Here is a 62,063-nt window from a genome sequence, read left to right as displayed (position 1 = left end):
CAGCGTAGAAAACACTAAAACACTACAATAAGGTGACGTTTGGGGAAATTAATCTCCAATTTATTCACACCGAAAAACAAGACGAGGACCTGGTGGAGGCCACGCCCCGTTAAAGATTCTGCCACCACTAGGTTACATTAAGACAAGCGAAAAAGACAAGACCCCGGGTTTTCATATATTCACAAACTTGTTCCCACAGACACCTTCTGCCTGCACAGCTCTGAATGTCATGATGGAGGGGCCTTCTTCACTTACTTGAATTAGCTTAGCCTGACAGAGGTGGTCTGTGGTCAGACGTGGGTAACCCGAGCCCACCACGTCACAAGCACAGGGACACTTACCGAGTCGTGTACCCAAGTCATTTGAGGTGAAAGGCCTTTTTTATCCTCCGCAAAGGCTATGGGATGAAGTTTAACTTCACAAAGATTCTAACAAGGAGCTCAAGAGTAGAGCAGAAGCCTCACAGGAGGGGACGTGGAGAAAGAAGCTCCGTCTTTGGGATTTCTATCGTTCTCTTTGACAAAACAGTAGACTGCAGGCTCAGCGCCTGGGAAGTAAGGAAATAGCAAAAAACAAAAATACCCAAGTTTGCATTTATGTTGTGCATGTATTTTTCTACATTTCTGGATATATGGGCTGATAAAAAAAAAAGCTAGCCAGAAGTTGTCACGATTAACAGCGCCCCCTGCTGCCAAATGAGCACAAAGCACACTAATGAGAGGTGGATGGACCTTAAACCCCCTCCTCACCTGACTCCTTTGTTTAGCATGAAATTAAAATTTACCATCATCACACAAACACAGCGAGCCTCCAGCTTTATGTTTAAATGATGATGATGATGATGATGAAATGAGTTGAAATTTCCCCCTTTGTTATCATCATCATCATCATCATCATCAAATACCTTCATATCCATAATGAGGAATGATTCAGATCGGTGTCAGTACTGTCAACTGGAAGTAGGTGATGATTGGTTTCTTATCAGATTAAATAATTCAGGTAAATTGGTCTCAACCAACACCACGCCTCTTCATAACAAACTCTGTAGGTCATCTTGGCCGATCCGCAGTCTTACTCTGTTTCCACACACATTCTTAAGCCGGGAGATAACGACTTCTTTTGTCTGTTGATGGTCAGATCTTAATTTACATTTCACATGTGCGTTGTCATTTTACAGTCTCATATCCACCTTAACGCCATTACTTAAACAAGCTGCACGTTTGGACAGGACTTGGGGTCTGAAAGACACTATTAATGGCTTTGTCTTATTTTGTGAGCAAACAGGAATTTGCTAAATTGTCTTGTAATGTTGAAATCTGTTTTTCTCACAAATCAAAAAGGCAAAGTTTATGGCGATCAGTCGTCTCAGCTCGACTCCTCAGACACTGGCCTGGGAACAGGGGACATTTTACACGGGCCAGTTACACACCTGGACACATGTGGCTGAGCAGTACTTCATTGTACTTCACGGCATTTCATTGTTCGCTGTAACTCACAGTACTTCACTGTCTTTCACAATAACTCATCGTACTTCACTGTACTTCACTACGCAAGTACACCGGCAGTACTGTAGTAAATAGGCAGTACAGTCAAATCACGTTTAATATAACTGAGGGTAGACACGGATGTTGGTTCCCCACATTCCGGGTCGATTTCAAAGTTCTGTCCATTCGTATTGTTTGTATATTTTGCGTCTGAAAGTCTGTGGTCTGGGTCCAGACCGCTGAATCCGCCCATTCCACGACTTGCCTGATTCTTTCCGTCCGGCATCGCCACACGAAACAACCATTTCTCGGTTGAAAAAGCAATTATCCAATGAGCGCCATGGCCGGGGACTAACGCTCATCCAATCCACGCCATGGCCGGGGACTAACGCTCATCCAATCCACGCCATGGGCGGGACTAACGCCCATCCAATCCACGCCATGGGCGGGACTAACGCCATTGTCCAGCTAGTCAGGTACGTTCTACAAACTACAAACATCGCAGTTTGTTTTTACTTCGCTCGGCTCCACTCGTAAAACCCAGGCAAAACCGGTGTGTTGGCATGGTTACCATCAGTGTCGCTTTAAGATGACGTTAGATTCAGGCGGATACGCTGGTCTCTAGTAATTGGTTAGGGAGGATCGAATCCCCTCCCCCAGAGCGGAGGCAAAGTTAGATTGAGGATGAAAATGGAGTGGAACGAGTTGCCAATTGTGTCTGATATCAGGCAAGAAAGTCAGCTGTGTTGATCAGAATACAGAACAAGAAGTTCCCCTTACTGTCCATTCCGTGGCGCTGTGCAGAGATTCCTACGCTGCAGGGCCAGACAGTCAGTTTCCCTCAAATCAGCAGCATATATTATTAGCTCGATGTACTTTAAAGCTCTTTTACATTGCCCTACACTCTTCATTTATGTACGTATAAATAGAACAGCTCTGACTACTGGACACATTTTTCTAGCCGATGCTTTGCATGCGGTGTCTATTTCATGTGCCTCGTATTTCGGCCCACGGAAGGTGAGTATATAAAGACAGAGGCCGGCAGGGATTTCACTGCAGTGACCAGATTTCATCTCAGCTAATCCAATAAAAGGTCTCAGACTCAAACCTGAGGTGAGTTTCTGTGAAGAACGAAACCCTTTTGCAGATGACAACACGACTCGACTCGGGGCCCTTTGCACAGGAATGGAAAACGGAGAAGAACCAGCTTCAACCCAGTCTGACTTTGGACTAAAACCAAATTAAAAGAATATCACTACCAAAATCCTCCAAAACAACTGCAAAGGATAATGAATCTTTTGCCTTGGAGGTCTTGGGTTTGGAAAAGTGGACTACCTTTTTCTTTGAACACAGAGGAATGATGACAGATGGAGACTGTGCAAGACTTTCAGTGTTAGACCGATAGAATTGTCATTTTCCAGCTGATAATTGTGTTTTGTGAGAATACATCAGCGACTTTGATAAAGACACCACACATAATGAAAGACAGCAGCATTTCATCGTCATTGATGCTGGTCTGACTCTTGTCCTCTGTTCTCCTCCTGTAGTAGAAATGGCATTCTCCGGAGTTCTGAAGGATGCTGACATCACTGCAGCCCTTGCTGCTTGCAAAGGTAAACAAACCATAGACAATTATACTGCACAATAATCATAATTATAATGATAAAACTTTGTGTGCACTGCACAGGTAGTTAGCCAGTGTAGCTAAATTAGCATCCACATGAACTGGACTTGGATAGTTCATGTGGATCATAAAGAATGTTCAGTCAGCTTCTCCCCAGCTTGTATTTTGACTCGTTAGCATGTGATTATGTTTAAGCGGTCTTTGCAGAATTAGATACTCAGGTTAGACGGAGACACGTCACAAAACTTTCTCACCTTGCTGCTGTCATTACTAATACAGTGTGTGTTTTGCCCCCTAGAGGAGTGCTGGGGAATTAAAGGGAGGAATGAGTGATGAGAAGCAGAAAAAAGATCAGAGCAGAGCTAATATTTCTTTTACACTTAGATAAGTGTAAAAGTTTGGGAACCACTGATTTATAGTCTATCAAAAGCATCTGTGCATATCTGTCAAACCAGCTAGTCCAGGGTTGGAACAAGGAGGACGTTTTGTAAGTTAAAGTCTTGCTCAGACTTGGGAAGGCTTCGTTCTCAGTGTGGGACTTTATCGATGCCGAGAGATTAATTAAGAGTTTTTGTTCTCTCTTTGTATTACAGCTGCCGACTCCTTCAAGTACAAGGAGTTCTTTGCTCAGGTCGGCCTGGCCTCCAAGTCTGCCGACGAGGTCAAGAAGGCCTTCCACATCATTGACCAGGACAAGAGTGGCTACATTGAGGAGGAAGAGCTGAAGTATGTTCAGTTCACTTCAGTTCAGCTCAGTTCAATCCAAACTTTACTGTCCTACAAAGGGAAATTTGGTTTTCAGACAGGGATGTATACAAACACCCATAAACAGACACATGTAACATAATGAAATAACACTAGAAACAATAAAAACACCAGATGAGAGCACAGTGACTCACATAATCCATGATATGATATGAACAATATGAGGATTGTAAACAATATGAACAGAATGGCTTAATGAGGCTGAAGACAGGCCAGGGAAATGCCGCTAAAGGTCCCTCATCTGCATGTTCACTCCGTTAGTGATGTAAAATGAACTGTTCAGTGGGTGTTAGAATATATTGTGATGTAGACAGGACCTTTCAGGGGAGGTTAAGATATGGACTTGTCTTGTTTTTCCTGGTCTGCTCCTCCAGGCTCTTCCTGCAGAACTTCTCTGCTGGTGCCAGAGCTCTGACTGATGCTGAGACCAAAACCTTGATGAAGGCCGGAGACTCTGACGGTGACGGCAAGATCGGAGTTGATGGTGAGGAAAAACTGACTGTTGTTTTTATGATTATTTTTTCTTGTTTCAGTATAACAGTGGTATAATGTTTCTCTGGGGACCAGGACACACTTGACTGAGTTCTTGACTCTTTCTATAGATTTTGAGATTTTTTTTCCTGATTTTCTCCCAATTTAGTGGCCAATCGCTCCCTATTTTAGTTCAAACACCCACCCTCGTACTGCATGCGTTCGCCAGCTGCATCTCTCCGGCCGGCAGTCTCGAAGGAGACGCCTCGCCACTTCCGTGACAAGGCGACGCCAGGCCCAACCACTGCTCTTTCCTACACACACAGACACATTCATGTGAGGCACACAAGCCGACTCCGCCCCCCTCCCGAAGACAGCGCTGCCAATTACTGCTGTTTCATCGAGTTCTGCCATAGTCGGATCTGACGAGACCGAGGCGCGAACCCCGGTCCCCAGTGGGACACTGCATCAACACAAAGCTGATGCTTAGACCGCTACACCACCGCAGACTAGATTTTGAGATTTGTATCTTTAACAAGAAAGGGCTCTGAAACCTTTCTTGTTTGCAATGGTGATGGACAGGTTGACGGACGAGATCAGGAAGGAGTCTATGATGTTTGCGGATGACATTGTGATCCGTAGTGAGAGTAGGGTGCAGGTGGAGGAGAGCCTGGAGAGGTGGAGGTATGCACTGGAGAGAAGAGGAATGAAAGTCAGTAGGAGCAAGACAGAATACCTATGTATGAATGAGAGGGAGGACAGTGGAATGGTGAGGATGCAAGGAGTAGCGGTGATGAAGGCATATGAGTTTAGATACTTGGAGTCAACTGTTAAAGTAACGGGGTGTGGAAGAGAGGTGAAGAAGAGAGTGCAGGCAGGGTGGAGTGGGTGGAGAAAAGTGTCAGGAGTGATGTGCGACAGAAGGGTACCAGCAAGAGTTAAAGGGAAGGTTTACAGGATGGTAGTGAGACCAGCTATGTTATATAGTTTGGAGACAGTGGTGCTGATGAAAAGACAGGAGGAGGAGCTGGAGGTGGCAGAGATGAAGATGATAAGATTTTCACTGGGAGTGATGAAGAAGGACAGGATTAGGAAGGAGTATATTAGAGGGACAGCTCAGGTTGGATGGTTTGGAGACAAAGCAAGAGAGACAAGATTGAGATGGTGTGGACATGTGTGGAGGAGAGATGCTGGGTATACTGGGAGAAGGATGCTGAATATGGAGCTGCCAGGGAAGAGGAGAAGAGGAAGGCCAAAGAGGAGGTTTATGGATGTGGTGAGGGAGGACATGCGGGTGGCTGGTGTGACAGAGGAAGATGCAGAGGACAGGAAGAAATGGAATGGAAATGGATGTGGCGACCCCTAAAAGGAGCAGCCGAAAGTAGCAGTAGTAGTAGTAGTAGTAGTAGTAGTAGTAGCAGTAGTAGTAGTAGTAGTAGCAGTATCTTTAATATGTGACTGGCACGTAATCCTGATTTATCTATTTAATAATCTATATTTATTTAATTCATGTTTTTCTTGATGTTTGAAATCATACCTCTCTCTCTCTCTCTCTCTCTCTCTCTTCCAGAGTTCGCTGCCATGATCAAGGGATAAATCTTCTCACTGACCAACATCTTGCTTGTCCACACTGGGGGAACAATAGAGCCGAGACGAACCCCTGCTCTTCCTGTTCTTCTCCTCTTCCCTCCTCTCTCCCTCTCTTTCTCTCTTCAGCTCTTCACACCACTTTTATATATGATATTTTATCTGGCTGAAAACCACCCGCTCTCTCTCTCTCTCTCTCTCTGTCTGTCTGTCTCTCTCTCTCTGTCTGTCTCTCTCTCTGTCTCTGTTGATGATGAATGTACCTGACTGAGTGTTAAGCACGGCTGACTCGTGTCTCTCTCCTGTTGCGTTTTACTCTGCGAGTTGTGATGTACTTTGATGGGGAACGAACGGACGATGAGAAAACAGTAAAGGTTCTTTTTCAATAAGACAAGTCTCATCTCGTTTGTCAGTAGCAACAAGTTTCAACCAATCAAGAGTTCCCAGTGCACTGCATCCAGCTTTGGGGAACAGATGTTTTCACTTATTGATCGTATTGGTACAGATACAGATGACATCGCAAGTGGGCGACACACCAATAACCCACTGACTTGATTTGTTTCAAACGTTAAACAGCATGCGAGCCTTCCTTCATCCACATCATGACGCCCGCTGGTGTTTGTGCAGAGACGGGTCTACAAACTGACTGGGAGGATGACCTTTGCACAGAGGCTATTTTAATCGTCAGCATGAGACTTCATCCAGAAAATGTCCAAAATCGTAAAGATCTATTTTTTGGATTGCTATAAAATGAAGTTTGCTGTTTGATAAATGGTGCAGTTTCCATACGACACTTATCATTAACAGATAGATTAGAGCAGGAAAGTTATTGTCTCATAAAACACTGCAGACATTTCAAGACTCAAGGATTCATTCCACGGTTTATTTGTCACACACTTCACATACAAGTCCAACAGCAGGACACACCGAGTGGAACCTCTGGACATGTGGATTTATATTTCTCATATGATTAATGTTTCTCATGTGATTTATATTTCTCATATGATTAATGTTTCTCATGTGATTTATATTTCTCATGATTTATATCTCATGATTGTTTCCCATGATTTATATTCCTCACGATTTATATTTATCATGTGATTTATATTTATCATGTGATTAATGTTTCTCATGTGATTTATATTTCTCATGATTTGTTTCTCATGAGTTGTGTTTTTCATGATTTAAATTTCTCATATGAGTTATATTTCTCATGTGATTTATATTTCTCATATAATTAATGTTTCTCATGTGGATTACATTTCTCATATGATTTATATTTCTCATGATTAATGTTACTCATGATTGTCTCTCATATGATTTATCTTTATATGATTTATGTTTCTCATATAGTTGCAGTTCTCATATAATTAATGTTTTTCATATCATTTATATTTATCATGATTTATGTTTCCCATGATTTATGTTTCTCATATGATTAATGTTTCTCATATAATTTATATTTATCATATCATTTATACGTCTCATATATTTATATAAAAGTGCTATATTAAATGCAAATTGATTGATTGGTTATATTTCTCATATGATATGTTTCTCATGTGATTTATATTTCTCGTATATTTATATTTCTCATATGATTGTTTCTCATATAATTTATATCTATCATGATTAATTTTTCTCATATGAGTTTCATATCACCTCAACTTTAATGTACAAACCAGTCTATTCTACCAAAATACAAAAACTTAGCACAGAAAGTAAGGAAGTGTGTGTGTGTGTGTGGTAGATGATGTCTTTGTGGTAACGAGGCTTCTTGGCAGTAAATCTTCTATGAGGCAGCTGATGGTCAGCACCTGGGGTACCAGGAGCTCAACACAAGAGTCAATAGCAGCAGCAAAATAAGCTGCTTGGCATTGGCAGAGAAGATTTGGCAAATGTTTCATGGGCACAACCCACATACTCAGCTCTGCTGCTCATCCCACAATGCTGTTCCTTACACATGTGGCGCCATTTAAAAGGCAAGTAAACAGGCTTTCCACCGCTATAAGATTCACTGCCGAGAAGCATTGTTACAACAAAGACATAACCCACCAAACACACATCTCCTGACTTTCTGTGCTAAGTATCGATATATACGTAGATACATAGATAGATAGACAGATAGGCAAGCAGGCATACAGACAGACAGACAGGCAGGCAGACGGACAGGCAGACAGGCAGGCAGACAGACAAGCAGGCAGACAGACAGGCAGACAGACAGATAGATATATAGATAGAAAGATGTTTTAACTACTGGACATATACAAAGTAAAGAATAAAACATAAATAAAACAATAATATACACATGTAAAATAGTGTTCCTGTTTGGTAAATAAATAGATAAGTGACCTGTGAGGTAGTACAGGGGAGGTTAGTGGGGATATGGGGATGTTAAGGTGGTACAGGGTAGGTTAGTGGGGATATGGAGATGTTAAGGTGGTACAGGGGAGGTTAGACGAGATGTTAAGGTGGTACAGGGGAGATTAGTGGGGATATGGAGATGTTAAGGTGGTATAGGGGAGGTTAGATGGGATGTGGAGATGTTAAGGTGGTACAGGGGAGGTTAGTGGGGATATGGGGATGTTAAGGTGGTACAGGGGAGGTTAGTGGGGATATGGAGATGTTAAGGTGGTACAGGGGAGGTTAGACGAGATGTTAAGGTGGTACAGGGGAGGTTAGACAAGATGTTAAGGTGGTATAGGGGAGGTTAGTGGGGATGTGGAGATGTTAAGGTGGTACAGGGGAGGTTAGATGGGATGTGGAGATGTTAAGGTGGTATAGGGGAGGTTAGATGAGATGTGGAGATGTTAAGGTGGTACAGGGGAGGTTAGATGGGATGTGGAGATGTTAAGGTGGTATAGGGGAGGTTAGATGGGATGTGGAGATGTTAAGGTGGTACAGGGGAGGTTAGATGGGATGCTGAGATAATGAGTTTCATTCCCTGGTTTCTCGTTAGAGCAGTGTTCATCTTCCTCTGCAGGTGTGATAATAATGAACACATTCTGCAGAGACTCATCCTACTTTATGAGTCCTGTCATGGTGATCTGCTAACCCCGCTTCCTGTGTGTGTGTGTGTGTGTGTGGGGGGGTTCTTATGGCTGACTGTGAAGCCTCGCTCCACTGAGGAAATATTAAATTAAACTGTGTTTGCAGGAGAATTATCTTGTTTGCTTTTGGTTTTACAATCAGAAGTCCAAAGTGTGTGATGTGAACGTCTGGTCGACATGTTAAATGAAGTTTTGTTAAAGATGCATTCTGCATTCATCAGTCACCAGTCATCATCCTTCATTCATCATCCATCACACTTCTTACACAGATGTGCAGGTGAATAACAGTCAGCACAATATTTCATCCATCAGTCATTAAACTGATCACATCCAAAATTAAACGATGAATCCAAAAGCCTTAAAACCTCCTTTGTTGGATAGATAGATAGATAGATAGATAGATAGATAGATAGATAGATAGATAGATAGATAGATAGATAGATAGATAGATAGATAGATAGATAGATAGATAGATAGATAGATAGATAGATAGATAGATAGATAGATAGATAGATAGATAGATAGATAGATAGATGGATGGCTAGATAGATGGCTAGATAGATAGATAGATAGATAGATAGATAGATAGATAGATAGATAGATAGATAGATAGATAGATAGATAGATAGATAGATAGATAGATAGATAGATAGATAGATAGATAGAAAAAAGAAAAATAATGGACAAATGAGAAAGCACATCATTTATGTTAGTGTGATGGGAGGGGCAGGGGATAGTGAAGAGAGAGCAAGAGAGAGAGGGAGGAAGAGAGGGAGAGCGAGAGGGCGAGAGACAGAGCAAGAGACAGAGCAGGAGAGAGAGGGGGGGAGGGAGAAAGAGACAGAAAGAGGGAGGGAGAAAGAGACAGAAAGAGAGGGTGAGAGAGACAGAAAGACAGAGACAGAGAGAGAGGGGGGAGAAAGAGAGAGGGAGAGCGAGAGGGTGAGGGAGAGAGCGGGAGAGAGAGATTGAGAGGGGAGAGAGAGGGAACGACAGAGGGAAAGAGAGGGAGAGCGAGGGGGAGAGAGAGAGACAGAGAGGGAGAGAGAGGGGGGAGGGGAGAGAGGGGGAGAGACAGAGAGGGAAAGGGGGAGAGAGAGGGAGAGACAAAGAGGGAGAAGGGGAGAGAGAGAGGGAGAGCAAGGGGGAGTGAGAGGGGGGAGAGATGGAAAGAGAGAGGGGGAGAGAGAGAGACAGAGAGGGAGGGAGAGACTGAGGCGGTGCGGTGGCAGCAGATATAAGTAGTGAAGGTTGATTGGACAGGTGAGGAACGTGAGAAGCGTCGCTGGGAGAATCTGATAGCAGGACAGGTAACTGAAGAATCAGCCCGTCAGCTCATCTACTGGACAGACTGGTTTATAAAAGAGAGTGTGGACAGTCGGCCAGTCAGTCACCGTAAAGCCTTATTAGACCCTCCTCAGTTTCCTGTGTGGACCAGGACCGACCGGCGGTGAGTAGCAGCAGGTGTGGAGGGGTTGTGTGATGTTCTGATGGAAATCTGAACCCCGGGTCCACTTTAAAGAGTTTGCATGTTATCGGGGGCGATGTTTAAATAGTGGATCTGATGTAAAGTATAAAACCCTGCGGGTCGAGACGTGGATTGGGATTATGGAGCAGCACAATCATTTTATTGTGCAGCTCCATAATCCCAATCCAACCACCAATCTGGGATTATCTGATTTTAACCTCGTCAGATTCACCAGAACAAGACAGTTTGCAGTCAGACTGGACAATAAAGTTTCAGTCAGCAGGTTTTAGACATTGGCGTTTGAGCGAAAAAAACTTTTTTTTGATTTGTTTGTTTAGTTGAAGATCAGGATCCGTTTGCACTGCATATTTACACTGTTTTCTTTGCAATTTTATTTCTGTGATGTGCATAATGTTTTTGACAGGCTCGAGATACTGTGATTAACCTGGACAGATTAAATAACTGGTTTGGATGCATTCACCAATAACTTAAATCTGATATATTCTCTGCACCACTGCACCTTATCACCTCTTATTTCACCTTATAAGTCAGTCCTTGTGTGTATATGTGAAGGTTGTTGTGTTGTAGTGTTGTTATTCTATGTTAAGTACACTGAGAGAGCCACGACACCAGAGTCACGTCCACGTGTGTGCAAACCTACATGGCCAATAAACATGATTCTGATGTGCAAAACAAAGGTCAGTGCAAATTAGATGACAGAGGTGAAACTATGAACCTCAGCATGATGTGGCTGAGACTTCTAGAGAGAGAGAGAGTGAGACAGAGACAGAGAGAGAGAGAGAGAGTGAGACAGAGACAGAGAGAGAGAGAGTGAGAGTGAATAATTCATCCTGCTCTTCTTCTGTTGAAGGATTAAAATGTCGCTGACCTCCATCCTGTCGGCTGAGGCCATTGAAAACGCCGTCAAGGACTGTCAAGGTAAACTGAACCTCCCAGAACTGAGAAGTACAGAGAAAAGGAGCGAGGGAAGAAGAAGAGAGGGAAGAAGTGAAAGTTAGCATGCACAGCTCCTGCAGGCTGCAACTCACGATGAAGAATGAATGAGAGATAAAAGCATTTTTCATTCTACCTGCAGGACGTTCAAAGAGTTCACGGGACATTTGTAGGGAAAAAAATTCATAATTTAAAACCAACCACGTACACGTCCATCCACACCCATTTGGATCAGCATGTACCTACGTCATATCCGGTTTGGTCTTAGCGCCTCCTGCAAACGTGGCCCCATGTACTTTCATTCTAATCTGCTATAATTTGGTAAATTTACTTCATTTCAGTCCGTTTTCATAGGGGTGGGACGATACTGGATCGAATTCCGAATGGTTCGGTACGGTCTTCTCGGTTCGAGACGCTCCCCATTTCGCGACCGGTTTCACTCCTACCTCAGATGACCACCGGCCCGTCAAAATGACCGCCGGTTTTTTAACTCTATAAATACCCAATTGAGATATGTTAGTATGTCTGTTAGCAAACGACTGACACCAAAAGTAACATTTTAACAGCTTTAATACCGTAGCGAATCCGGGAGGCGTTAACCAGTCGACTAGACCAGTGGTTCTCAGCCTTTTTGGGGTCCTGGACCCCCTGCGTGTTTTTGATCTACCCTGAGGACCCCTCCACCTGATCTTGGGGGAGGGGGGTTGTAATTTGATAGAAACAGTAGAAACTGCATTTTAAATTGCATTATAGCATTTATTCACTCTTTGGGGCAAAAATAAGAGCTTTCACTTGTAACTTAGATATAGTTAACAAAACAGAATTCTTATGCAGTAACTTTCAGATATATGTAACAAAACAGAATATGTATTCAGTAACTTTCAGATATATGTAACAAAACAGAATATGTATTCAGTAACTTTCAGATATATGTAACAAAACAGAATTCTTATGCAGTAACTTTCAGATATATGTAACAAAACAGAATATGTATTCAGTAACTTTCAGATATATGTAACAAAACAGAATATGTATTCAGTAACTTTCAGATATATGTAACAACAGAATTTTTATGCAGTAACTTTTAACAATGCAAACGGGAGCGAGATCTCTTATTAAAATACAATAAATTACACTTGTGAAACAGATGTAATTAGAGAAAAAAGTCCTGTTACCCTTTATAGTTTAGGTAGATAAAGGTCTCAGTCACATTTGAGTAAAATAATCCTATTTCTATAAATGTCATAGGATCTTTTTTTTAAATATATTTTATTTTCACGGACCCCTTGCAATTACACCACGGACCACTAGGGGTCCGCGGACCCCCGGTTGAGAAACATTGGACTAGAGGGTCCGACCCGTTAGCCAGCGGGCTAGCGACTCTACACACCTGGGATCGTTACAATTGTAACCGGTTATTTTCTTGCCCGGTGCGGGATTCGATACGGAGTGTACTGCACCACACGGCGACGTCACTAACCGCTCGGCTAAAGGGTTAGACCCGCTAGCTTGGGGCTAACGTGGCTTATTAGTAGTTTACACAATATTACTTTTCAAACCGTGTAAAATGGCCGCTGTCCACCGCCTGTGAATACCGCGACGCCTCGGCGGTAGTCATGGTGCGTGTGTACCCGGACGTGTCGGGAAGGATACCGGGGAAAACAACGGAAAACGCATCGCTAAGCTAACAAACGTAACAAGGCCTAGCCGTCTCGTCCCTAGCCCCCATGATACCTTGCGCGAATTATGGGCGCGTCTTCTGGCGCGTCCTGTCGTTGAACCGGAACCGGCGTTTCCGTGGTAACGGTACGCTAACCGTCTCATCCGTCCGCGAAGAGCTAGCCAGCCAAACGGCCACCGACGCGGGAGCGCCACCTGACGGAGCTCAGACAGGGTGGGGTAAGAGCGCCTCTGCCGTCCGTTATAGATGGCTGGGGAGGTGACGTGAGGAAGCGGCCTCGTATCACGTACGGTAGCAGTTTTGGCTGTTTTGCGGAGTCCGTTGGCAGCGATGGCGCGGCGGCGAGCACGTTACAAAGCTCGGGGGCGCGCCAGCCTCCTCGCAGCAGTGACGTGTAGTTTAAGGACGTTGGAGCCGACCGCTGCGAAGGAAGTGACGCGAACAACGCGCGTCATAAATAGTGACGTGCGCAAATGACGCGCGGTCATTTTGACCGCTCATGGTCGTTTTTAGGTAGATCTTATCATAACTTTTTTTTGTGCAATCGATCCAAAACTCATGTTAATGCACAGCAGGTCTGTATCTCCCCCCCCCACCACCACATATTCATTAAACTTGGAAAATTCAAAACGGTCAAAATGACCGCCCTGGTCGTTCTAGCGGTTTTTAAAGTTTACACGTAAAGCAGTTGCGTTACACAACAGGAAAAGATGGCACAAGGTTGAGTCAGAACTTGTGCGCTTGCGTTACGTTGGAGCGCCGCCTTGGCGGTGGCAGGACGTTGGGCCTTGCTCACCGGATGCTCGGGGAGAATCTTAGGACTCCTTTAGTCTTCCTCGCTTCAGTCTGATGGGCTTTTACACGTCCCCATCTTAAACTGGGTCCCACAACCACTTCCATCACCTCTCTGGGTTACTTTCACTTATCTGTCGACGATAAAACAGATGCTGAACGTTCTCCTGTCGTGCACCCACATGGTGCATCTGGATCGTGCACCCACATGGTGCATCTGGGTTTGAAGGATTTTAATCAAACATGTTTTGGTCCGCACGAAAACCTGAGAGGGGAACAAGCTCCCATCTGGACGGCAGCCAAACGCTGTTTTAATCTGCATGTCCTCCCCCGACCTGGCAACCTCACTCTCACTCTCACTCTCACTGTGTGTGTGTGTGTGTGTGTGTTGCAGCTCCAGACTCGTTCAGCTGTAAGAAGTTTTTCCAGCTGTGCGGTCTGTCCTCTAAATCGGCCAAAGAGGTGCGAGACGTCTTCCAGATCCTGGATGAAGACAACAGCGGCTACATCGAGGAGGCCGAACTCAAGTCAGTGTCGGTTTATACACACACACACACACACACACACACACACACACACACACACACACACAAACAGAGTTGTCATGGTAACTAAAGACAAGACAGCAGCAACCTGCCGCTCTGCTTACCTACAATAGAAATGCTGCTTTGTACTGGACTTCAGGGACTTCAGTCTGCCGCCTTTATGCAGACCAGTCTCTTAATGTCTTGCAAAGATGAGTGGCCTGTGTGTGTGTGTGTGTGCGTGTGTGTGTGTGTGTGTGTGTTTGTCTGTCTGTCTGTCTCTCTGCCTATCTGTCTGCCTGTGTGTGTGCATGTGTGTCTGTGTGTGTTTGCCTGTGTGTCTGTGGGTGTCTGTGTCTGTCTGTCTGTGTGTCTGTCTGTCTGTGTGTGTGTGTGTGTGTGTCTGTGTGTGTGTGTGTCTTCGTGTCTGTCTGTGTGTCTGTCCGTATTTGTGTGTGTCTGTCTGTGTGTGTGTGTGTGTGTGTGTGTGTGTGTGTGTGTGTGTGTGTGTGTGTGTGTGTTTCTATGTCTGTGCATATGCAGGAGGGATTATGTGTTCACATCACATCATTCCATCATGATGTGTTCCTCTCTCGGGTTCTTGTCTTCTTCTCTCAGGTTCTTGTGTTCTTCTCTCAGGTTCTTCCTGCAGCAGTTCGTCCCCAGTGCCCGGACGCTGACTGACGCTGAGACCAAGAGCTTCGTCTTGGCTGCTGATGACAACAGCGACGGCCGCATCGGAGCAGACGGTCAGTCAGTGTCCTAAAGTCAGTCGGTTTCCCATGTCAGGACGCAAAGGGAAAGAGCAGCCATGCGTGTAGTGGCTGGATGGCATCTCATGAGAGACGGTTTTGTTTTGAGGGACTGAACACAAACCCAGCGGTGTTTAATGGAACTCCAGGGAGTCTGAACAGGTTGTGGGATGCACACACAGTTAAATACATCACAGTCCTCTCCAAAACGAGACTCCCCCTGCCTCGTTGACATGGATTGTGCATTATTCTCTTGCAGAGGATTATGCTCCTCTACATGTATAATCTGGCCTTTAGAAAAACAGATGTATGGCTTTTAATGCCATACCCTGGCTGGGGATGTGTTTGGTTCCAGATTTCTATGTCAGCAGCATCAGAACAGTCCTTAAATGATAATCCATCTCTCTTAAACATGATGAAATGTCATTTCATCTTCGTTAATCCAATGTCCTGGTGTAAAGTTCAGCCATCTTCATTCATATGGTTTCCCCAACGGATGATCGAAAGCAGGAGGAGAACAGAAATACTGCAGCACGATGCTTTTCAGGAGACGTAATCCTGTTTTCTGGTTTAAAAGTCACAGTTGTGAGGGCATCCGGATGGCGTGGTGGTCTATTCTGTTGCCTACCAACACGGGGATCAACGGTTCGAGTCCCCATGTTACCTCTGGCCTGGTCGAGCGTCCCTACAGACACAACTGGTCGCGTCTGCGGGTGGGAAGCCGAATGTGGGTATGTGTCCTGGTTGCTGCACTAGCGCCTCCTCTGGTTGGTCAGGGCGCCTGTTCGGGGGGAGGAGGGGGAACTGGGGGGAATAGCGTGATCCTCCCACGTGCTACGTCCCCCTGGTGAAACTCCTCACTGTCAGGTGAAAGGAAGCGGCTGGTGACTCCACATGTATGGGAGGAGACATGTGGTAGTCTGCAGCCCTCCCCGGATCAGCAGAGGGGCTGGAGCAGCGACCGGGACGGTTCAGAAGAGTGGGGCAATTGGCCAAGTACAATTGGGCAGAAAAAGAGGGACAAAAAAAAAGTCACAATTGTTTGATTGGAAAATATCAAACCAGCACAAATGAGGGACATTGGTGAATCACATCACATCACATTACATCATATGTCTGTGAATGTTCTCATTCATCCAGGTCATGGTTATCCATTGATTCAACCCCTTTGGATTACATGATATATCACATCATATATTATATCATATGTCACATCACATCACATCATATATCATATCACATATCAAATCATCTATCATATCATATATCAAATGACATCACATCATATATCACATCATAAGGTATCACATCATATATCATATTATATCATGTCATATCATATCATATATCATATCACATCACATCATATCTCATATCATATATCATATCACATCATATCATATATCACATCATATATTATATCACATATCACATCATCTATCATATCATATATCATATGACATCACATCATATATCACATCATAAGGTATCACATCATATATCATATTATATCATATCATATATCATATCACATCACATCATATCTCATATCACATATCATATCACATCATATATCATCATATATCATATCACATCACATCATATCTCATATCATATATCATATCACATCATATCATATATCACATCATATATCATATATCACATCATATATCATATATCACATCATCTATCATCATATATCATATCACATCATATCATATATCATATCACATCACATCATATATCACATCGTCTATCATCATATATCATATCACATCACATCATATATCACATCATATGGTATCACATCATGTCATATCTTGTCATATCATGTCATGTAATGTCATATATCGTATATCATATGTATCATGTTTTTCTGTGACCAAACTAGAGGATGGACGTCCTCAATGGCCGATCATAAGTCAACAATAAACTCCAGTCACCTGACTTGGACTCGAGTCAGACTCAAGTCACAAATTCGATGACTTCAGACTTGACTTGAAAAAGACTTAAAACTGGATTTGGACTTTAACACCGGTGATTCGTGACTGCTGGGATAGGCTCCATCATCCCCGCGACCCTGAGAGCAGGGTAAGCAGTTTGGATGATGGATGGATGGATGGATGGATGGACTCGTGACTTTGACTTTGAGCCTTTTGACTAGAAAGACTTGAAACCTTCTCCAAGGCCAAAGAGAGAATGCTTTTAAAAAGTGTGAAGCAAATCAACGCTTCATTTCCATCATTACAGATCCACTTTAAATCAGTCTGTAATAAATACCGTCCATCCATCCATCCGTCCATCCACCCATCCACCCATCCGTCCATCCCTCCATCCATCCATCCATCCACCCACCCACCCATCCATCCATCCATCCATCCATCCATCCATCCATCCATTATCTTAACCGCTTACTTTAAAAGGCATCCATGAGTTGTGTGAATTGGCATATTAACGAACTCTGTTATCAAAATGGTGACATGGTATTAGATCTGATGAAAAGCACATAATGACTGGTTTAGGATTTCAAACTCAAAGTTTGGGACTTGGAAAACAGTGCCATGGTCCCACCTTTAGCAGCTACTGTTGTCCAACTTCTAAATAAAACGACTGTCAACCTGTCAGTGGGACAGAAAGTCTGTGTGCAGGATGGATGAGGTTTTAGCACAGCATCAATGTGCTGAATGTGTGAATCAGTTCATCTGGACACAACGTGTACTGAGAGAGAAACCTAAGAGACCTCTTCAGTCTCACTTGACTGCAGGTGTCCCCACCCTTATAAACAACGCAGTGGCTTAACGAGGTGTCCAATTATCGTAATTGTCTTATCATTTGGTGAAGCTGGTCTCGTTTTTTTTTGTTTTTTTTGGTGTAACTTTCATTTTGAAGAGAAACCAGAAAGTGTTGGTCTACCAGACAAACACGATGGAATGGTTACTACATTATATTCCAATACATTTCAAATGAAGTCATAAATTACAAGTTTTTTTGTTATGGCTTTACAATTTGTGTCTGAATATTCTCCTTTTTTCACTCTGCAAAAAGAATCAGAATAATTTCGATTTGAAATTCTTACTGCAGATCAAAATTCTCCATTGTGATTTGAAATCCTGAGATGTGACTGGATTGAGAAAGTGTGTATTCCCTCATGACCCGTGACGTGTCCTGCATTCAGACTGGTGGACAGATGGAGAGAAATGGCTGCATGTCAGCCAGACAGAAATAGGAAGGATGATAGATGGTGACGGGTAACCTGAGAAAAGAGGAAAAAAGGAGGGGGGAGAAAGAGAGAGAGAGGCTGAATCATTTCTTTCTTTCCACCTTTTTTGGAATGGCCTTTGACACAATTTCCTCCAAAACGAACTTTTGGGCTTATTGTGAAAGCCATTTGGTCCTACCGCTACAAACTCGTGACTTCTAGGCATGTTTAGGCCGCAGTGAAGTCCATTCTCCAATCAGCTGCAGCCTTCACACGGCAGGCTCCAGGAGTTCTGCTCCCGGTGTGGGAAGGCGGCGCTGCAAATTCACATTTGCAGCAGCCTCACCCAGCACCGTCCATGCAGGGTCTTTGTCCACGTCTGCATCTAAGTTTGTGTCTTCGTTTGGTGGCTGGGAGAGCTGGTGCTGGATCAGCTGGGAGAGCCTGGTCTGCTGCGTCCTGTGGACCCAGGGACCACGGCCCTGCCTGGAGCTGTGCCCTACGAGGAAACACCGAGGGTGGTCTGATAGGACGCGAAAGGGGGGCAGGCTAAGCTAAGTGCTAGCCCATGCAGACCGGCAGTTCTGACAGTCATCCTGGCTGGCGTTCCTTCTCCTGGACAGTGATTTTTCTTCTTCTTCAGTTTAGATATGTGTGTTAGTTTGGCTATATGTGTTCTTGTAGTTTTTGGGTGTGTTTTTGTCTTTGTGTTGCACTGCTGTGGGCTGGGGGAAACCATGTTTCGTTTCATTTCGTGTGCACAAGCGCATGAAATGAAACAACAAATAAAGTGTTTCTGATTCTGATTTGGATAATTCACTTTATTTCTTTCCCTCTTCTTGCAAATTGGTTTACTGACTCAGACTCACAGTAACTTAATGTCAGTGACCCTTAATGCGTCCGCGGACTGTGAGGTTGAAATTTGTCCTTCTTCAGCAGATGTTTTCAGAACTAATCTGACTTATTTCTGGTTGCAGAATTCCAAAAAATGGTCCTGTCCTGAAAGAGACGCCGGCAGAATGAACAGAAGAACCTTCAGGTCTCCTCTTCCTCCTCCTGCTCCCTGGAGACTGCACATTCTGGCCTTCATTCCCAGGGATAAACATTATTTTCTACCTGACCTCAGCAGGCTACCATTTTGCTTTTAAAAGTCAATTTACTTGTTCAGAGAATTTTGGTTTGCCTGTGGATTATTGGTCCGTCATGATAACTGCTCCCTGTTTTCCTCTCTGTACGCACACCACCACACCAGCAACCATGAATGGATCGAATGAATAAATGTGTTGAAACTTATGCTGATTCGTTCTGTTTTCTTTTTTCTATCAAGAGAAAATGGCTGAAAAACGCCTCATCGCTCTCATCCTGCAGGTCCACCAATACATTCCAGCTGAAAAGTACAGCAGCTTAGGCTGCAAAATCACTGAGCAGCCTTTAATTAGAGCCGTGATAGTGGATTAGTGGTTAGCCCCATGCTTTACAGTAAGAAAGCCCCGCCTCGCAACTCTTCCCTTGTGGGGTTTGTTTGGTCACCTCATATTCGGGATATTCCTTCCAGCTACTCTGCTTTCAAACAAAGGCACATGTTAAGAGGATACATATGAATTATTTAAAGTGTAATAAAGGAGAGCACCGAGTTTGCTAGCCTGGTTTTGTCAGGCATGTTGTTCCAGTGCCATGGGACACCGGTCATATTCTGTTTACATTGTAAATGAAAAGTGGCCTGAGGAGGTTTAAAGACTCGGAGGTGTCCAGTAAGACCCTTCCTAACGTGCCTTTGTAGTGAATGTCTTCTGCACATCAACACACCTTTGGCACCGTCTACGCAGTCTAAGATGACACCAGTGAACAGTGCCTGATGGAGATACATCAAGTGACATTTGGGCCACCAGGGTCAGCCTCGTGTTCATGATGGTCCAGATCATTTGGCTAAAGACGAAAGAGAGAAAGACAGAAAGAGAGAAAGCCATTGTGCAGCAGTTTGGTTACAGTGAAATGTGTTTTCTGCACCTGACTCATGCCAGTGTGTAGGAGCTGTAGGTGCCAGTAAATGTAGAGATTATAAATTACAGAGGCTCATCTTTTGGCTGTGGGAACGAGGTAACGTTGATTGCCTTGCACTTTTACATCCCACGTCAAATGTGGAGCTTTGACGTTTCTAAGGGGAGCTGGATTAGTGATCGGGGTTATACCTGTGAAATACTGCACCTCTTAGAGTGGCCTACGAAGTGTTGCTCACACTAAACCAAGCTTCCCTCTTTCTGACGGGCGTGTAAACAGGCCTCGTTACCCACCAAGAGACCGGCATGCCTTGTGTGCAACCCCGCCTGCCCGCCTGCCCACCTACCTACCTGCCCGCCTACCTACCTGCCCGCCCGTCTGCCTGCCCGCCTGCCCGCCTACCTACCTGCCCGCCCGTCTGCCTGCCCGCCTGCCCGCCTGCCTGTCCATCACAACGGCCAGCAGGAACCTTCGATAACAGGAACCTTCTACAGCGGCATCCGGTCGGACCGTTTGGTGAGTGACGCAACGCTGTCAAAAGCAGGAAGTAGCTCCAAGTGGCGTGTGAGCGGCTTCTCTCTCATTTGTTTAGGTTTGCCTCGATATTAAAATACGTTTCGTTCACTTTAACTCCCGCGAAAGATGAACACCGGCGTCCTGGTGTGTGGAGGCTGTGCGGTGTAATGTGAGTATCCCAGCTGCGCTAACTGTTTGCCGCCGGGTTCGGCGGCTAACAGTTAGCGTAGCTAGCTAGCGACACAGGCTCAGCACCGCAGCCCTGCGGGAGGACAGGCGGAGCACACGTCAATCATCCCCCCAACCCCACCCCCGTGCTGTTGGTGTCCCGCGGCCCTCCGCAGCGAACCGGGAACCCGCAGGTATCGCTGCTCATCACCAGTGGTCCCGTACGTACCGGGACGCCGGCACCAGCGAACCGGGAACCCGCAGGTATCGCTGCTCATCACCAGTGGTCCCGTACGTACCGGGACGCCGGCACCAGCGAACCGGGAACCCGCAGGTACCGCTGCTCATCAGCAGTGGTCCCGTACGTACCGGGACGCCGGCACCAGCGAACCGGGAACCCGCAGGTACCGCTGCTCATCAGCAGTGGTCCCGTACGTACCGGGACGCCGGCACCAAGCCAGTGTGGTGCCGCTAGCGGTGCATGTTCCACGGTGCCAGCTGGCCCCGCTTGACTCTCCGTTAAGTCACGCTGGAGAAGGCGTCTGCCAGATACGTACGTTTAGATTTCGTGTCAGAAGACAAAACATACGATACAAAATGAAGGCCCAGTGCACAGCGTCGGGTTTCCCAAACTCTGGGTCGGTTGCTGTGGAGCAGCCGAGACCGTTGAACAGCCTGCAGTGAACTGAAGCGTAATGCTGAGGGTCCTTCGGTTTAATAAGCCTAGCCCTGAAAATGAAGGCTGGGGAACTCTTTCATTGTTGTTGTTACTGCCTGCCGCTTGCAGACTCGCCACGTGTAACAGCTTCGGCCTTCTTGGTGTGTGTATCCCTCTGCAGGCGCACGGCATGCTGACCCAGCTCTCTTCGGAACAAGGACGGTCCAGACACAACTCACACTAATGCTGATGATCAGGTAAGGCATGTTTAATGTTGATCATGCAGGATCAGCCATGAATTGGTGTGAAAGGAAGCATAAAGACCTTAAGGTCATGTTGTTCCCTCGGTGTGTTGTCCTTTCCTTCTGCTGCAGTCCAAGAATGGCCGCAGGAATGCAAGAGAAACAGTACACGCCGTCCCTTCTCAGCTTTTTCATTTACAACCCTACATTTGGACCCCGAGAAGGAGAGGTAGGCTCCATTCCTACACACAGCAGAGGTCTTATGTGTAAAGTAAGTGCTGCAGTGGCACAGCACACATGATGTGTCTCTGTGGTAATATTTACCAAAGTAAGCAGTGGGGTTTTGCTGGGGGGGTGTTTTGATGGGATTCTTGAAATGTTTCTTGTGTAGGAAGAGAAGAAGATCTTGTTTTACCACCCCTGTGAAGTAGAGAAGAATGAGAAGATCCGGAACGTGGGCCTTTGCGAAGCCATTGTACAATTCACCAGGTAGAAAGCTGACTTATGTACTTGAACATTTAAAAAAAAGAAAAGCCAAATATTGCTCCTGTCTTCCTCCAGCGTGTTATAGGTCAGGGTGAGCAGCAGAGCTTACTGGCGTCCCTGACATCTGGAATAGATGTGGCAAACATTATCAGCATGGCTTGTTGCTGGTTGGCTATTTATATGGACAGCAGGAGACCATGTCCATGAACTCCATTTTTCAGGCCTTACATAACGGGAGCAGCCGAAAGTAGTAGTAGTAACATTTTTGTGGATTTTTCATTTGGTTGTCTCGGTTGAAGGTGTTATTTGCAATATCTGCCCAAGTGCTCCCCCGATCGTTTAGCAATGAGAGTTTCAACTACAAATCCAAACAGACAAGTCAAACAAATTCAATTAGAAAGACGGCGGATACACAGCATGTTTGTAGGCATCAGCCATTTTTGAGCACCCTCATCATTTGCTGTGATCCCTGTACAATGTGCTGAAGCTATGTGCGTGAGCCATGTCTTTTGGGGATCAGGTTGTCAAACAACAACAAAATTACTTAACCAGTCCAGCTCCTGTGTTTCTGAATACAGAAATCTGGGGGTCTTTTACTCTTTCAGTCACTACCACTCAGCAACCCCATCTGATGTTTATTAGTCATATTATCATACAGAACTCAAATTTACACCTAACCCCTCTTAAATATTCCAGTCAGTCATCTGTCCATCATGTCACACTCATGACATTACTTCTGTATTGTGTAGGCTGAATACTGGTTTGATGTTAATCTTGTATTACTTGGGAAGATGGTGGATCTGTCTACTGGCTTATGGAAATTGGATATCAAACTAGGACAGATGTGGTAGGAACTGCTCAGAGTAGAATACTTGCCACAAGACTGAACTAAAGACAAAAACTTGCTTCATGCTGCACGACAGGTGTACACAAGAGAGGTTATGTATGTTTTATGTAGGTCTATTCTTTTCACAACAGGGAGAAACCAGATGTGTAGTAGTCATAGCTTCAGAACCATTTGGGAGTAGAGCCCTGCATGGGCCAAAAACTCCTGCCCCAGCCCTGGTCCGTGATGTTCAAGCCCTAGCCCAGCCCCAGCCTGATAAAGTCTGCAATTTTTCAGCTTGAGCCTGACCCGAGACCAACACCAGTATCACTTTAAGCTCTCTCTGACGTGCACTGTCTCTGATGAACACGCACACACACGGCATGGTCAGTTGCCATGTGTAATGCACACGTACATGTATATGTATACTATTTATAATATAATCAATATTACAATAGTTAATATGGTGGCACCTATTTGTGCTCTGCACATATATACAGTGGCTTGCAAAAGTATTCATACCCCTTGAACTTTTCCACATTTTGTCACGTTACGACCACAAACATAAATATATTTCATTGGAATTTTATGTGAAAGACCAACACAAAGTGGCACACAACTGTGAAGTACAAAGAAAATTACACATGATTTAAAAAAAAAATTACAAATAAAAAACTGAAAAGTGCGGTGTGCAAAAGTATTCAGCCCCCTTTTCTCTGAGTGCAACCAATTGCCTTCAGAAGTTGCCTGATGATTGCTGAATGATTGAATGTTGACCTAATGACTAAATAGAGTCAACCTGTGTGTAATCTAATCTCAGGACAAATACAGCTGTTCTGTGACGGCCTCAGAGGTTTGTTAAGAGAATATTGGGGAGCAAACAGCATCATGAAGTCCAAGGAACACACCAGACAGGTCAGGGATAACGTTGTGGAGAGGTTTAAAGCAGGGTTAGGCTATACAAAGATTTCCCAAGCTTTGAACATCTCACGAAGCACTGTTCAATCCATCATCCGGAAATGGAAAGAGTATGGCACAACTGCAAACCTACCAAGACACGGCCGTCCACCTAAACTTACAGGCCGAACAAGGAGAGCACTGATCAGAGATGCAGCCAAGAGGCCCATGGTGACTCTGGACGAACTGCAGAGATCCACAGCTCAGGTGGGGGAATCTGTCCACAGGACAACTATTGGTCGTGCACTGCACAAATCTGGCCTTAATGGAAGAGTGGCAAGAAGAAAGCCATTGTTAAAAGAAAACCATAAGAAGTCCCGTTTGCAGTTTGCCAGAAGCCATGTGGGGGACACAGCAAACATGTGGAAGAAGGTGCTCTGGTCAGATGAGACCAAAATCGAACTTTTTGGCCTGAAAGCAAAACGCTATGTGTGGCGGAAAACTAGCACTGCACATCACTCTGAACACACCATCATCCCCACTGTCAAACATGGTGGAGGCAGCATCATGCTCTGGGGGTGCTTCTCTTCAGCAGGGACAGGGAAGATGGTCAGAGTTGATGGGAAGATGGATGGAGCCAAATACAGGGCAATCTTGGAAGAAAACCTGTTGGAGTCTGCAAAAGACTTGAGACTGGGGCGGAGGTTCACCTTCCAGCAGGACAACGACCCTAAACATAAAGCCAGGGCTACAATGGAATGGTTTAAAACAAAACATATTCATGTGTTAGAATGGCCCAGTCAAAGTCCAGACCTAAATCCAACTGAGAATCTGTGGCAAGATCTGAAAACGGCCGTTCACAAACGCTCTCCATCTAATCTGACTGAGCTTGAGCTGTTTTGCAAAGAAGAATGGGCAAAAATTTCAGTCTCTAGATGTGCAAAGCTGGTAGAGGCATACCCCAAAAGACTTGCAGCTGTAATTGCAGCAAAAGGCAGTTCCACAAAGTATTGACTCAGGGGGGCTGAATACTTTTGCACACCGCACTTTTATTTGTAAATTTTTTTTTAAATCATGTATAATTTTCTTTGTACTTCACAGTTGTGTGCCACTTTGTGTTGGTCTTTCACATAAAATTCTAATAAAATATATTTATGCTTGTGGTCGAAACGTGACAAAATGTGGAAAAGTTCAAGGGGTATGAATACTTTTGCAAGCCACTGTAGGAAGTTAAATGAGCCTGATATATATATATATATATATATATATATATATATATAAAAATGGCCCAGCTCAAATTGACTCAGCATGTTGTGACCCGACGGGCTTGCAGACCTCTAGTTGTGAGTTTATTTTCATGACGATGGAATATTTGATGTCATCATGTTGCCATGAATGAGAAGTCCATGACTTGAAGTTGTGTAATTGTGGAGCTGCACTAGTTTGTGAGGAATTGACATTACTGTAATTCGTATTTTTTCTTTGTTTTGCAGTCAATCTGCAATCAACTGCTTCTACATGAAATTAATTTGATATCAGAAATATCAACCGAGCACCGCAGTGTCGGAGTTATTTATTCAAATGACATTCCATCAGGAACGTGATGTCTTCTTCTTATTGCCACAGTGGCTGGTGCACCTCAAATTCACCCCCCACCTTTATTTTACAGCCAGCTAGATTTTTAGAATTGAATTCAACCACCTGTGGCTACCACGCGGTGTCCGGGTAGTGTAGCGGTCTATTCTGTTGCCTACCAACATGGGGATCGCTGGTTCGAATCCACATGTTACCTCCAGCTTGTTCGGGCATCCCTACAGACACAATTGGCCATGTCTGCAGATGGGGAGCTGGATGTGGGTATGTGTCCTGGTCACTGCACTAGCGCCTCCTCAGGTTGGTTGGGCGCCTGTCGGGGGGGAGGGGGAATTGGGGGAATAGCATGATCCTCCCATGTGCTACATCCCCCTGGTGAAACTCCTCACTGTCAGGTGAAAAGAAGTGGCTGGTGACTCCACATGTATCGGAGGTGACATGTGGTAGTCTGCAGCCCTCCCTGGATTGGCAGAGGGGGTGGAGCAGCAACCGGGACGGCTCGGAAGAGTGGTAATTGGCGAGATACAATTTGGGAGAAAAAGAGGGGGGGGGGAGGTTGCATACCATAGTGTCTGGTTGAATAGACACAGCCAGCGTTTGGCTGGTGTTAAGTCCATACCTTATTCTCAAACCTCCCTCTGTTTTGCAGCATTTGGATCTGTGTGTATTCAAACTGTCGTATTCTCTGTTTCAGAACGTTCTGTCCAACAAAGCCAGCTAAATCCCTTCACACACAGAAGAACAGGCAGTTCTTCTTTGAGCCAGAGGCCAATTTCTGGATGATCATGGTACAGGAGAACATTTGGATTGATTTATGTCACACTCGCCTTTACGATACTCGCCATATATCCACACACTGTGTTGGGAGTTGATCCCAAGCACTGACTCACCTCAGTTCAATTTGTTTTTTCAGGTGGTGCGAAATCCAATGGTTGAGAAGCCCAACAAAGATGGGAAGCCTCCAACAGTAGAATATCTGGAAGAGGAAATACTTGTTAGTCTTTTTCCATATATATATATATATATATATATATATATATATATATATATATATATATATATATATATATATATATATATATATATACTATATACTATATACTATATATATACTATATATATATATATATATATACTATATATATACACTACCGTTCAAAAGTTTGGGATCACCCAAACAATTTTGTGTTTTCCATGAAAAGTCACACTTATTCACCACCATATGTTGTGAAATGAATAGAAAATAGAGTCAAGACATTGACAAGGTTAGAAATAATGATTTGTATTTGAAATAAGATTTTTTTTACATCAAACTTTGCTTTCGTCAAAGAATCCTCCATTTGCAGCAATTACAGCATTGCAGACCTTTGGCATTCTAGCTGTTAATTTGTTGAGGTAATCTGGAGAAATTGCACCCCACGCTTCCAGAAGCAGCTCCCACAAGTTGGATTGGTTGGATGGGCACTTCTTTGAGCAGATTGAGTTTCTGGAGCATCACATTTGTGGGGTCAATTAAACGCTCAAAATGGCCAGAAAAAGAGAACTTTCATCTGAAACTCGACAGTCTATTCTTGTTCTTAGAAATGAAGGCTATTCCATGCGAGAAATTGCTAAGAAATTGAAGATTTCCTACACCGGTGTGTACTACTCCCTTCAGAGGACAGCACAAACAGGCTCTAACCAGAGTAGAAAAAGAAGTGGGAGGCCGCGTTGCACAACTGAGCAAGAAGATAAGTACATTAGAGTCTCTAGTTTGAGAAACAGACGCCTCACAGGTCCCCAACTGGCATCTTCATTAAATAGTACCTGTTAGAGCCTGTTTGTGCTGTCCTCTGAAGGGAGTAGTACACACCGGTGTAGGAAATCTTCAATTTCTTAGCAATTTCTCGCATGGAATAGCCTTCATTTCTAAGAACAAGAATAGACTGTCGAGTTTCAGATGAAAGTTCTCTTTTTCTGGCCATTTTGAGCGTTTAATTGACCCCACAAATGTGATGCTCCAGAAACTCAATCTGCTCAAAGAAGTGCCCATCCAACCAATCCAACTTGTGGGAGCTGCTTCTGGAAGCGTGGGGTGCAATTTCTCCAGATTACCTCAACAAATTAACAGCTAGAATGCCAAAGGTCTGCAATGCTGTAATTGCTGCAAATGGAGGATTCTTTGACGAAAGCAAAGTTTGATGTAAAAAAAATCTTATTTCAAATACAAATCATTATTTCTAACCTTGTCAATGTCTTGACTCTATTTTCTATTCATTTCACAACATATGGTGGTGAATAAGTGTGACTTTTCATGGAAAACACAAAATTGTTTGGGTGATCCCAAACTTTTGAACGGTAGTGTATATATAAAATGTATTTTTAATATGTGTATTAGGCATTATTATGTTGCTTTTAGAGTTAATACATCCTTGTCCCTCTGTGATGTAGGACACGGTGTATGGGGCAGTGTTGAGACAGTGTTACAGTATGTATAAGGTGAGCAACGCTTTGGTTCTGAATTTCGAAATGATTTCTCTTTAAATGAATTGAGCAGAATTTTTCTTAATCCATGCATGTGGTATGACCTCACACATATACATTTATACTTGTATATATGTTTATTTTAATCTTGATTATTGTTATTCTTCCTCAGCTCTTCAACGGCACATTTGGGAGGGCAATGGAAGCCGGTGGGGTGGAGCTGCTCATTCAGAAGCTGGAGAAGTTTTTCTACAGGGTAAAAAGATGTCATCAAAACAGTCATGATTAATATTCACAGTTGCCGGGCGGATGTCATTTTTTGAAACCCATATACAGCCATACTTGATATACATTAACGCTTGGTATTTCTACAGTGTTGTTCATCTTGATTTCCCAAGGACACACACACACGATGGTTCCCAACTACACACACACACACAGTGGTTCCCAACTATACACACACACAGATGTGAGAGCATCCTGGCAGTTAGTCCTCTGTGGGCAGGGCACCGCTGGGATCCATCTAAACTGGCTGATTTGCAGTCAGATGACAGCAGGATGCGTATCGTCGTCATTTTTGTTTTCTTTGGGAAATTGTGTCGACGGAGAATGTGTTGCATCATGTCTCACAGCGTCTACCTGCCCCCTACCCCAGCTGATGACTGTCAGCGAGCCCCGCTGTTAACTTGCTCAGCCTTGTAAAGGTGGCTCTGTACTGCTCAGTGTAGGGAAACTGCTTTGTGTATGGCTGTTGACATTACTGATGTGTATTTGTAATGGTGAAGCGTGTGGAGGGGTCTTGAGTTAAAGAGGACTTCCCGCCCCATGGGGATCGCCGGTTCAAATCTCCATGTTACCTCCGGCTTGGTCGGGCGTCCCTACAGACACGATTGGCCGTGTCTGCAGGTGGGAAGCCGGATGTGTCCTGGTCACTGCACTAGCACCTCCTCTGGTCAGTCGGGGTGCCTGTTCAGGGAGGAGGGGGAATAGCCTGATCCTCCCATGCACTATGTCCACCTGGTGAAACTCCTCACTGTCAGGTGAAAAGAAGTGGCTGGTGACTCCACGTGTATGGGAGGAGGCTTGTGTCAGTCTGCAGCCCTCCCCGGATCAGCAGAGGGGGTGGAGCAGCGACTGGGACGGCTTGGAAGAGTGGGATAATTGGCCAGATACAATTGGGAGGGGGAAAAAAGGGGTTAGAAAAAAAAAAGAAAGAAAGAGGACTTCCTGCTCCAGTGTGTGACCCAAAGACGGAGAGAAAGATGGCCGTGGTTTCGGTATCGGAGGTTGAATCTTATCAGTGTCATGTGCTACCCTGAGGTGACATGAGTGTTTCTGCACCCCACCCGTCACAGGCTGCTACCGTTTCCTCTGTCTTCAGCACTTTGTCAGGAGGTAAACTAACACCTCTCTCCATTCTCCTCTGTACCCTGTGTGTGTGTGTGTGTGTGTGTGTGTGTGTGTGTGTGTGTGTGTCTCCCCTTGCATTGCTGACGGGGGTGTTCAGTATCTACAGACGCTCCACCTGCAGTCCTGTGACCTACTGGACGTGTTCGGAGGAATCAGCTTCTTCCCTCTGGACAAGATGACGTACCTGAAGATCCAGGCTTTCGTCAACCGAGTAGAGGAGAGCCTCAGCCTGGTCAAATACAGCGCCTTCCTGTACAATGACCAGCTCATCTGGTACTAAACCTGACTGTGTTAGTTCAGGACTCGGAAGGTCACATAGTCCCCGTCATGTTCTGGTTTTCATTAGTTCTGTTCCTGCTGGTGTGAACCACCATGTCAGGTTCCATTAATCAACATCGGAGATTAGGTGTGGTATCGTTACAGTTTTAACAGTACTACTACTCTAACCGATACTGCTTGTCAAGCTGGTACTCTAACAGTACTCTAACCGATACTGCTTGTCAAGCTGGTACTGTAACAGTACTCTAACCGATACTGCTTGTCAAGCTGGTACTCTAACGGTACTCTTACCGATACTGCTTGTCAAGCTGGTACTCTAACAGTACTCTTACCGATACTGCTTGTCAAGCTGGTACTCTAACGGTACTTTTACCGATACTGCTTGTCAAGCTGGTACTCTTAACGGTACTCTTATCGATACTGCTTGTCAAGCTGGTACTCTAACGGTACTCTTACCAGTTCTCTTTGTTATTTTTAACAAAACAAATATTCAAAAACAAAACAAATTAAGGCAGAATGAACGTGGCTTTATTTCCTCTTGTCTGGACAGAGCGTTACTTTAATTATTTACCCATGGCTGGGTAGTTAATTTACCCATGGCTGGGTAGTTAATTCCATGTGGGCTCCAGCCTGCTAGCGTACATAACATACCCGAGGTGGAGGGGCAATGACGGATGACCTACGAGCTAGGCAGTCCAAAACTGCATTTCTGCAGCTGTATTTGATGCACTTTCACCAGATGTTTTGAAATGTCACTTGTGTTTCTGCCCTCGCGTGCAGAAGACTTGCTGCACTTGTGGCAGTGAGCATCGTTAGCATTGACTCTACTGACGCACAACCAGACTTTATCTGTTATTGTTATTCTCTCCGCCATCGTCACAAACAGCAGGCTCTGTGTGTGTGTGTGTGTGTGTGTGTGTGCGTGAGTTTAAAAGGCAGAGAGCTGGCCCCGCCCCTCAGCTTGCACATCAGGAATCAGGAACACTTTATTTGTCATTTCACTTCACACACTTGCGTACATGAAGTGAAACTAAATACCGTTTCCCCCAGCCCACGGCAGTACAACACAAAGACAACAACACATCCAAAACCACACACACATCCACACTAACACACATATCCAAACTAAACAACAAAAATCACTGTCCAGGAGAATGAACACCAGCCAGGGTGACTGTTGGAACCGCCGGTCTGCATGGGCTAGCAGTTAGCTTAGCCTGCCCTGCTTCCGCTTTCTGTCAGACCGCCCTCGATGTTATCGGAACTGTTGGTCTGCATGAAGACCTAAAGCTAGCATGGGCGTTTCCAGGCCTCTTGAAGTAAGCATTGTGTACACGCTGTTGTGTGCCAGAAACTTAAAATCGCTCTCCCGGCTCCTGTTCTCAGCCCTGTGCCCAGGTAACGTGCCCCGGTAACGTTCCCAGGTTGTGTGCCCAGGTAACATGCCCAGGTAACGTGCCCAGGTAGTGTGCCCAGGTAACATACCCAGGTAACGTGCCCAGGTAGTGTGCCCAGGTAACGTGCCCAGGTAACATGCCCAGGTAGTGTGCCCAGGTAGCGTGCAGTTTGGCTGGCACTGATATCTGCAATGTCATAACAGCCGGCTGGTTAGAACAGAGGTGACTTTAAATGTGCCCACTAATCCTCTTTGTGGGTTTTGTGCATCCTGTCATGTTGGACACTAATTGCAGTCAGCCGGCCAGCTCAGTGTGTTGAGGGATTACGTGATTGCTAATGAAATGACTCGAGAGTGGCTTCGGTGGACATTTTTTACAACTAGAGCCGGGCAACTTGAATGAAATGCTGTTACGCTGAATAATCATAGTTTTCTTGACAATAAGCGAACCTTCTCCATGTATGTTTCTTACCTGATGTCATGTGGCCTGTTAAACACTGTACTATTTACAACATGGTGAAAAGTATACAAGTGTAGGGCTTTATATGTTTCTGCTGTGATTAAATGTGTGTGTGTGTGTGTTCCTGCAGGAGCGGACTGGAACAGGATGATATGAGGATCTTGTATAAGTATCTGACCACCTCGCTGTTCCCCAGACATGCTGAACCAGAGGTGAGGCGTGTCTCCTCCCTCATGACGTGCTGTTAGAGCTTCGTAACCTTAAAGACCTTTTCTTAACTCTGTCGTTCAGCACAGCATCCCATTCTCCATCTTAGATTTAAAGGCCTTGAAGAAAAGCTGGGCGTCTGGGTGGCATAGCGGTCTATTCCATTGCCTACCAACGTGGGGCTCGCCGGTTTCGAATCCCCATGTTACCTCTGGCTTGGTCAGGCGTCCCTACAGACACAACTGGCCGTGTCTGCGGTGGGAAGCTGGAAGTGGGTGTATGTCCTGGTCGCTGCACTAGCGCCTCCTCTGGTCAGTCGAGGCGCCTGTTCGGGGGGGGACGACTGGGGTGAATAGCGTGATCCTCCCACGCGCTACGACCCCTGGCGAAACTCCTCACTGTCAGGTGAAAAGAAGCGGCTGGTGACTCCACATGTATGGAGGAGACATGTGGTAGTCTGCAGCCCTCCCCGGATCAGCAGTAGGGTGGCACAGCGACCGGGATGTCTCAGAAGAGTGGGGTAATTGGACGGGTACAATTGGGGAGAAAAGGGGGGAAATTAAGAAAATAAAATAAAATTAAGGTCTTGAAAAGCTTGTGCTTTGTAGAGCGAATAGTCAGACCTGTTTTCTGACTAGTTTTTTTCCCCCAAAACTATTGTGACACTGCTTTCTGTTTGGTGAAAGTGGGTGGTGGACTGAGCTGTCCAGTACAGGTTCAGAGAGGCATTAGACAGGGATGTCCTATCTCTGGACAGTTATACAGAGCTTCTTCTGAATAGATTAAGATCCAGACTATCGGGACCTATGCTACCAGAGTTGCCTCAGCCCCCCTCGCTGGTGGTGTCAGCTTATGCCAGGGGTGGACAATTTATCCAGAAAGGGCCAGTGGGTGAAGTTTTATGTTCCAACCAAGCAATTACACACCTGTGTCTCCTAATCAAGTTTCTCAGCAAAGACTCTACTGGTTGATTCGTGGGATCAGGTGTGTAACTGCTTGGTTGGAACAAAAACCTTCACCCACACTGGCCCTTTCTGGATAACATTACCCACATTGCTTATGCTGATGACATTACTGTGTTTGTCAGAAACCAGAGAGATGTGGGGTTCCTAGATAGTAGTTTAGATATGTATGAAAGGGCATCTTCAGCAAAGTTAACTGGGAAAACAGTGAAGCTCTGCAGGTTGGGCAGTGGGCAGACAAGGACAGGCCAAAGTTACCAGGAAACCTTAGATGGGGAAGACAGGGCATGAACTTTTTTTTTTTTTTTTCTGGGAACATGAGTTTCAAAGGAAGAACTGGGAGGGTGCTGTGGAGCGAGTGTGTGCCAAACTGTCTAAATGGAAATGGGTGCTACCTTGGCTTACCTATAAGGGAAGGGTCCTGATCATCAGTAACTTGGTTGCCTCGACCCTTTGGCACAAACTGATAGTCTTACATCCACCAAGGGGCCCAACTGAAGGAATTCAGAGGGCCATTGTGGATTTCTTCTGGTCAGGGCAGCACTGGCTGAGATCGGTGATACTGTACCTGCCAGTACAGGAGGGAGGACGGGGCCTACTAGACATCGAATCACAGATCACAGCCTTCAGGCTGCAGACAGCTCAGAGACTGCTTTACAGCTTTGGCCTGCCATGGACAGATACTGCCTGTTTACTGCTAAGGAGGGCTGGACACCTAGGCTATGACAAACACTTGTCCCTGCTTCAGCCCCAGTCCATTGATTTAACTGGTCTGACACCTTTTTACCAGTCTGTCTTACAGGTGTGGAAGGTTTTAACATTCTGCTGGGAAGCTGTGATGACACCAGGGATGTGGCTCTTTGAAGAGCCCTTGTTTGGAAACAGTTTCATCACCTCTCAGGTTTTATCTTCTGTTAGCCTGAGATCCAGACTGAGAGAGGCTGGCTGTGTCAAGCTGGGTCATCTCATGAAGACATCCATTCAGTTCATTTCAATTTGATTCAATTCAATTTATTGTAATTAAAAACAATGTGCAGGCACATGTTAAAAATGAAATGAGGGCTGTGGCTTCACCAAACAGTGCAAGACAGACACAGACAAACACAGCAAACACAGTATAAGATATACACACATGAAGACCAAAAGCTAAAAATAAGTTAAAAAAGAGCTGGAGTACAAAATATTTAAAAATATCTACAGACATTCAGTGGGTAGCCAGGTTCAGGTGGGCAACAGCTTGGGGAAAGAAGCTGTTTTTGAGCCTGGTAGTGCGGGCTCTGAGGCTCCTTTAGCGCCTCCCAGAGCGCAGGGGGGAGAACAGTCCATGTTTGGGGTGGGTGGGATCTCTGCTGATGCTCAGACCCCTTTGAAGAAAGCGTTTGTGATAAATGTCTTTTATGGCTGGGAGCTGGGTGCTGGTGATGTGCTGAGCCGCCGTGGCGACCCGCTGCAGAGCTTTCTGGTCTACTGAGGTGCAGCTGCCGTACCACACTGAGATGCAGCTGGTCAGGATGCTCTCTATGCTGCAGTGGTAGAAGTTGGTGAGAATTTTGGGGATAGACAGGTACTCCTCAGCCTCCTCAGGAAATGCAGGCGTTGTTGGGCCTTTTTCACAAGGGCCTGGGTGTTTAATGTCCATAACCCAAGTAGCTGAACTGCTCAACATCAGGTCCAATAGACTGTTGCTCAGGTTGGTGGAGGAGGTCTGTGCTTCCCTGCCAGAAGCCCTCAGAGCGTTTGCTGAAGATCGTACTCTATCTGACCAATGGGATGATGAGTATGAGTATGTCTTTCCTTCCCTGGCTGTTTCTCCTGCTGTGGGACAGTGGCAAGATAAGGAAGACATCCTGCTGTCTCTAAACACTCGAGAGTTGAGAGACTTTGAGACTCTAGGGGAAAAAAGCAGCCTATTATATCAGTGTGAAGGCTTCAAACTTACGCTCTCTGGCAGGGGTGAAGGTGTCAAGGAGGTTTTTTTGGTGTGGGATCATCCCCAGGGGGCTGTTGGCGGTCCCTGTACAAATCTCCCATTAACAATGGACAGGGGACCTTCAGTGGAGGGTTGTACATGGGGCCATAGCTACAAACAGGTATCTGGTGCGCCTCAGTCCTGGCACAGGGACGGCTGTTCTTTCTGCTTACAGACAGAAACAACATACCATCTGTTAACCCAGTGTTCCAGACTGGTCAGACTATTCAGCCCACTACAGACATGGTTTCCTGCAGACATGGTTTCCCTACAGACATGGTTTCACTGCAGACATGGTTTCAGTGCAGACATGGTTTCACTGCAGACATGGTTTCACTACAGACATGGTTTCACTGCAGACATGGTTTCACTGCAGACATGGTTTCACTGCAGACATGGTTTCACTGCAGACATGGTTTCAGTGCAGACATGGTTTCACTGCAGACATGGTTTCACTGCAGACATGGTTTCACTGCAGACATGGTTTCACTACAGACATGGTTTCCCTACAGACATGGTTTCACTGCAGACATGGTTTCACTGCAGACATGGTTTCACTACAGACATGGTTTCACTGCAGACATGGTTTCACTGCAGACATGGTTTCACTACAGACATGGTTTCAGGGCTTAGGAGAAGGATTTTGTTTTTGTCTTATTATGTATGGTCCACACTGTTCTGCAAAGAAACACCTGAATATACATTAATGAATTTAATTTCAGGACCGGCCCAATAGCTGTTTGGAAAACAAGGAAAGCCCTTGTGGGGGGTGAGGGGTCAGAAGACGTGGTTCTGATGCTGACTGGGCTGCTGGCAGCTTGGCTCAGTGTAGAGTTTGGCTTTTACAGACTGACAGGAAGACAGAAGTGTTGGTGAACACGTGGGGCGTGCAGGATGTGCTGTGTCCAGTCAGAGAGAGTTCTGGTTCTGATTTTCTTAGGTTTTCTTTTTTGGTCTTTGAATGAATTTGTTTTGTTGTAATTTTTGATCATGAAAGACTCTGAATCGAACTTGATTCAATGATAGAAGTTTTTTTTCTTTGTTCATATCCTTCATATTGCTAAAAAGATGTTGTCTTTTTTTTTTTTAATAAATTTGTTAAATTTGTTGTTGTTAAACTTGTTTAAAAGAGTATATTTAATAAAATCTGGCCTTAAAATTCTCTCTCTCTCTCTCTCTCTCTCATAGCTGGCTGGCAGGGACTCTCCTTTGAGGCCAGAGGTAGCGGGGAATCTGTTGCATTATGGGAGGTAGGTCCCTTAACAAAATGCTTTGGCTTGACATTTAGTATCTGTGAATCTCGTAAAAGCCAGGTGGCGCTACACGACTGAAAAGACTGATGACAGCCGTCACATGTTTGCAGACTTCATATAGATTAAAACTTTACCACCATAGGCGCCCCCCCCCCCCCATCTTACTGTTTCCTATCACACTTCCTGTAGTTTTCTTTCCTGATACGTGGATCATGAGCCAAGAGATGAAATGCCGTGACCCTTGCAGAACTGTTCTGTGAATTCCCCACACGAGTGTGGAATCAGTCCAGTCTTAATGTAGGTAAAAATGGACAAATTGTTGCTGTAGTCATCCGCCCGACTCCCTTCAGCTCCACAGGAGGGCTTGATGCAGAGCTCCCACAGCAGAGCTGAAGGAACTTTGGCCGTCCGCCATCTGTCAGAGCGTGCGGCGATGATAATCCATTTGTTTCATTAATGATTCCATTTCATTATCACGGTGTTGAGGTTATTAGTCAAAGGGTTTAGTGCTTTAACTACCAGAACTGTTTCACCAGTCAGGACGCAGTGTCCTGTCTGATACGGTAAGGATTACACATCAAGCAGGGTTGTGTGTGTGTGTGTGTGTGTGTGTGTGTGTGTGTGTGTGTGTGTGTGTGTGTGTGTGTGTGTGTGTGTGTGTGTGTGTGTGTGTGTGTGTGTGTGTGTGTGTGTGTGTGTGTGTGTGTGTGTGTGAGAGAAAGAGAGAGAGAAAGCAGCACCATGTGGTTTTAGCCCCATATTGTGGTTTTAGCAATATTGAACTTCGCCAGCACTCAACACATATACAGAGTCAAGATGGAGGTTACTTCCTGAGCGAACACTCCTCATGCCAATACTCCTCATGCTAACAGTCCTCATGCCAATACTCCTCATGCTAACACTTGTCATGCCAACACTCCTCATGCTGCACTCCTCATGCCACACTCCTCATGCCAATACTCCTCATGCCAATACTCCTCATGCTAACAGTCCTCATGCCAATACTCCTCATGCTAACACTTGTCATGCCAACACTCCTCATGCTGCACTCCTCATGCCACACTCCTCATGCCAACACTCCTCATGCTAACACTCCTCATGCCAATACTCCTCATGCCAATACTCGTCGTGCCAACACTCCTCATGCTACACTCCTCATGCTAACACTAGCATACACTACTGGTGAGATAGAGAAGCAGCATGGGGGTACACTCACTTTAATGTCATCTCTCTTGAAGACTGAATATGTACCTAAGGAAGATGTTTACACTGTCATGCTTCCTTCTGTGCATACGTCTGACTGTGTAAGGTTGAGGTGAAACACAACTTCAGTGCAGATAGGAGTGAATGCCGCCGTTCAACTGACTCCTGCTGAACAAGCCTCCTACCTGATTGGATAGAACTGAACGGATGGTACTGAATGGGTAGAAGGGGATGATAAATGGTAGAGATTAGCTAGCAAAGCCCCAAACACCAAGCATTACTAGAACACAGCACATTGTGGAAGGTCATAGAGATCTGTGTGTAAACACGTGTGCACGCACACACACACACACACACACACACACACACACACACACACACACACACACACACACACACACACACAGGTGAGGATACTGAGATATTAATGTTCCATCTCAGATAGATTGCTTTTGTATTAGAGAAAGGTATTTCCATTTTAAGTCACATCTGGATATGCATTTTGATTTTACGCTGTGTGTGTGTGTGTGTGTGTGTGTGTGTGTGTGTGTGTGTGTGTGTGTGTGTGTGTGTGTGTGTGTGTGTTTTGTTTCTGATGGTATCATCCTCTTGTCTCCTTCAGGTTTTTGACCGGTCCCGCAAACCTCAAAGACCCAGAGGCCAAATTTCGATTTCCCAGAATATTTGTCAGAACAGAGGACGGCTATGAGGAGCTGCATCTGATTGTCTACAAGGTGAGACTGGACAGTGGCGAGTTTGAATCCCCTCTGTGTTCGTGACCGTCTCTCAGTTTAATCACCAGATCCCCCCCCCCCCTCCCGGGCTTTATTTTTAATACTTTAAAACAGGGGACAGACAGGTAGTGCTCTGAAGTTCGTGTGAGGAGATAGATGATAGTTGATAATCTGTTGTGACGGAAAGATGTAACCTTTTTGTTTGTGGACAGTAGATTTAGACTGAGTGCTTCAGCTGCTCTGTCAAATGATATGGATTTTGTGGATTAAACAGCACCATTTTTTGAATGACGTCCCGCAGCGGCGATGGCATTAATGTTACCGGCACCCTGCCTTTGCCAGGTCCTCATGTTCACGCTACCTGTCATCTGCTCTGTTTTTCAGGCCATGAGTGCGGCGGTTTGTTTCATGATCAGTGGTACGTGTCGTCATCATCATCATCATGATCATCGTCAGTCATGTGATGGAGTCACTTTCCATCAATTTTAATTGTCAAACACATTTTGGGTGAAAGTTCTACTGACATTGTTTTAGACTTAAAAAAAAATGTTCATTTTACTGCTGTCCAAGACACCTCTCTCTCTCTCTCTGTCTCTTCCCTGTTTCTGTCTGGCCCTTTGTTCCTTCCTTCTTTCCCTCTTTCCTTCCTTCCATCCTTCCTTCCTTGCTTCCTTGGCTGTCCAGCCTCGGTGGAGTTGACCAGGGCTTTCTGTGAGCAGTTGGATGGGTTGGTGGGGCCTCAGCTCACCCTGCTGGCATCTGACATTTGTGAACAGTTCAACATCAACCGCCGGGTGTCGGGGTCAGTAAACAAAAACCTGCTGCTTTTGTTTTTCTCTTCTTCATCTTCGTCTTCTTCGAAAGTTGAAAGAGTTCATGTGGACACAACGTTTATTGACAGATACGTCTCATCATCATCTAAGTGACCTCTTCGGTCTCACCTGACTGCTGGTACCCCACCCTTATAAACAATACAGTGACTGCAGGCGTCCCACCCTTATAAACAATACAGTGACTGCAGGCGTCCCACCCTTATAAACAATACAGTGACTGCAGGTATCCCCACCCTTATAAACAATACAGTGACTGCAGGTACCCCACCCTTATAAACAATACAGTGACTGCAGGCGTCCCACCCTTATAAACAATACAGTGACTGCAGGTGTCCCCACCCTTATAAACAATACAGTGACTGCAGGTGTCCCCACCCTTATAAACAATACAGTGACTGCAGGTGTCCCCACCCTTATAAACAATACAGTGGCATAACGACCCCAACCAACTACCAGTTTCATATGCAGATAGGAGTGACTAGGGCTGTGCAATATGACCAGAATCTCGTATCACGATATAGGTCATTCATATCACAATAACAATACATATCACGATGTAGCACATTTTCTGTAAATCCATCCATCCAGTCATTATCCAAACCACTTATCCTGCTCTCAGGGTCATGGGGATACTGGAGCCTATCCCAGCAGTCATTGGGCGGCAGGTGGGGAGACACCCTGGACAGGCTGCCAGGCCATCGCAGGGCCCACACACATACACACACACACAAACACATTCACACCTAGGGACAGTTTAGTATGGCTGATTCACCTGACCTACATGTCTTTGGACTGTGGGAGGAAACCGGAGCCCCCGAAGGAAACCCACGCAGACACAGGGAGAACATGAAAACTCCACACAGAGGATGACCCAGGACGACCCTCAAGGTTGGACTACCCCGGGGCTTGAACCCTGAATTTTCTGTAAATTCAGTGAAATTTTTTTTTTATGTAAAATGAGCGCATGGAAAGGCCTATTTCTTATTACATTTTGAATTATATACTCAACAAGTAAAAGGTACTTAATCATATTTTTCTCCTGTTATTTAGAGCCTTTGCACAAATTTTCAATTAAGCATGTAACAAAATATAAAATATGAATGTGTCAAATTTAAAAAGGTAAATAGAAAACGGCAGTCGTTACCTCCTTCCATCATCATGATTCTTTGATATATGGTGTTCTGCGGGCAAAAGCTCCTTGCAACGTCTGAGTCTGGGGTTTGTTTTGAGCACTCGACTGCTTTTGCAGCTCTCGTGTAGACTCTCTCCATACTGTTTGACATGACTCTCATGTGCAGACTCTCTCCATACTGTTTGACATGACTCTCATGTGCAGACTCTCTCCGTAATCTTTGACATGACTCTCATGTGCAGACTCTCTCCATACTGTTTGACATGACTCTAATCAGTAGACTCTCTCGGTACTGTTTGACATGACTCTAATGTGTAGACTCTGTCCGTACTGTTTGACATGACTCTCATGTGTAGACTCTCTCCATACTGTTTGACATGACTCTCATGTGTAGACTCTGTCCGTACTGTTTGACATGACTCTCATGTGTAGATGCTCTCAATACTGTTTGAAATGACTCTCATGTGTTGACTCTCTCCATACTGTTTGACATAACTCTCATGTGTAGACTCTGTCCGTACTGTTTGACATGACTCTCATGTGTAGAGTCTCTCCATACTGTTTGACATGACTCTCATCTGTAGACTCTCTCCATACTGTTTAACATGACTCTAATCAGTAGACTCTCTCGGTATTGTTTGACATGACTCTCACGTGTAGACTCTCTCCATACTGTTTGACATGACTCTCATCTGTACATGCTCTCCATACTGTTTGACATAACTCTCATGTGTAGACTCTCTCCGTACTGTTTGACATGACTCTCATGTGCAGACTCTCTCCATACTGGTTGACATGACTCTCATGTGCAGACTCTCTCCGTACTCTTTGACATGACTCTCATGTGTAGACTCTCTCCATACTGTTTGACACGACTCTCATCTGTAGACTCTCTCCGTACTGTTTAACATGACTAATCAGTAGACTCTCGGTACTGTTTGACATGACTCTCATGTGTAGACTCTCTCCGTACTGTTTGACATAACTCTCATCTGTAGACTCTCTCCGTACTGTTTAACATGACTAATCAGTAGACTCTCGGTACTGTTTGACATGACTCTCATGTGTAGACTCTCTCCGTACTGTTTGACATAACTCTCATCTGTAGACTCTCTCCATACTGTTTGACATGTCTCTCATGTGTAGACTCTCTCCATACTGGTTAACATGAATCTCATGTGTAGACTCTCTCCATACTGTTTGACATAACTCTCATCTGTAGACTCTCTCCATACTGTTTGACATAACTCTCATCTGTAGACTCTCTCCATACTGTTTGACATGTCTCTCATGTGTAGACTCTCTCCATACTGGTTAACATGAATCTCATGTGTAGACTCTCTCCATATTGTTTGACATGACTCTCATGTGTAGACTCTCTCCATACTGGTTAACATGACTCTCATGTGTAGACTCTCTCCATACTGGTTAACATGAATCTCATGTGTAGACTCTCTCCATACTGTTTGACATGACGCTCATGTGTAGACTCTCTCAGTACTGTTTAACATGACTCTCATGTGTAGACTCTCTCCACACTGTTTAACATGACTCTCATGTGTAGACTCTCTCGGTACTGTCTGACATGACTCTCATGTGTAGACTCTCTCCATACTGGTTGACATAACTCTCATGTGTAGACTCTCTCCGTACTGGTTGACATGACTCTCATGTGCAGACTCTCTCCGTACTCTTTGACATGACTCTCATGTGTAGACTCTCTCCATACTGTTTGACACGACTCTCATCTGTAGACTCTCTCCGTACTGTTTAACATGACTAATCAGTAGACTCTCGGTACTGTTTGACATGACTCTCATGTGTAGACTCTCTCTGTACTGTTTGACATAACTCTCATCTGTAGACTCTCTCCATACTGTTTGACATGTCTCTCATGTGTAGACTCTCTCCATACTGGTTAACATGAATCTCATGTGTAGACTCTCTCCATATGGTTTGACATGACTCTCATGTGTAGACTCTCTCCATACTGGTTAACATGAATCTCATGTGTAGACTCTCTCCATACTGTTTGACATGACGCTCATGTGTAGACTCTCTCAGTACTGTTTAACATGACTCTCATGTGTAGACTCTCTCCACACTGTTTGACATGACTCTCATGTGTAGACTCTCTCCGTACTGTTTGACATGACTCTCGTGTAGACTCTCTCCATACTGTCTGACATGACTCTCATGTGTAGACTCTCTCCATACTGTCTGACATGACTCTCATGTGTAGACTCTCTCCATACTCTTTGACATGACTCTCATGTGTAGACTCTCTCCATACTGTCTGACATGACTCTCATGTGTAGACTCTCTCCGTACTGTTTGACATGACTCTCATCTGTAGACTCTCTCCGTACTGTTTGACACGACTCTCATGTGTAGACTCTCTCCATACTGTTTGACACGACTCTCATGTGTAGACTCTCTCCATACTGTCTGACATGACTCTCATGTGTAGACTCTCTCCATACTGGTTAACATGAATCTCATGTGTAGACTCTCTCCATACTGTTTGACATGACTCTCATGTGTAGACTCTCTCCATACTGTCTGACATGACGCTCATGTGTAGACTCTCTCCATACTGTTTGACATGTCTCTCATGTGTAGACTCTCTCCATACTGGTTAACATGACGCTCATGTGTAGACTCTCTCAGTACTGTTTAACATGACTCTCATGTGTAGACTCTCTCCATACTGTTTGACATAACTCTCATGTGTAGACTCTCTCCATACTGGTTGACATAACTCTCATGTGTAGACTCTCTCCGTACTGTTTGACATGACTCTCATGTGTAGACTCTCTCCATACTCTTTGAAATGATTCTTGCATAGATGGTAAAAGAGGCCAGTGGTGTTTGAGTCTGTTGTGGGGACCGGTGTGCAGCATATTTTGCATGTGGAGTCACCAGCCGCTTCTTTTCACCTGACAGTGAGGAGTTTCACCAGGAGGACGTAGCGCGGGAGGATCACACCCCCCAGTTCCCCCTCCCCCCCAAACCGGCACCCCGACCGACCAGAGGAGGCGCTAGTGCAGCGACCAGGACACATACCCACATTCAGCTTCCCACCTGCAGACACGGTCAATTGTGTCTGTAGGGACGCCCGACCAAGCCGGGGGTAACACGGGGATCTGAACCAGTGATCCCCATGTTGGTAGGCAATGGAATAGACCGTTATGCTACCCGGACACCCTGTGATTTTCTTACCTGTATTATTGAGCAGGGATCAAGACTTTCCTTTTTCTTCTTTTTTGTTTTTCCTCTTCCTCTTCCTCTGCCTCCTCCACTGTTGGCCACTGAAACTTGATGTCCATGATGCATTTAAGAGACGATTAATTTTACATTTGTTGGTCTTTTTAAATGACCTCTCCTACTTTGCCGGTTAAACAGGAAGAGTTCACTTTAGTCGATGTTGTGCAGCCTCTGCAGGTCATTCTTATGAAGTGATAAAAGCACAAAGTCAGTTTCATTCTCCGTGTGTCGGAGGCTGCTTGCATTCTGTAGCGTTGATGTATGTGTTTGAAGTTGTCTTGTTAAATGACATTACAGTTAAAAGATTCTTCAACCTACAGATGATGTATTTGAAGGGCAAAAGACAGTTAATGTATTGATATCTCATGTGTCAATGTAGTAGTACTTGAGTCCATGACTTGGACTCGAGTCCGACTCGAGTCCTGATTTTCAGGAATTGTGACTCAACTTGGACTTGAGCACTGATGACTTGGACTTGGACTTGGACTCGAGCATTGACTGCATTCGGACTCGGAAGTTGGAGATGAGGACTCGGACTTGTTAATTGATAAAGACTTTTTTGTTTTTGTTAGTTTTTAGTAATAGGCCCTAATAGTCTGGCATAAGATATTGATAGCTATATTAATACCGTAACATTATTCAATTTCGTGCAAGGGCAGGCACATGTGTTCTACCTACATGCCGATTTACATGCATACTCTCATGCAAATCCTGTTGGAACTCGACTCAGACTCAATTTTGATGACTCAGACTCAGACTCAGGTAATGGGGACTTGACTCGGACTCGAACACTGGGGACTCGAGATTCGACTCGGACTCGAACACTGGGGACTCGAGATTCGACTCGGACTCAAGGTTTAGTGACTCGACTACAACACTGTCATGCGTGTATTTAAACTTTTAAGGTCGGCGTTTATTTGCTGGTGTTTCCTGGGGAGCCCTGGTCTCCTTGTTGGTGCTGACAGCGGTGTTGTTGTTCCTCAGTGAATAAGCCGTACTTAAGCGAGGCTGATGGAGCATGACAGATGAGACGCAGTCAGGTCAGAAGTTACCGTGGTATTACCTCAAGGTAATTCCAGCACTGTCCGGCTGCTGTTCTGGTGACTGGTGCCCTGGCGGGCGCTCGGCTTACCACAGCAGATGACCTGAGATGACTTGCCGTGGTAACCCAAGAGCAGACTCCCAGGCCCGGACGATTTGATGGGCTCCTCTTTAATCTTCCTAGTGAGGATTGCACTGAATAAGTCATGTGGGCCAAAACTCTGCAGCTGGCTAAAGACCCATGTTCTGCCTGAGCCCGCCTGAGACTTGGAATAATCAGGGACACATTAGATTCGGTCGGGGGGAGCTTTAAAACAAACTCATGGACGAGAGCAAAGACTCGGTGCTTCCATCTCATCTTACTCCGAAAAGATGTTTGAACAACAGGGTAACCTTATTTTACCTGCTGAGTGTTTTTACCCAGAATACCTTGCAGTAGTGTGAGTGTGTCATCCTCTGCACGGGGAACTCTAGACACGTCATTGGGGTGCCGTGTGTCTTACCCCGACTCATTTATCCATCTAAGCAATGCAATACGGGGGTTTTCCTGTCATGTTGGCCTGTTGTGAAGTCCTGTGTTTCTGTTTCCTGCTGTCTTGTCAGTCTGTGGTCTGGCTGAGTGTTGTGTTGTTGGCTGTTGTGTTGTCTATGAACCTGAACAGCTTGTAAATGTGTTGTATGATATGTGTATACTGCAAGCCCATTGCTCTTATTAGGATGGAAAAAAAATGTGTAGTGAAACTTGTGCAGTGTCCGTCATGTGTGAAGACCCGCACTATGAATGGTGTATGGGCAGAGTCAGGGCTGGAATGTGATCTGGTTTACTTCCTGCTGCCTGTTCCACTACAGCGAACATGCAGATTGCTTTCATGTATTGAGAAACGGCGTGATGATATGAAATGAATACGTGAGTCTAAAGTTTATTCAAAACCAAATTAGCACACATGGCTTTCTCCTCCGGCTGAACATGTCAGAATAAATCAAATCAGGGGTGTCCGGGTGGCATGGCGGTCTATTCCGTTGCCTACCAACATGGGGATCAATGCTTCGAATCCCTGTGTTACCTCCAGCTCGGTCGGGAGTCCCTACAGACACAGTTGGCCATGTCTGCGGGTGGGAAGCCGTATGTGTCCTGGTTGCTGCACTAGCACCTCCTCTGGTCAGTCAGGGCGCCTGTTTGGGGGGGAGGGGGAATTGGGGGGAATAGCGTGATCCTCCCATGCGCTATGTCCCCCTGGTGAAACGCCTCACTGTCAGGTGAAAAGAAGCGGCTGGCGACTCCACATATGAGGAGACATGTGGTAGTCTGCAGCCCTCCCCGGATCAGCAGAGACCGGGACGGATCGGAAGAGTGGGGTGATTGGCTGGAGAAAATGGGGGGGAAATCAAAAAAAGAATAAATCAAATCATTGATACCTGTTATCCATGCATTCTTCTGTCCCTTCAGGCCAGACAAGGAGCCCCAGTTTAAGTTCATCTACTTCAACCATATGAACCTGGCGGAGAAGAGCACCATCCACATGAGGAAGACCGCCAGTGTCTTCTTCACCTCCGTCCACCCAGACCTCATGAAGATCCTGGGAGACATTAACTGTGACTTCGCCAGGTAAACTGATGTCTGTATGTTTGTCAGAACAGTGAATAACATCAGGGAGGTGGGAGGTTGAGACCACACGGTATGGTACGGTACGGCTCGTTGGACAGAACCCTGACATGCAGGTCGTTCTGTTGAGAGCCACGTTGCATGAACATGCAGGTTGAATTTCACCGCTTTGCTCAAAGAAACTTGGACAGGATAGGATATTGGTGGTTAGCAAACCTGGGGCCACCCGTTCACCTCCTGGCTTAAATAAACAGAACACAAGGGCGTCCGGGTAGCGTGGCAGTCTATTCCATTGCCTACCAACACGGGAATCGCAGGATAGAATCCCTGTGTTACCTCCGGTTTGGTCGGGCATCCCTACAGACACAATCGGCCGTGTCTGTGGGTGGGAAGCCAGATGTGGGTATGTGTCCTGGTTGCTGCACTCACTAGCACCTCCTCTGGTCGGTTGGGGCGCCTGTTTGGGGGGGAGGGAGAATCATAATAATTCAGTTTAACTTAATATAAAGAAGCGGTCAGGCAGCAAACTGTTTGCCATGAAGCCTGGAGGGAAATAATGTGAGCAAGTTTGAAATGTTCACGTGTTAATTGAATAAATTACTGTCCAACTAAAATATGAGTAAGAAAACCTGTTTTTAGCTGCATCGGCCCAGATCCCTGCTTAATGTGAGACGTTGGAGACCTTTGGTGTGTTTTTGTGGCTCTGATTCCATTGATGCAACTGAAAAACAACAAAGAAATGTGTCCGCTGAATAAAAAACTCACAAAGAAGTTTGACCGAAATTCCACAAACTGTATTTTTGCTTTAAAAATCATGATAAAAAATGGCAAAGTTAATTTCCATTTACATCTTCAGATAAGGGCTATCAAACTTGTAATATGACTGTACTTGACTTGTTTTGTTGAATGTAAAAACAAAAAAAGAAAGTTATCTCTGGAAGTTTGGAAGATGCAGAAATGCTTCCATTCATGAAACACCACTTGCAGCCATTTTCTAACGTAGTTTCCAGGAAACCATGTTTCCTGTCATGAGATGGTAGTCACATGAAAATAATCTGTGTCTGCCGGCAGTGTTTTGTAGTTGGACGCTGCATGCTGGAATCTGGAGCCAGCAGAGCGTCTGGAGGTAAAAACAGAGTTCAGTGACAACCAACTGGTTCATTTGACCAACAAAATGCTCTCCAATAATAGTTTGGTCTTAATCTAGAACCAATCAGTTTATTGGTTCTTTTGCCATTGGATTTTATTTTCCAATAAAAACCTACATTCCACTTTGCCTACACATCTTTGATGCATGACATTTGGTGAATGTTGCTTCCAGTTTAAGGAAAAGTAAACATATCTCCTAAAAAGTGGGTCTGGTCCCAGACATTTTAGCAGTACGTTTAAATCACAAGCTCATTAATCTTCTGCTTTTTTGTTATTTTAATTGAAATTGTATGTGTCGAATAAATAAAGTTGTATCTAAAACATAATGATTTGGAAAATATAGATGTGATTGGGCTGCAAACTTTTGGTGAATAACTCAATTCAGGATAGAAACTTCAGTTTAATGTGAATCCGTAACAGCATCTGACCAAATCCCACATACAAACCACACAGAACCAGAATCAGGTTTATTGGCCATGTGTGTTCATGCACACGAGGAATTTGACTCTGGCACACAGCAACTGCTAACACTTCTAACATATATCACTCAAAAACAAAAGAAATAAATGTAATAATAAATAGAATACTGGAGGTAAGTATGTATGCACAACAAGGTATGTCACTACCATACAGAGTGTTGTCATGGCAGAATAATTATAACTTGTGCTTATATATTTATACACTAAAAATAAATATTATATATAGAACCACTTGCTGCTTCTTTACGACAGTGCCAGGCCTTAGAAGGGATAGCCCGAGGAGATAAATTATCTCTTTATGCTGATGACCTCCTTTTATATGTTGCCATCCCATCATCCTCACTACCACATGTCCTGTCTATTTTGGAACAATTTGAAAGGTTCTCAGGTTACAAGTTGAACTTAGAAAAAAATGGACTTTATCCTGTAAACTCAGTGGCCCTCAATATCCCAGCTACAGCATTTCATTTCACTTTAAATATCTGGGGGTGATGGTACCTCGCTCCTTTCACATGCTATTTAAATTAAATTTCACACCTCTGATCGAGCAGTGCAAGCAGGACATACACCGCTGTTTTTTTCCCCTAAAAAACCTTTTTTATCACTGGACCAAATCCTCACTGGATTCATATGGGACGGCAAAACCCCACGTATTCATAAGTCATTTCTACAAAGGCCAAAAAAGGTTAGGAGGTATGGCCATGCCTCACTTTCTTCACTATTATTGGGCTAGCAATATCAAAAACATTATAATGTGGGTCATGGATGATGCAGAAACTCCAGTCTGGGTAAAATTTGAATCTTTTAAATTGAAACTCCCGTCCTTAGTCTCGGCCCCTTTACCACTTATCACTGGCTCCTTTGAAAATCCGGTAGTTACCCATACATTAAAGATCTGGGTACAGTTCCGTAAACATTTTGGGTTGCAGAACGCTTCACTTGGGGCTCCTATTTTTGGAAATCATCTTTTCACCCCCTCTATGTCAGACCTGGCTTTTCGGCCTGGCATGGGAACGGCATTAGAGTTGTTAAAGATTTATATATAAACGGAGTATTTGCATCATTTGAACAATTGTCAGAAAAGTATGCCCTGCCACACTCCCATTTTTTTCGGTACCTTCAGATCAGGCACTTTGTACAAAGAGGCTATCACTCTTTCCCAGAGCAACCTCCAGGCACCCCCTTAGGTGCTCTTTTAGGATCTAACACTAGCCTCAAAGGGGCCATCTCCTGGATATATGATGTAATTAACACTATTAACCCACAATCTCTAAACAACCTAAGGACAATTTGGGAACAAGACCTAGACCTGTCTTTGGCAGAGGACCAGTGGTCTTCCAATTCTTGACCTAGTACACTCCTCATCTCCTTGTGCTACACATGGTCTAATACAATTCAAGATAGTTCACCGTCTTCATCTCACTAAGGAGAAACTGGCAAGGATATACCCAAACACTGATCCCACCTGTGATTGATGTAAGACTACCACTGCAAACTGGTTGCACATGTTTTGGTCATGTTCAAGCCTTCAGACTTTTTGGGAAAAGGTCTTTGAATCCCTTAGTGACATGTATAGTATGACAATTGTACCTCAGCTCGTTATTGCCCTGTTTGGATTGAGGCCATAGGATGCCGTGTGGTCGACTGAAATGTGCAGTGTGGTTGGTTGCCTTTACTACTCTGTTAGCTTGACGTCTCATCCTCCTCAACTGGAAGAGAGCGGTGCCACCATCCCATACAAGATGGCTTAAAGAGATGATGTTTTACCTGAAGCTTGAAAAAAAATCAGATTTACTTTGAAGGGAAATGCAAATGAATTTGAAAGAGTCTGGAGGCCTTTTCTTACCTACTGTGATAACCTAACCCAAATAACAGACTGGGGACTGGGACAGTTCATAACCTCATCATTTCCTGGTTGAAGAACTGTAGCAGTCTAATTAAGAATTAGTGTAAAAAGATAAAAATAGTGTATTTTGTATTGTTAGTTATTTTTTTTAAAATTTTTAAACTATGTATGTTATAAAATAAACTATATATGTTATAAACTATACGTTATTATATAATGTATAAATCTATATATAATATATTATGTGTAGTTTATTATTATTATTATACCAGAGCAAAACCATGATTGCAGCCCTTCATTAAGACAGTTTTTGTTTTATTTTGTTTTTTCATGCCTCCATGTCCTCCGTAGGGTTGATGAGGATGAAGAAATCATAGTGAAAGCCATGACGGACTACTGGGTGGTGGGTAAGAAGTCTGACCAGAGAGAACTGTACGTCATCCTGAACCAGAAGAACGCTAACTTGATTGAAGTAAACGGTAAGACTTGCACTGAACACCCGCTTTTCATAATTATGTCAGTAGTTTATATTGGAGAGCCACAATATGCAAGTTTTTACTGTTACTAAAATGGTTACTTCCTGCTGTTGGTGTCATGCTGTACAGAAAGAGTCCATTCATTCCCAGAGTCCTTTACTTTATCTGTCACTTTAGATACTATTCCATATTCTGGAGATCATAAATACCTTCTCCTGAATTTTCTTAATTAAATACTTAGATCCTTCTGTTTTCTCCCCCTGTCATATTCTATTCATATTCTGTATTATTGTCTTTGGAAACGGATGATCTGCTGTGGCGACCCCTAACGGGAACAGCCGACAGTAGTAGTAGACTCTATATTATTGTCATATTCTCTTCAATTTGTTTTATTTTCTTCGGCTCCTGTGAAGTTGAGGCTAAATGTGGAACATTTATAATCTGTCAAAGAAAGTTGGATCAGTTCATCTGGACACAGCATTTATTGACAGATATGTTTCATCACCAAAAGCTTGTTCCCAAAACCAAAATAAGTTATGTTTCGCTGACTTTTTATTAATAAATTAGAAACTAAAATATAGTGTTTGCATAAGTATTCAACCCCCACATATCAATACTTTGTGTAGAGTACCTTTTTGCTGCAGTAACAACCATGATTCTCTTGGGCTAAGTATGTACAAGCTTTGCACATTCTTCTGGAGTAATTTTCACTCATTCTTCTTGGCAGAATTTGTACAGGTCTTGTAGGTTGGTGGGATGGTGCCTCTGGACTGTGATTTTCAGTCTGTGTCACAGATTTTCAATGGGGTTGAGGTCCGGACTTGGACTTGGCCTCTCCAAAACGTTCACCTTTTTGTTGCTGAGCCATGCCATTGTTGCTTTAGCCTTGTGCTTAGGATCATTGTCCTGCTGGAAGGTGAACCTTCTCCCAAGCTTCAGTTTTATGGCAGACTGCAACAGGTTTTCTTCCGATATTTCCTGTATTTGGCTCCATCCATTCTTCCCTCAGTTTGAACAAGATTCCCAGTGTCTGCAGCTGAAAAGCAACCCCATAGCATTATGCTGCCACTGCCATGCTTCACTGTAGGGAGGGTGTTTTTTAGGGCTGAGCAGTGTTAGGTTTGCGCTACACATAAGACTGACGCCTTGACAAATATCGCTCTCTAGAAAGCAATGATGCACAAGTCAAAGTTGCACTGATTATGGTGAACTTCAAGCGTTTTTGAACTGATGTCAAAAAAAAAAAGAATAGGAATCACTGTATTGTTTATAAGGGTGGGGACACCTCCAGTCACTGTATTGTTTATAAGGGTGGGGACACCTGCAGTCACTGTATTGTTTATAAGGGTGGGGATACCTGCAGTCACTGTAGTGTTTATAAGGGTGGGGACACCTCCAGTCACTGTATTGTTTATAAGGGTGGGGACACCTGCAGTTACTGTATTGTTTATAAGGGTGGGGACACCTGCAGTCACTGTATTGTTTATAAGGGTGGGGATACCTGCAGTCACTGTAGTGTTTATAAGGGTGGGGTACCTGCAGTCACTGTAGTGTTTATAAGGGTGGGGTACCTGCAGTCAGCTGAGACCGAGGAGGTCACTTAGATGATGATGAGATGTATCTGTCAGTAAATTTGTGTCCAGATGAACTCCTTCAACCCTCCTTGATGTTCTCACCTGGACTATTGAGCATCAAGACACTTGTAATCTGTGTTATTTTGCCATGAGGAAAAAACCCATGTTGGAAAATCTGAGTCCACTGTAGCGGTCTTCATTAAACAGGAAATCCAAACCCACCGTGGGGTCATGTGGCTTCTCGTTGTTATTGGTAGTGAGTGTTGGATTTGAGTTGACCACCTCTGGTGTTTAATGGCGATGTTTCGCAGTGCGATGCCGCCGTACAGGTAGCACGCAGGTGTCTTGGAGCCGCTGTGGGAACGATGAGTGGTCACCGCGGTGCGCTGCAATGCAGAAGACACGTCATGTGCTCTGCGACCCTGGTGACCTTTTGTCTGTCTGTCTCCCCTCTAGAGGAAGTGAAGAGGCTTTGTGCGACCCAGTTCAACAATATATTCTTTCTGGATTGATGGAGATTTCCGAGATGTGTAGGAGAAGGGGAGCGGCGTTCAGGAGCGACACCGGGACTGTTTGACTGCACTAAAAACTGTCAGCGCCGCAGGCTGTCATGCCTGGCAAGATGCATCGGCACTGCAAAGGAGAAAGAAGCTTCAGGCTTTGTTTTTTTAAGGATTTTTATTTAACCTATACAAACTGTAATATCTCTTGTAATTAAGTGTAACATCAGAATGTTGCTGTACATGTCCCTGATTTGCGTTGGTGTTACTTTGTACATACATTGCCTTGTATGGGTTTGTCAACTGTTTATTTTGGCTTCAGCTGTTCATCGTGTCTTTTTCATGGACACACCTGACACAACGAGGTCTGGGTTAATTTCAGACTGGACATGCTTACAATACATGTATTTTTTCAGATTATGTTCATGATCTTGTATAGATTTGGAATAAGATGCCATTATGTCTTAACTATTGTAAACAGCTGGCCTAACTTTAAATAAATTAAGAAATTCTAATTTTACTTCCTCTTGAAACACGTTTGGTTGGAGCGGTGCATCCAGCGTACGGTCTTATACAAGCTTTTCATTTTAAATGTCACTAAGATGTTTGACCAGTACTCAGCCGAAGAATGAAGGCGTGATGCCAGTTGTGACATCACGTGTTGAAACAGGCCGTCTGCGTCTGCCGTCGCTTTCAATTTAATCATTCTTACAACCCCGGACACACAACCGCACCGCTCCGCTCCGTCTGCTGCTGCTTCGTTTTTCTACAGAAAATGGACAGCAATAACATTTGGAGGAAAATGGGTTAACCGTAGAAGAATTAGATTTTAATATTAATAATTTAAATTGATTAATAAATTTAAATTGATTAATTAATTTTAAATTGATTACATCAAGGATCGGCTCTGAGCCCTTGTTTGCAATGGTGATGGACAGGTTGACGGACGAGATCAGGCAGGAGTCTCCATGGACGATGATGTTCGGAGATGACGTGTAGTGAGAGTAGGGTGGAGGAGAGGTGGAGGTATGCACTGGAGAGAAGAGGAATGAAAGTCAGTAGGAGCAAGACAGAATACCTATGCGTGAATGAGAGGGAGGACAGTGGAATGGTGAGGATGCAAGGAGTGGAGGTGATGGAGGTGGATGAGTTTAAATACTTGGGGTCAACTGTCCAGAGTAACGGGGGCTACAGAAGAGAGGTGAAGAAGAGAGCGCAGGCAGGGTGGAGTGGGTGGAGAAGAGTGTCAGGAGTGATGTGTGACAGAAGGGTACCAGCAAGAGTTAAAGGGAAGGTTTATAAGATGGTAGTGAGACCAGCTATGTTATATGGTTTGGAGACAGTGGCAGTGATGAAAAGACAGGAGGAGGAGGTGGAGGTGGCAGAGATGAAGATGATAAGATTTTCATTGGGAGTGATGAAGAAGGACAGGATTAGGAAGGAGTATATTAGAGGGACAGCTCAGGTTGGACGGTTTGGAGACAAAGCAAGAGAGACAAGACTGAGATGGTGTGGACATGTGTGGAGGAGAGATGCTGGGTATATTGGGAGAAGGATGCTGAATATGGAGCTGCCAGGGAAGAGGAGAAGAGGAAGGCCAAAGAGGAGGTTTATGGAGGTGGTGAGGGAGGACATGCAGGTGGCTGGTGTGACAGAGGAAGATGCAGAGGACAGGAAGAGATGGAAACGGATGATCCGCTGTGGCGCCCCCTAACGGGAGCAGCCGAAAATAGTAGTAATAGTAGTTTTACATTTACATTTATTTATTTTAATTTCAAAATTTTTAAATAAATATATTTTCTAAATAAATATTTTTTATATAGATATATACATATATGAAAATATATATAGCAAGATAGCTGTAGGAAAAAACTTTAATGCTTTACAGTACATTAAAGTACATTTTTTTCCCTACATCTTTATATATATAATAAAAACCAATGGCTACCCCTAACCAATCAGGAGATGGATACCGCCTGTCTTTACGTTCACTTCGTTGTTTTTTGCTTGTTTGTTTGTTTTATGGCGTATGCACATTTTATTTACTTTTTTTTTTATTGCAAAAAACACATACAGGAATCAACATAACAGCAACGTACACACAACTTCAAACAGAAAACAGAAAGTCCCAGTGAACAAAACAGATTCCCCATTTAAAATATAACAATGTTCTATAGAAAAAAATACATAAACTGAATAAAAAATAGTAAAACTCAATAAAGAGAAAAAAGAGAGAAAAATAATTGCATTAAAATTGAAAATAATTATAAGAATAAATAAGTATTAAGTCACAGAATTGTCAAAGGATGCTTTAAAGGTGTTGTCACAGTAGTGTAACAGTTGTGTACTTTTGATGTCTTTTAATAATCTGACAGAATTTAAGAGGATTTAAGTTCAAGCAGGAAATGTTGCAAGCGAGGTGGGGGGAATTAGAACATTTCTGCTTGTGTACAAAGAATTTTGCCAATAACATAAAAAATTTAACTACATGTTCCCAGATTCTATTTAGTGAACTGCCATAATAACAAACCATGTCTTTCGGGGTAAAAGGATGTGTGAGGTTTGCATCTAGGAAAGTGTGGATCCTTCCTGCCTGGCTTGAGGTGCAGTAAGCCTGAGGTGGATCCCTGCTGCCTGGCTTGAGGTGCAGAAGCCTGAGGTGGATCCCTGCTGCCTGGCTTGAGATGCAGAAGCCTGAGGTGGATCCCTGCTGCCTGGCTTGAGGTGCAGTAAGCCTGAGGTGGATCCCTGCTGCCTGGCTTGAGATGCAGAAGCCTGAGGTGGATCCCTCCTGCCTGGCTTGAGGTGCAGAAGCCTGAGGTGGATCCCTCCTGCCTGGCTTGAGATGCAGAAGCCTGAGGTGGATCCCTCCTGCCTGGCTTGAGGTGCAGTAAGCCTGAGGTGGATCCCTCCTGCCTGGCTTGAGGTGCAGTAAGCCTGAGGTGGATCCCTCCTGCCTGGCTTGAGGTGCATTAAGCCTGAGGTGGATCCCTCCTGCCTGGCTTGAGGTGCATTAAGCCTGAGGTGGATCCCTGCTGCCTGGCTTGAGGTGCAGAAGCCTGAGGTGGATCCTTCCTGCCTGGCTTGAGGTGCAGTAAGCCTGAGGTGGATCCTTCCTGCCTGGCTTGAGGTGCAGTAAGGCTGAGGTGGATCCTTCCTGCCTGGCTTGAGGTGCAGTAAGCTTGAGGTGGATCCTTCCTGCCTGGCTTGAGGTGCAGTAAGCCTGAGGTGGATCCTTCCTGCCTGGCTTGAGGTGCAGGAGCCTGAGGTGGATCCTTCCTGCCTGGCTTGAGGTGCAGTAAGCCTGAGGTGGATCCCTGCTGCCTGGCTTGAGGTGCAGGAGCCTGAGGTGGATCCCTGCTGCCTGGCTTGAGGTGCAGGAGCCTGAGGTGGATCCCTGCTGCCTGGCTTGAGGTGCAGGAGCCTGAGGTGGATCCCTCCTGCCTGGCTTGAGGTGCAGTAAGCCTGAGATGGATCCCTCCTGCCTGGCTTGAGGTGCAGTAAGCCTGAGGTGGATCCCTGCTGCCTGGCTTGAGGTGCAGGAGCCTGAGGTGGATCCCTCCTGCCTGGCTTGAGGTGCAGGAGCCTGAGGTGGATCCCTGCTGCCTGGCTTGAGGTGCAGTAAGCCTGAGGTGGATCCTTCCTGCCTGGCTTGAGGTGCAGGAGCCTGAGGTGGATCCCTCCTGCCTGGCTTGAGGTGCAGGAGCCTGAGGTGGATCCCTCCTGCCTAGCTTGAGGTGCAGGAGCCTGAGGTGGATCCCTGCTGCCTGGCTTGAGGTGCAGGAGCCTGAGGTGGATCCCTCCTGCCTGGCTTGAGGTGCAGTATTTATATGGCACCAACCAGGCCCGGCCCCCTCCAGTACGTGTCCTCAACACTAGTCCAGCAGAACTTGCCTTCTCTGGAAGATTCTTCTGACGTGTTCATTGAGTTCAGTTCCATCTGATGTCAGCAGCGGAAGCAGACTTTTAATTAACCGAGTCAGTCCAAGAGGAAGTGCACGTGTAATGGAATTAAAGGGAATGGGAAAGTCACGAGCCGCCATAAACTGTTCATAGGACCAAACATTACCAAACCACCAAAGCGGTTTAGAATGTGGTTAAAACAATGAGTTATTACTACTTGTTTAGTTTATTACTACTTATTTATTACTACTATTTATTCATAATGGTAACATCACCACTGTGGGGCGTCCGGGTAGCGTAGCGGTCTATTCTGTTGCCTACCAACACGGGGGTCGCCGGGTCGAGTCCCCGTGTTACCTCCGGCTTGGTCGGGCGTCCCTACAGACACGATTGGCCGTGTCTGCGGGAGGGAAGTCGGCTGTGGGTATGCGTCCTGGTCGCTGCACTGGCGCCTCCTCTGGTCGGTCGGGGCGCCCCCCGGATCGGCAGAGAGGGGGTGGAGCAGCGACCGCGACGGCTCAAAAAGAGCGGGGTCATTGGCCAGATACAAAGGGGGGAAATTAAAAAAGAAAAAGATCACTGTTGTTGGTCTGGCTAGGTTACATAGTTATGTGACGTAATGGCCAATAAACCAATCAACGCACAGCAACCGTGAAGGGCAGCAAGCGTGGGAGCCAATAAGAGCCACCCTCCGCAAAGCCGAGTCACCATGTGAGTTTGAGCGCAGCCAGAGCGGAACAGCGGCGGATGAGCGCCGACAAGCCCCGCTGAGTGGTGTCAAGGTAAGGTCCAGTCCTCAGGTCCAGTCCTCAGGTCCAACGTTGTGTCTCGTTACATGGGTTGTGTTCAGTCTCGCCCCCCGCACCGCTGTAACGGCAGCTCTTTGAGAACCGAGTCCTGGTTGACGGTCCAGGTTCCGTTACTAAACGTGTGACTTGGTGACCCTGTTCTGTCAGGGAACTTCTCACCCAGCGGCGGAACGTTTCCTCATGTTGGACCTGATGTCCGGCAGCAGAACCAGCAGCAGCAGCTCTGGTTCTTTCTACGCGTGTATACGACGTTCAGCACCGGACCAGACCAGAACAAACCCGCTTTGGCTTCTTGGCTCTTGCGTCGTTGGTTGAAATATGGATTTTTACAGTGTGGACTTATGAGTAACGCGTTCATCTCGGTAAGGAGCCATGTCTGTGATCTGCCGAACGACCGAAATCCATGTAATGTCGTTTATATTAGCTTGCTAGCTATCCTGCTAACGCTAGCTACCTCACATTATTAGCTTGCTAGCTGTCCTGCTAACGCTAGCTACCTCACATTATTAGCTTGCTAGCTATCCTGCTAACGCTAGCTACCTCACATGCGCGTGCGACGTTGACACGCCCTCGCGGCCGGAAGGTCCCCAGACCAGCTTCCAAAACAACAAGAAACTCGGGTTACAGCACGCGCACGCGGAGGGGATGTGACGTCATTCGATGCTCGTGACGTCATTGCTCCACTATCTCTTTGCATAGCAAATAGTTGTCTGTGGCTATATTAATGTTCTAAAGCTCATACATTGCACCTTTTAAATGTCTCCAAATTCATTCATTCATCATCAGAGCTTCTCCGGGTCGCGGTGGCAGCGCCTCCTGGGGGTCCCCAAGGCGTTCCCAGGCCAGATTGGACATGTCTTCAAATTCCACTTTTCAAATTTATGAGCAACAAAGTTTTGCTGTAAATAGTGGTTATCAAATCATTGCAAGAATATGATGTGTGAAAATTCTCCTTCTCCATTAACTGTTCCTCTAGGAGTCTCCTTAGCCTTTTTTGTAAGATTCTACTTTCTTTTCCGTCAAATGTTGATGGAGTCGAGCCTTCTGTTTGCATATTTTCTTAAGTGTCGAGCTATTTCCTGCTTTAATCTCTTTAATCTTTAATTGTTTTTCCTCTGGTTGGCAGAAACAATGACTTCTTTACACCATCTAGACAATTTTAGCATTTTGACTATGATCCGCTGTGGCGACCCCTAACGGGAGCAGCTGAAAGTAGTAGTAGTAGTGGTGACTATGTTTTTTAGCCTTCACATTTTGCTGTGCTGTCACAGAAATGCCTCACTTATAATATATCAAATAATAGTTTAATGCCCCATTCACTCTTTATGTTTTCTTCACCCAGATTTCTGATCACAATGGACTCTCGTTTTGCTCAGCTGCGGCAGCGGGACAGCAGTGTGTCCATGCTGAGGGTGAAAATGTCTCGCAGACGATCTCTGTCCCAGAAAGAGAACCGAGAACGGGCCTTGAACTCCCGCAGACGGCTGGGCTGCTCTGTACAGGACGCTTCTGTGATGACGGTACACATGCTGACCATCCAGGAGACACAACCCAACATTGTTAAAAAATCTAAAAGTAAGGCCCAGTCACATTTTTGAGACTACAGCTCACTTATTAAGAAAGATTTGGTGAATTAGACGTGTGGCATATGGTGTCATGGCATTGAAGCAGTGATGTCATGAGAACCAGACCACCTGTTCAAGAACCAGCAGGTTTCTAACTTATCTCTCCTCTTTCATTTCAGACGAGGCTGTCATTGAGCGGATGAAGCAACTGGAGCGCTGGAAAGAGAGGAAGGCGTTGGAGAAAGAGAAGGCGAGGAGGGAGAAGGAATGCAGGGGGGTTTTCAAAGTGGGTCTGTATCGGCCCACAAACAGCTTTTCTCTCTCTCTGCTGCCACCAGTTCAAACTTCCATAATCAAAGAGGTGAGAGAGAACAGTCATCACTGAAACAAATGCAACAATTAAAATCTGTGTTGAGGACTAACACAGAGCTAGATTTACAAATCCTGAACATCTCGTAAAATGGGTGAAGACTTCAGCTTGATTCCCATCACAGCAGAAGATGACTTCATACATAACCAGATTCTTGCACAGAAGATGATATAATAACAATCTTTACATAACACTTTTAGAAATAGTTTAAAAGATCTTAATCAAGGAGAGAAAACAGTTGAAATGGATCAATAAGACAGGCTGTAAAACAATAAAATTCCAAGCTATTGGAAAATGTGTAACACTTGTTCTGCCTATATATCAGACTATCCAGAAAACACATGAGAGTCAGAGTGGAAGAGTGACCCGCTCTATGAAGCAGCAGCAGAAGGTACTGTCCTCACTCGCATCCTTTCAGTCCTTTAAGCATATTTCTGCTGTAAATGATTTTCAATTCACTACTTTAAATAAAAACGTGTGTGTGTGTGTATATATCAATCTCCATAGCTGCTAAAGGAGAATCAGCAAGGTCCTTCTGTGAGAAAAGGTAATTTTTGAGTTTGTTGATTAATTACACAAACTGGAGCACTAATGATCAGAAAACTGGAGCACGAATGTTTCTCTGTCCACATAGCTGTTCCGTTCCAGTGCCAGATTCCTCAAAGCCAGCCTCTTATAAAGATCATTGAGCTGCATTTGGAAATAAGGTCCGTGTTTTGTTTGAGTTCTAACCTCTTGCTGTTTAACAGTGGAATCTGCTGTGGGAAGGACAACAAGAAGTCAAGTAGCTGTGATCAACAGCAGCAAAGTCCCTGCAGGTAACTTAACTGACAAACTAAAACACACTTATGTACCTGGGCCATGAAATCAACCACCGGTGCATTTAAACATGTCCATCTCATTCCATAATAATAATAATTGATTATATTTATATAGCACTTTATATCTAGACACACAAAGCGCTTCACATTGAAGGGGGGAAACTCACCTCAACCATCACCAATGTGCAGCATCACCTGGGTGATGCACAGCAGCCATTTTGCACCAGACAGCTCAGCACACATCAGCTTGAGGTGGAGAGGGAGCAATCACTGAGTGAATTACATGGGTGGATGATTAGGTAGCCAGATGGAGCGAGCAAGGTTGTGAATTTTGCCAGGACACCGGGAGACCCCCTACTCTGTGATAACTGCCATGGGCTCTTTAATGACCACAGGGAGTCAGGACCTCGGTTTAACGTCTCATCCAAGGGTTGAGATTTCATTAAACTTGGTTGGTGTCTCATATGTGTTCCAGCAGGGGCAGTGGAGCGCGTTCTGTCAGCTAGATCAGTTAACAGGCCTCTGACAGCAGCTCCTCCTCAGGCCAAAGTCAAACCTGCTTCAGGTAAACCGGCTGAAACAATACATGACATATTCTCGTTACATCACCATCAACGATGTGTTTATTCCGCTGCCTTGCTGAGCAGTTTCAGAAAGCTTTGTGTATGTTGGTTTTAAATGTCTGAGAAATTGTCGTGGAAGTACACAACAGCAAAGCAGATGGGGAGAAATGGTGCAGTCAAACTAAAACCAGTCTTCTTTATTACAGTACTTGACAAACTGGTGTAATTGATGTGATGTATTACAGATGCAAGAGCCACCAGGACCAGAGCGAATGCCAAGCCAGCGGTGCCCCTAACTGGCAGAGGGAGGAACTGCAAAGGTAAGATCACCCATAGTTAACCATGTGCACATCAGTACAAAAACTACTAGCCACATTCAGTCTAACATGTAACATGTTCTCCTCAGTGAGTGTGTTTGTCCGTTTTGCCCTGCCCTAATAACTTTTATTTGGGGGTTTATTTTTAGTGAGCAATGACAGAAATCCTCCAGCCATTTCAAAGGTGAGCATGTCATTATTATCCACTCTCAATGTTGTGATCCTGTTACAGTTAACACAGGAGAAAACTATCTCCAGTGTCTTTCATTCAGTTTGTCGTTTCTCCATCTTGTCTAGGATGCTGAGAAGAAGGCCGGTCCCATCTCATCCAGTGTAAAGGAGGTGAAGGACCAGGCTCCCTCTGACTCGATCCCTCACATGGGTTCTGGTGAAGCGCAGCCTTCCTTTGCCCCACAAGGCTTCATGTTTCAAGCTCCTGTCGGCCTCTCCTCCTTCAAATTTGATCCTCTCACTCTTCGTTCAGCAGACGCCTTCCTCACACCCAGGTCTGTTTAGTTTTATTTGGTTTGAAAACGTGATGTGTTTTTAAAAAAAAAAAAAATTCACCAAGGATTTTCAAGACACTGAGCCATGTGTCTGATTCAATTTGTAGTTGTGATTCACATCACTGCCAGATGGAGGTTGGTGCACAGGTTGAAATTACGTATTGCACCTTTAAGACAAAACACATCTGAACTGAATGAGTTTAGGTTGTGCTATTAAAGGTTTAAATAGAAGGTAAAAACTAGCGGTGCCCGGGTAGCGTAGCAGTCTATTCCGTTGCCTACCAACGCGGGATCGCCAGGTCGAATCCCTGTGTTACCTCCGGCTTGGTCGGGCATCCCTACAGACAGAATTGGCCGTGTCTGCGGGTGGGAAGTTGGATGTGGGTATGTGTCCTGGTCGCTGCACTGGCGCCTCCTCTGGTCGGTCGGGGCGCTCCCGGATCGGCGGAGAGGAGACGGAGCAGCGAACTGGACGGCTCAAGAGGAGCTGGGTAATTGGCCGGTTACAAATTGGGGAGAAAATTGGAAAAAGGGGGAAAAAAAAGAAGGTAAAAACTAACTCTTCTTGTATGACTCCTGTTCTAATCCCCTTCAGTTCCAGCTTTAGTCTTCCTCCTGTCTTTGATCCGGAGCCCGAGGCCATGCTTAAGAGCCCCTCTCCTGCCAGGGCACCTGCCGCTCCGCTCAACCTCAGTGAACCTCAGCATGATGTGCCATACTTCAGGTGAGAAAACCTCATTGAATGGTCCTGTACTCTGAACTGGTGTAGAGTAATGCCGACACTGCAGTGGTCAGTTTATATCTGATAGTGAGTGTTGGAGGATTTCTGTTTCACAGGTCCTTATGACTTGACCGGTAGTAGGGGTGTATATGGTCCATTGATCCGGATCAATATAATAATTCAATGATCCAATATCGTCGATGCAAAGTGAAAACATCGATCCATATCATCATCTTTAAGATACATCTAGGATGTGAAAATTTTAAAGCTTGATGTCTTTATACATGGTCAATAGTCCAGGTAAGAAAGTTGAATTAGTTCATCTGGGCACAACATTTATTGACAGAAATGTTTCATCACTCAGCTAAGTGACCTCTTCAGTCTCAACTGACTACAGGTATCCCACCCTTATGAACAATACTGCATAACGATTGGTTTCATATGCAAATTACTGTGAGCATTAACTATAGTTTCAATGGAAATGTGTACTATTCACAGAGGCTTTGGGAATGGCTGC

At 44.9% G+C, this 62,063-nt stretch overlaps 3 protein-coding genes across 4 annotated transcripts; all 3 read left to right on the top strand.

The window, feature by feature from the left end:
• Positions 1-2,551: 2,551 nt before the first annotated feature.
• Positions 2,552-6,123, top strand: LOC130127017 (parvalbumin beta-like). Of its 2 annotated transcripts, none has more exons than XM_056296564.1 (5): positions 2,552-2,597; positions 3,032-3,097; positions 3,702-3,834; positions 4,248-4,357; positions 5,915-6,123. In XM_056296564.1, the coding sequence occupies exons 2-5, from the start codon at positions 3,037-3,039 to the stop codon at positions 5,938-5,940; spliced, it is 330 nt and encodes a 109-aa protein (XP_056152539.1). In that variant the 5' UTR covers positions 2,552-2,597; positions 3,032-3,036; the 3' UTR covers positions 5,941-6,123. The 2 variants fall into 2 exon arrangements, with proteins under 2 accessions (XP_056152539.1, XP_056152538.1); XM_056296563.1 differs by having other exon boundaries at positions 2,561-2,597; positions 3,035-3,097.
• Positions 6,124-11,324: 5,201 nt separating this feature from the next.
• pvalb9 (parvalbumin 9) lies at positions 11,325-19,354 on the top strand. Its single transcript, XM_056296838.1, has 4 exons — positions 11,325-11,388; positions 14,271-14,403; positions 15,040-15,149; positions 19,329-19,354. The coding sequence occupies exons 1-4, from the start codon at positions 11,328-11,330 to the stop codon at positions 19,352-19,354; spliced, it is 330 nt and encodes a 109-aa protein (XP_056152813.1). The 5' UTR covers positions 11,325-11,327.
• A 1,537-nt stretch (positions 19,355-20,891) lies between these two features.
• Positions 20,892-52,474, top strand: ccz1 (CCZ1 homolog, vacuolar protein trafficking and biogenesis associated). Its single transcript, XM_056297416.1, has 17 exons — positions 20,892-21,034; positions 21,873-21,948; positions 22,066-22,162; positions 22,325-22,422; positions 26,430-26,523; positions 26,649-26,729; positions 28,166-28,213; positions 28,371-28,454; positions 29,706-29,881; positions 31,874-31,955; positions 36,070-36,131; positions 37,960-38,071; positions 38,456-38,489; positions 38,756-38,873; positions 45,792-45,950; positions 49,773-49,900; positions 51,928-52,474. The coding sequence occupies exons 2-17, from the start codon at positions 21,935-21,937 to the stop codon at positions 51,981-51,983; spliced, it is 1,443 nt and encodes a 480-aa protein (XP_056153391.1). The 5' UTR covers positions 20,892-21,034; positions 21,873-21,934; the 3' UTR covers positions 51,984-52,474.
• Positions 52,475-62,063: the final 9,589 nt, after the last annotated feature.

Source organism: Lampris incognitus, chromosome 17 (genome assembly GCF_029633865.1).
Source record: "Lampris incognitus isolate fLamInc1 chromosome 17, fLamInc1.hap2, whole genome shotgun sequence".
NCBI classification, from domain to species: domain Eukaryota; kingdom Metazoa; phylum Chordata; class Actinopteri; order Lampriformes; family Lampridae; genus Lampris; species Lampris incognitus.
Note: the sequence above shows the minus strand (reverse complement) of the source record. Positions and strands in the feature narration are given on the sequence as shown.

Bases quoted from the DNA above. Each gene is read 5' to 3' on its own strand.
- LOC130127017 (XM_056296564.1), top strand. From the start codon at position 3,037: ATGGCATTCTCCGGAGTTCTGAAGGATGCTGACATCACTGCAGCCCTT. The intron at 3,098-3,701 runs GTAAACAAACCA...TTTGTATTACAG, and splicing joins AGCCCTTGCTGCTTGCAAAG to CTGCCGACTCCTTCAAGTAC. The intron at 4,358-5,914 runs GTGAGGAAAAAC...TCTCTCTTCCAG, and splicing joins CGGCAAGATCGGAGTTGATG to AGTTCGCTGCCATGATCAAG.
- pvalb9 (XM_056296838.1), top strand. From the start codon at position 11,328: ATGTCGCTGACCTCCATCCTGTCGGCTGAGGCCATTGAAAACGCCGTC. The intron at 14,404-15,039 runs GTCAGTGTCGGT...TTCTTCTCTCAG, and splicing joins ATCGAGGAGGCCGAACTCAA to GTTCTTCCTGCAGCAGTTCG. The intron at 15,150-19,328 runs GTCAGTCAGTGT...TTCTGGTTGCAG, and splicing joins CGGCCGCATCGGAGCAGACG to AATTCCAAAAAATGGTCCTG.
- ccz1 (XM_056297416.1), top strand. The intron at 36,132-37,959 runs GTAGGTCCCTTA...TGTCTCCTTCAG, and splicing joins AATCTGTTGCATTATGGGAG to GTTTTTGACCGGTCCCGCAA. The intron at 45,951-49,772 runs GTAAACTGATGT...TGTCCTCCGTAG, and splicing joins ATTAACTGTGACTTCGCCAG to GGTTGATGAGGATGAAGAAA.